This window comes from Elephas maximus, chromosome 1 (genome assembly GCF_024166365.1).
Source record: "Elephas maximus indicus isolate mEleMax1 chromosome 1, mEleMax1 primary haplotype, whole genome shotgun sequence".
NCBI classification, from domain to species: domain Eukaryota; kingdom Metazoa; phylum Chordata; class Mammalia; order Proboscidea; family Elephantidae; genus Elephas; species Elephas maximus.
The window spans coordinates 6,432,730-6,504,818 of record NC_064819.1 but is presented as its reverse complement, the minus strand read 5'-3'; positions in this window follow the sequence as shown (position 1 = coordinate 6,504,818).

The window sequence follows — 72,089 nt, the reverse complement described above, 5'->3', positions numbered from 1 at the left end:
TTTGAAGGTGCTAGGGTCCTGGAACTCTTGGTTAGCTATAGATGTTGGTGGGTAAATACTTTCTTTCAGTACTAACTTCACTGATTTGAATCCTTTTAATAACCGCCAACTTTGGTAATCCATAGATCCCGGTGAAAAGACTAGGGGTCAACCCTACTCAAGGCAGGAGCCCTTCAAGTATTTGTGTATTCAACAAGTTATTATTTGTGATAAAAAAGTTATAAAATGGTTAAAAAGCAGACGTGATCCCTACCTACTTAGAGTTTAATAAACTAGATAGGCGTTAAACGAGCCCATAACATAAATACAGAATTATCTGTTATGGTAACTTAAAACATAAGCATTTGTATTAGTCGTAAAATAATACAATTTTTGTAAGGTGGTATAGGTCAAATCCAAACATTCTTTTTAGAGTGATAAATGGCTATATATAGGATTAACTGCTAGTTGTTTTCTAATATATATTCTCTCCTTCTTTTGCAGTAATAGGGCTTTCTCACCAGGCACATGCCTATCTACCCAGATAAAGAATACATTTACAAGCTTCCTTTGCAGAAAGGGGTGACTAGTGACTAAGTTCTATCTAATAGAATGTAAGCAGAAATGCCACGTGCAACTTTTGGGCTATGCTCTTAAGAAGGAGGGAATGGTCTCCCCTTCTATTTACTGCTCCCTGTTGGCTGAACTGTGTTTATAACAGTGAAATCTAAACAACATCTTGGTCTGTGAGATGGAAGTTACACATCCAGGATGACTGACCAACAGGTCAGAAGAATCCTGGTAGCCAACACCATAAAGCCCCCAAACAAACTCAAATCATCTATCTGGACTTTCAAGTGAGAGAGATATAAACCACTCTGTTTTTTATATCACTGCATTTTTTTTTTTTTTTTTTGGTTTCCTTGTATCTCTTACCTAATATAATATGCCTCTTCTCCTAGAATCCTAATATTAGTTCTCGGGTGAAAAGTTTTTCACTGCAAGAAAACAAAGTAGACATCTTTTTGGCATTTTCCCCACTGAAATTTGGCTAAAATGCTTTCTCATGTCTAAGTTTAGTCTGCTAACCAAAAGCTCTGTAGTTCAAATCCACCAGCCACTCCTTGTAAACCCTATAGGGGAGTTCTACTCTGTCCTATAGAATCACTATGAGGGCAAAGGGCAAATGGTTTGGTGTATGAAACCCTGGTTGCATAGTGGTTAAGTGCTACAGCTGCTAACCAAAGGGTTGGCAGTTCACATCTGCCAGGGGCCCCTTGGAAATTCTATGGGGCAGTTCTACTCTGTCCTGTAGGGTTGCTATGAGTTGGAATTGACTCAACGGCACCGTGTTTGGTTTGAGTTTTTTTTTTTAAATATATATATATGTATACATGTGTGTATATATATATATATATATACACATACATACATGTCGTTGTTGATAGATGCTGCTGAGTCGGTTCTGACTCATAGCAACCCTGTGTACTACAGAACGAAACACTGCCGGGGTATGTGCCATTCTCACAATCCTTGTCATGCTGGAGCCCATTGTTGCAGCCACTGTGTCAGTCTGTCTCGTTGAGGACTTCCTCTTTTTCACTGACCCTCTACTTTACCAAGCATGATGCCCTTCTGCAGGGATTGACCCCTCCGGATAACATATCAAAAGTATGTGAGACTTAGTCTCGCCATCCTTGCTTCTAAGGAGCATTCTGGTTGCACTTCTTCCAAGATGGATTTGCTCTTTTTTTTTGGCAGTCCATGGTATATTCAATACCCTTTGCCAGTACCACAATTCAAAGTCATCAATTCTTCTTCCTCAGTCTTCACATGCATATGAGATGATTGAAAACACCATGGCTTGGGTCAGGTGCGTCTTAGTCTTCAAGGCAACATCTTTGCTTTTCAACACTTTAAAGAGGTCTTTTGCAGCAGATTTGTCCAATGCAATGTGTCTTTTGATTTCTTGACTGCTTGTTTCCACGGGTGTTGATTGTGGATCCAAGTAAAATGAAATCCTTGACAACTTCAGTCTTTTCTCTGTTTATCGTGATGTTGCTTATATACATATGTTCGTACATGTACATACATACATATATATATATCAGAACAATTATAAACAAATGCTCAGTAATGTGCATAAAACCTGTATAATTTCATTTATAAAATGTTCAAAAACTAATTTATGTTGTTAACTGTTCAAAGGCAGCTCAGTCCTCTGAAGATCTTGGAGAACAAACAGTCACATGGCATTGAAAGGACTGAGGAGTTAGGGAGGTAGGAGGTTGAGTGACAGAAAACTGAGTGTAGACACTATTTTATCTCTTTGCTTAGGGCCGTGAGTTGGTGTAGGAACTCTAAGTAAGAGAAGACAGGAATTAAAGGAAAGCTCAGAACCCACCCCAGTGCCATCGAGTCAGAAGTCATCTCTAATTTGTCTAAGAAGATTCCCTCCCTTTCATCCAATTCTAAAGAGAATTAAACTCATTGGATATACCTAAAAGCATAAACTCGATCTTCATATAGAGTATAATAAGGAATAAATCCTGAAATTTTTCAACTTTTAAGTTGAAAGAGTCTTTTATACTTTCTAAAACAATTGCACTCAGAAATGTTTAGTTGTGCTCTTAGTCTGAATATTTAAATGGAAATAATTGAGGATAGGAAGGAGGATATTATGGAATATTGATATGCATTTAACAAGCTTGTTTGAATGATATTCCAAATTGTAAATAATCAATTGAGTGTCCCACGTGCTGTGTACATCTTTTCCATCTACAGTTCCCAGGAGTCTATTAAATAATAGCCACCATAGGAAACATCCTTAACGCTAGGAGAAATATGCTGAGAATGACCTAACAGACCTATCTACACACTGTGTTTATTACATAAAACATTTTGCAAAGTTAAACAAGGAAATAGATTAACATGACTTTTGTTGGGAGGTCTGAACACCTCAGTCACACAACTATTGGGAAGTTCTGTACCTTCACCAAAGGAAATAATAACCTTAAATTTCCACTGGTAAATATAAGTGAATTTAATGCACTTTGCCTCATATCCTTGTCATCTTTAATCACTGATGGTCAAAATTCAAGTGCCATCTCTTCTCTCCCACACTTTCATTTCTATGCTGATTTAATTGCCTCAAAGGCATTTTTTTTAATCCATCTCCCAAGGATCCTTGGTGGCACAATAGTTAAGCTCTCAGCTGCCAACCAAAATGTCTGCAGTGGGAACACACCAGTGGCTATGTGGGAAAAAGACCTGGCAATTGGCTCTGGTAAAGATTACAGCCTAAGAAATCCTATGGGGCAGTTCTACTCTCTCCTATTGGGTCGCTATGAGTCAGAATTGACTTGATGGCACACAACAATAATAAATCCATCCCTCTATCACTCTCAACTTTTTCCTCTGCATATCCTGGAGCTTCTGACCAATGATAATTTAACTTTTGTACACCTTCAAGCTCTTCCCTCCATCACTTGCCTAAATTGAAACCTAGTTCACTTCTATAGATACTGCTTACCCAGAAAACCCTTTACGAAGTGAAGAATGATAATTTTTTCAATGGGTTCAGGTTTTCCCTGATCACCATTACTTAGTCTAGACCAATATTCTTCTGATCTTATAAAACAGATACAAAAACCAAACCAAAGCAAACCAAACAAACAAGTCTCATGCCACGCCTTTATTTTTTTTACCATTTTTGTTTTCTATCCTCCAGCTTCCTAGATTCTTTTCTATTACTCCACCCCAAATCCTGTCATATCTTAGGTGGCTTTAGATTCCATGCTGGTAACCAGCTCAATACTCTGATTTCATAATCTCTTGACTTTGTTTTGACTCCTACAAGATTCAGTTCTTCTCCATTTCAGTCATCAATACTCATAATAACAATGCATTCAAATTTTTCATGTCTTAAAATGTTCATTTCTTACACAGTAAACTTCAGAAACCCAGTTTCTAAACACAACAATTAAAATCCTTCACCTTTTCGGCCTCCTCATTCCCTAAATCCCACTCTATTATCTTTGCTTTAATTTTACCCGTTGGTCCCTTAACTACTTCATTTCACCCTATAAAACCCACTGTCGTCGAGTCGATTCTGACTCATAGCAACCCTATAGGACAAAGTAGAACTTCCCCATAGAGTTTCCAAGGAGCATCTGGTAGATTCTAACTGCCTACCTCTTGGTTAACAGACGTAGCACTTAACCACTACGCCACCAGGGTTTTCTTTCACCCTATAGGTGCCTTCTATTTTCAAGGCAGGAGTGAAAAATCAAGAATTCTAATCTAAACATATTAGGCCTGAGAGAATTCTGGTAGAAATCCAAGTGCAGATGTGCATAGTTCAGAGCTCACCGGGTAAGTCAGGGCTGGGGAAATCATTTGAGATTATTCAGCATAGAGATGGCACTTAAAGACATGAGTGTGGATAAGATCACCTGCAGAGAAAGTGCTGCTAGAGAAGAGAGACCTGGGTAGAATTCTGAAATACTTCACTATGTCTAGTGGAAGAGAAGCCAGCAAGAGAGTCTGAGAAGAAGTGACTAGTGGGGTGGAAAGAAAATTGGTGAGGAGAGTGGTATTGTAAAAGTCAAGAGAAGAGGGTGTTTCAGGAAAGAGGGGTAGTCTATGGAATGCTGTCTGTGATAGAATAAAATGAGGCAACATAGAAATCATTGGTGAAAAACCATTGCAGTAGGGTGTAAAGTTGGAAACCATATTGGAGTGAGCAAAAAAGTGATTAAAAGGTGAAGAAGTTAAGCTACGAGAAAATAGTGAAGGAACCAAGATGGTGATAGATTGGGAAAGTTTTATTTCCTGTCTCTCTCTGTATTTGTCTCTGTCTGTCTGTCTGTAAGACAGGATATACTGAACATACTTGAATATGAGTATGTTTGAATATTCATATCTGAATGGGAATGATCTACTGATACAGGGAAGATTTATCTTGCAGTAAAAGAGAGTAAATGAAGGAACAAAATCTTTAAGAAATGAGGGAGGGATGAAACTCAGGACATGGGTGGAGGGGCTTTTCCTTTGCTGAGAGAAGGAAAGTTTTTACATTGAGTTAAGTAGGAAAAGATTCAAGTTGATCTTTCCAATGTGGTGCTAAGAATATAAAATAATTCCCTCTAATGGTTCATTTTATTAACAAAGTATAAACCAGGTCTTCAATTTACGAGGGGTCGGGAGAGTTAGTATAGGATGCTTAAGGAAAGTTAAAAGGTATGAAATAATATATTCAGAGAGAGGGAAAGCAAATTTATTGAAGAAATGTAATAGAATTTCAGCAGTGCTCAGGGTCCAAATGAGGTTTGTGGTTGTGAATGTAAAGGATAAGCTGTGAAGCTGGTTGTGTGGTTTTTATTATAACGCCATCCAGCTGCTCCTGCAGAGGCACAGTAAGTGAGACAGATGGGCTCAAGAAGGTCTGGGATTGTATGAATCAAATACTATGGAGAAGCAAAGAGATAAGTGAGTTAGGGTTCTTATGAAGACAACCCACAGAATTTAAGACAGATTGTGAGCAGAGCCAAACATAAAAAGCTCATCCTCTCCCAAATCTAATATTCTTTTTATTTGCATTTTTAGGCTAGTACTGTCTTTTACAGTTTTCAGATATTTTTCATGACCTTAAGATATTTTTCTTCAACACATCAGTCTTTCTCAAGAAAAGATACCACATTCTATTCTGTTCTTTGTTCCATTATAAGCATAGGCTGATTACCCTGAAAACTGGTGAAAGGCTTAGTAGCTAACCATAAGGTCGACAGTTCAATCCACCAGCTGCTCTTTAGAAACCATATGGGGAAGTTCTACTCTGTCCTATAGAGTCGCTCTGAGTTGAATCAACTTGACGGCAACAGGTTTTTTTTTTTTTATTATTATTTTTTAAGCATAAGCATAGTATAGAGGCTTGATAAACGTTATCCATCAGAGCACTGGGCATGGGAATGGGCATAAACCTCCTTTAGAAATTTCACATTAAAATTATTATCCCTTTGCCAGAAACTTATCTTAAAAAATATTTGTTTAGTGTGGGTATTTACAGATACAGTACAGTAATTTTAGTGAGATTTTAATTTAGGCTTCACGCAGTATTCCCAATTCATCAGTTAATTGCGCTGATTACATGCTCTGGCTGATTACGCTGAAAATTGCTATCCATGCCTCAGGTCAGGCAATGAGAAAGTTGTGTTTAGAGCTGTGAGGGAGGATAAATGGGTGTGAATTGAAGTAACCCACAACTGAAAATAAAGGCTGGGGATGTTTGAAGAGAGTGTGCTGATTAGTTACCATCCTGAGCACTTAGCCTTTAATGAAATCTAACTCTGTGGGCAGAATGAAAAAGTACACTGCTGATTTATTAAGATACCACATTGTCCCTTCGAGTAAAGTTATTAATGCTCTGAATTTTTATTTATTTATTTTTTTGTTTAGCTAAGGAACACACCTGTAAATCATGGAAAGTATTTCTCACCACAATAGCTTGTCTCAACTTGTTTAAATTCCTGAAGTGTGAGTGATATAACTCTCTAATCTGCCCTCCTTGGATGTCCCATGGGATACTTAGTATCTGTGAAAGCAGTATGGTGTAGTCCAAAGACTATGGGGCTTAGAGTGAGTCAGATTTAGGTTTGAGTCTTAATATATTTTTGAGATCTTAGGAAAATTAACTCCTCAAGCCTCAGTCTACCACTCATAAATAAGGAATAATCTTCAATATGAAAATTAGATGACGTGACGCTTGTCAAACATTTAAAATGGCTTGGTTGTTGGGTGAAGCGTAATTTTGGTGACCGGTGTAATAACCAGATATGTGGCATTATGTTTCTAGAGAAAATATGAAACCAGAAATAGAGATAAGAAACCATATACAAATGAAGTGTTCTTTCAGCCTTGGTGTGTTTTTTTTTTTTTTTTTTTTTTTGAAGATTGGTGCACAGAACAGTGGCAAAAGAAATAGAGCATTTAAGCACATGAGTATTTGGCTAATGAAATATGCGAAAACACTGCATCAACCTGCATCTCTATCTGTTTTGAGCCCTATCCCACTCGGTATTTTTAACACTGAGCTGGCTAACAATGTAGAAGGTCTGCTTAACAAATTTTCTGTAGTTTAATTTATGAGGGATATCTAATATTTTTAATAAAAAAATAAAAATAGAAAAGATGGTCAGCTTAAAGAGTGAGCTAAAGCTAACAAGCTGAAAATCATGAGAATGGATGGGAAATTCCACACTGAGATTAAAACATCCATTGCACAAGACAGGTTGGTGGAAATGTAACTTAATAGCAGTTTATGTAAATAAAAGACACAATTTATGTCAAAAATGTTGGCACAATTTTATGACAAAAAGCAGAGTAATCTTATTCTGAGTGGATAGAAATATAGCCTCCAGATTGTAGGAGATAAACATCCAAATTTCCTCTGCACTGATTAGATTACATCTGGAAACTTGTGTTTAGTGATTAAAAAAAAAAAAAAGCCCGTTGCCATCAAGTCAATTCTGAGTCATATGACCCTCTAGGGCTGAGTAGAACTGCTCCCTAGGGTTTCCAAGGATCATCTGGTGAATTTGAACTGTCGACCCTTTGGTTAGCAGCCTGGGCTCTTAACCACTGTGCCACCAGGTCTCCATGTTTAGTAATAGGCACTATAATATAAAATAGGACATTATCAAACTAGATGGGAATCCCAATGATGAAAAATACTGTATACCACCATATAAGACGATTAAACTGGGAAAAGAAGAAATATTTCTTGGGAATACAATAAACCAACCCACTAGTTGACCCATATGTCAGAAGAGAACTGTGCTCCAATAGGGTTTTTAATGGCTGATTTTTCAAAAATAGATAGCCAGGTCTTTCTTCCAAGGTGTCTCTGGGTGGACTCATACTTCCAATATATCTGTTAGCAGCTGAGCGCATTAACTGTTTGCACCACCCAGGGACTCCAAAGCTATAGTAAATGTCTTTTTATTTGAAGAGTTCCCCTGTGGAAGTGAAATTAGATTTGTTCTCCAAAGGTCAAACATTCTTTACAAATTGGACTCGAATTTTAGTTCAAATTTAAGGAAGTATTTTCCAACAATTAAAGGTGCTCAAGAATTAAAGCTATTTTTGAAGATGGCAGAACAGCCAGATGCTTCTGGCGATCCCTCTTAAACCTAAAAAAACCTAAGACCCCCCAAAAGAAGTGAAATGATTATATTTATGACAAGCTAGGAGCCCTGGATGTCAAAGGCAAAGTTAGAAAATGGGCTGAGAGGCGGGGGAGGGGGGGGTGTGGAGACAGTTCAGAAGCAGAGAGAGGCTGCTGGACCTATATAACCGGGATCTTTCAGGCACCATTTCCAGGAAAGGTCGCAGTGCCCTAGTAGTAGCATTTGGCCACAGTTTCCTCAGGCAGAAGCAACCAGCCACACAGCCTATTTACACCTCCAGAACCAGAGAAGAATGGTGCTCTTGGCAAAAGCTAAGCACTTGCATATATTTTATCACGCTCCCACCCTCAAGCTGGCTTCAGTGGCTATTGATTTCCCTTGGCCTGAGATAGGCCCTGTTGAGTACCTGGAGCCATCCTCCCGGCCTTGGAGAAAGGGATAAATTTGCAATTGAGGGAAAAGATAATTTGTCAGCTCCACTAACCTGGGGAGCTCAGGTTAGAAGTGGCTCCTGTCCAGGCGTAAATGGTCCGTGGACTTTGAATACCTTTCCCCCCTGCCTGCATAGACCTGTGTGGGCCAATTACAGGAGAATAGGCCCTTGTTGGCAGACTGCAACTGTTTCAGCTGTGCAGTGGAGAGGTGGGTGTTTGATGCTTGATACCACTTTTTCTCTTAAACAGGGTCCTTACATACCCACATCAGGGGCCTAAGGTCTGGTGGGTCCACTCAGGTCACTGCGATAGGGATCCAAGGGTATCTGGTACCATCCAGTCCTTACAACCAAAAACATTGTGTGCACATGGTCCGTCTGCAGAACACACCCACCTATATGCTCTAGGGAAAAGGGACACACTTTCCTCAGAGACACTTGGGGGATGATTCTCACCCCCCCTCCGCCTTGTTCAGAGTGTGACCCCCCCTGCTGCAACCAGATACCAGTACCTACATCAATCACCCCTGCACCTCTAAGACTGTAGGACAGAGCCTCCACCACACACTTGATTACCAGCTACCTGGACACCTAAGCTGAATCCATACAAGAAAAGGGAATGGACTCCTAGACTGATATACCTGGTAACAGCTCTAGCCATCTGGTTACAGGATGTCAGAGCTTCAATGGCAAAAATAAACAAGCTAGCTCACTCAAGCAACCCGTTTGGGCATATCAAAACAAAGCAAGAAACTAGGATACAGTAAGAAAACATAAACTAATTAGATAACTTATAGGTGGTTTATACATGGCTCAGAGACAACAGTCAATATCAAATCACATAAAGAAACAGACCATGAATGTCTCAACAACTGTCAAAAAAAAAAAAAAAAAAAGAATCAAGGGATCTTCTAGATGATAGTGCCTTCCTGGAATTACTGGATGCAGGATACAAAAGGTTAATATACAGAACCCTTCAAGACATCAGGAAGGAGATCAGGCAATATGCAAAACAAGACAAGGAACACACAAATACAGTAGTTGAAGAAATTAAAAAGTTTATTCAAGAACTTAATGAAAAATTTAATTAGCTGCAAGAATCCATAGAGAGATAGCAATCAGAAATTCAGAAGGTTAACAATAAAATTACAGAATTAGACAACTCAATAGAAAGTCAGAGGAGCAGAGTTGACCAAGTGGAAGGCAGAATTGGTGAACTTGAGGACAAAGCACTTGGCGCCAATATATATGAAGAAAAATCACATAAATTAATTTTTTAAAAAATGAAGAAAACTTAAGAATCATGTGGGACTCTATAAACAGAAATAATGTATGAGTGATTGGAGTACCACAACAGGAAGGGATAACAGAAAATTCAGAGAAAACTGTTGAAGATTTGTTGGCACAAAACTTCCCTGATATCATGAAAGATGAGAAGATATCTATCCAAGATGCTCTGTGAATGCCACATAAGGTAGATCTTAAAAGAAAGTCACCAAGACATATTATAATCAAACTTGCCAAAACCAAAGATAAAGAGAGAATTTTAAGAGCAGCCAGGGATAAAGGAAAAGTCACTTACAAAGAACACTCAATAAGAATAAGCTCAGACTACTCAGCAGAAACCACACAGGCAAGAAGGCAATAGGATGACTTATATAAAGCACTGAAGGAAAAAAATTGCCAGCCCAAGAATCATATATACAACAAAATTGTCTCTCAAATATGAAGGTGAAATTAGGATATTTCCAGATAAACAGCAATTTAGCGAATTCATAAAACCAAACCGAAACTAAAAGAAATACTGAAGGGACCTCTTTGGTTAGAAATCAATAATATCAGAAATCAACCCAAAACTACAACACTAGACAGAGCAATCAGATGTCAACCCAGACAGGGAAATCACAAAAATAAATCAAGATAAAAAAAATGCTCAAAACAGGGAAACAGTTATTATGTAAAAGAAGACAACAGTAAAACAATAAAGAGGGACTAAGAAATGTAGCCACAGATCTTTCATATGGAGAGGAAGACAAAGTGATATAAAGAAATAAAAATTAGGTTTAATTTGGAAAAATAGGGGTAAATATTAAGGTAACCACAAAGGAGACAAACTATCCTACACATCACAATAAATTACAGGAAAAAAATCGAGACTCAGCAGAAACAAAATCACCAACAATGAATAAGAGGAAAAGACAATATATAAAGATAAACTACTCAGTACAAAAAACTAAGTGGGAAAAAGAAACTGTCAACAATACACAAAAAAAAGACATCAAAATGACAGCACTAAATTCATACCTCTCCATGATTACACTGAATGTAAATGGACTAAATGCACCAATAAAGAGACAGAGAGTGGCAGAATGGATGAAAAAACCATGATCTGTCTATCTGCTGCCTACAAGAGACACACCTTAGACTTAGAGACACAAACAAACTAAAATTCAAAGGATGGAAAAAAATATATCAAGCAAACAGCAATCAAAAAAGAGCAGAAGTAGCAATATTAATTTCTGACAAAAGAGAGTTTAAAGTTAAATCCACCACAAAGGATAAGGAAGGACACTATATAATGATTAAAGGGACAATATGCCAGGAGGATACAACCATATTAAATATTTATGCACCCAATGACAGGGCTGCAAGAAACATAAAACAAACTCTAACAGCATTGAGATAGACAGCTCCACAGTTACAGGAGGAGACTTCAACACACCACTTTCGGTGAAGGACAGGACATCCAGAAAGAAGCTCAATAAAGACACGGAAGATCTAAATGCCACAATCAACCAACTTGACCTTATAGACATACACACAACACTCCACCCAACAGCAGTCAAGTATACTTTCTTTTCTAGTGCACATGGAACATTCTCTAGACAAGACCACATATTAGGTCATAAAGCAAGCCTTAGCAGAATCCAAAGTATTGAAATGTTACAAAGCGTATTCTCTGACCATAAGGCCATAAAAGTAGAAATCAATAACAGAAAAAGCAGGGAAAAGAAATCAAACACTTGGAAACTGAACAATACCCTGCTCAAAAAAGACTGGGCTGTAGAAGACATTAAGGATGGAATAAAGAAATTCATAGAATCCAATGAGAATGAAAACACTTCCTATCAGAAGCTTTGGGACACAAAGAAAGCAGTGCTCAGAGGCCAATTTATATCAGTAAATAAAAAAACTCAATGCCATTGAGAGATATGCACACATACAAAAAAAAGAAAGGGCCAAAATCAAAGAATTATCCCTACGACATTACTAATAATGCAGAAGAGAAACTAGATAACTGGGAGCTCCTAAAAAACACCTACGCTCATCCAAAGACTTCATTAAAAAAAAAGACTGAGAAAAAGTTTTTAATTATGACATTTCTGATCAGTATCTGATCTCTAAAATCTACATGATACTGCAAAAACTCAACTACAAGAAGACAAAGAACCCAATTAAAAAATAGGCAAAAGAGAATGAACAGCATTCACTAAAGAAGACATTCAGGTAGCTAACAGATACACGAGGACATGCCCGTGATCATTAGCCATTACAGAAATGCAAATCAAAACTACAATGAGATTCCATCTCACTCCAACAAGGCTGGCATTAATCCAAAAAACACAAAATAATAAATGTTGGAGAGGTTGTGGAGAGACTGGATCACTTCTACACTGCTGGTGGGAATGTCAAATGGTACAAGCCATTTGGAAATCAATTTGGCACTTCCTTAAAAAGCTAGAAATAGAACTACCATACGATCCAGCAATCCCACTCTTCGGAATATATCCTAGAGAAATAAGAGCCTTTACACAAACAGATATATGCACACCCATGTTCATTGCAGCACTGTTTACAACAGCAAAAAGATGGAAGCAACCAACATGCCCATCAATGGATGAATGGATAATAAATTATAGTATATGTACACAATGGAATATTATGCATCAATAAAGAGCAATGATGAATTTGTGAAACATTTCATAACATGGAGGAATCTGGAAGGCATTATGCTGAGTGAAATTAGTCAGTTGCAAAAGGACAAATATTGTATAAAACCACTATTATAAGAACTGGAGAAATAGTTTAAACAGAGAAGAAAATATTCTTTGGTGGTTATGAGATGGGGGAGGGGGGGAGGGAGGGAGGGAGGAGGGAGAGAGGTATTCACTAATCATATAGTAGATAAGAAAGAACTATTTTAGGTGAAGGGAAAGACAACACACAATACAGGCAAGGTCATCACACTGGACTAAACCACAAGCAGTTTCCTGAACAAACTGAAGGCTTCAAAGGCCAGCGTAGCAGGGTCAGGGGTTTGGGGGCCATAGATTCAGGGGACTTCTAAGTCAATTTGCATAATAACATCTATTAAGAAAACATTCTGCATTCCACTTTGGAGAATGGCATCTGAGGTCTTAAATGCTAGCAAGTGGCCAACTAAGATACATCAATTCGTCTCAGCCCACCTGGAGCAAAGGAGAATGAAGAACACCAAAGACACAAGGTAATTATGAGCCCAAGAGACAGAAAGGGCCACATGAACCAGAGACTGCATCAGCCTGAGACCAGAAGAACTAGGTGGTGCCCAGCTACATCCGATGACTGCCCTGACAGGGAACACAACAGAGAACACCTGAGGGAGCAGGATAACAGTGGGATGCAGACCCCAAATTCTCGTAAAATCACCAGACTTAATGGTCTGACTGAGACTAGAAGGGCCCTGGTGGTCATGGTCCCCAGATCTTCTGTTAGGCTAAGACAGGAACCATTCCCAAAACCAACTCTTCAGACATAGATTGGACTGGACTGTGGGATAGAAGATGATACTGGTGAAGAATGGGCTTCTTGCATCAAGTAGACACATGAGACTATGTGGGCATCTCCTGTCTGGAGGGGAGATGAGAGGGCAGAGGGGGTCAGAAACTGGTCGAATAGACACAAAAAGAGAGAGTGGAGGGAGGGAGTATGCTACCTCATTAGGGGGAGAGCAATTAGGAGTATATAGCAAGGTGTATGAGAGACTGACTTGATTTGTAAACTTGCACTTAGAGCACAATAAGAATTAGAAAAAAAAAAGAAAAGAATTAAAAGTATTTTTGCAAGGCAAAGAATACCCTCTAAAACAGTCCAGAAGACAGCCTGGTAGGATGGATGTAAAGGGCACACTGACAATCACTAGGGGTTTGACCTGGGTGTAGATGTTCTCTAAGGTTCCTTCTGACCCTATGATTCTATGAGAGGAAATTGGATTTGGAAAGTTAAACCTTCATAGTGGAAGTGTGTTACTTAGTTTTGGTGGTCGAGGATGCCGAGGCGTGCACACACAGGCGTCCTTTGATTGGCTCATCCCTGTCTGAGGGACAGGTGGTGTTGCCGGTGAAGCTGGCTCAGCTTTCTTTGTTTTCGTTACTTTGAAGCAGAGTAACTAATCCCCTCTGGAGATATTTGCTTGTTTTTGCTGTCAGAGCAGTCACACTTTTCCCTTTGTATCTCTTGGCTTGTTTTTTTGAAGTTGTAGCTTCACAGAGAAATAGGCCTCACATTTCCTGGGTGATTGACTGAGTGTGGACCCCCCACTCTCCTGCTGCCAGAACAGCCACTGACGGTTTCTTCATCCTGATTTGCATTTTGGTCGCCACAAAGAAAGATGAAAAATCACTCTTCAGGCCAAAACTTAAAATTACTTTGCAAGAAGTATTTCTTGGATATCAAGACATGCCAGAGCCTTTTTTTGTTTGTTTGTATTTTTGAGATGCCTTCTATAATAAAATAGGGTGAAATGCTAAAAATGTTATAACCATTTTTTTCCTATCTATTACTTTATTCATTCCTTTTTTTAAATACATGTGTATAGTACAGAATTCAAAATGTTCCAAAAGTTATACAGTAAAGCATATTCCTTCTACCAGTCTCTCCAAGCCCACAGTCATCCTCAGAGGCAACCCCGTCTTCCAGCATCTTGTGTATCTTTCTGGAAAGCTTATATGTACCTACATGTTCTTGTAGTTTCTATACAAATGGAGGATTTTATATACATTTTCTACCTTTTGACACTACCACTTAAAATATTTTAGAAGGGTGTTCTACATCAGTATAGCCAAAGCTGCCTCATTGTCTTAAATGGCTGCCAAGATTTCACCACGAAGATGTACCATAAGTTATTACTATTTTTCTATTGTGGCATATATACATCTCGATGGCAATGGGTTATGTATATGTGTAAAACAAGGCATTTGCCAATTCAACAATTTTTGCATGAACAACTCAGTGACAGTGATTACATTCATCATGTTGTGCAACCATTACCATGAACCCTTTCCAAATTATTGCACCACCATTAACAGAAACTCAGTGCCCCCTAAAAAATGACTCTCCCTTTCCCCCTTCCTCCCACTCCTGGTAACCACTAATAAAATTTGGTCTCTCTTTATTTGTCTATTTCATATAAATTGGATAATATTTGTCTTTTGTGACTGACTTATTTCACTCAGCGTATTAATTTCAGGGGTCACCCATGTATCAGAACTTCATTTCTATTTATGGCTGAGTAATACTCCATTGGGTATGTTGTTGTTGTTGTTAGGTACCGTCGAGTTAGTTCCGACTCCTAGCGACCCTATGTACAACTGAACGAAACACTGCCTGGTCCTGTGCCATCCTTACAATTGTTGTTATGCTTGAGCCCGTTGTTGCAGCCACTGTGTCAGTCCACCTTGTTGAGGGTCTTCCTCTTTTCCGCTGGCCGTGTACTCTGCCAAGCATGATGTCTTTCTCAGGGACTGATCCCTCCTGAAAACGTGTCCAAAGTACATAAGACGCAGTCTCGCCATCCTTGCTTCTAAGGAGCATTCTGTTTGTACTTCTTCTAAGACAGATTTATTTGTTCTTCTGGCAGTCCATGGTATATTCAATATTCTTCACCAACACCACAGTTCGAAGGCATCAATTCTTCTTTGGTCTTCCTTATTCATTGTCCAGCTTTCACATGCATATGATGAAATTGAAAATACCATGGCTTGGGTCAGGCGCACCTTAGCCTTCAAGGTGGCATTTTCGCTCTTCAACACTTTAAAGAGGTCCTTTTGAAGCAGATTTACTCAATGCAATGCATCTTTTGATTTCTTGACTGCTGCTTCCATGGCTGTTGATTGTGGACCCAAGTAAAATGAAATCCTTGACAACTTCAATCTTTTCTCCGTATATCATGATGTTGCTCACTGGTCCAGTTGTAAGGATTTTGGTTTTCTTCATGTTGAGGTGTAATCCATACTGAAGGCTATGGTCTTTGATCTTCATTAGTAAGTGCTTCAAGTCCTCTTCACTTTCAGCAAGCAAGGTTGTGTCATCTGCATAATGCAGGTTGTTAATGAGTCTTCCTCCAATCCTGATGCTCTATTCTTCATATAGTCCAGCTTCTCAGATTATTTGCTCAGCATACAGACTGAATAGGTATGGTGAAAGAATACAACCCTAGCGCACAACTTTCCTGACTTTAAACCAATCCCACCCCTTGTTCTGTCTGAACAACTGCCTCTTGATCTATGTAAAGGTTCCTCATGAGCACAATTAAGTGTTCTGGAATTCCCATTCTTCGCAATGTTATCCATAATTTGTTACGATCCACACAGTCGAATGCCTTTGCATAGTCAATAAAACACAGGTAAACATCCTTCTGGTATTCTCTGCTTTCAGCCAGGATCCATCTGACATCAGGAATGATATCACCAGTTCCACGTCTTCTTCTGAAACCAGCCTGAATTTCTGGCAGTTCCCTGATATACTGCTGTAGCCGTTTTTGAGTAATCTTCAGCAATATTTTGCTTGTGCGTGATATTAATGATATTGTTCTATAATTTCTGCATTCAGTTGGATCGCATTCCTTGGGAATAGGCATAAATATGGATCTCTTCCAGTCAGTTGGTCATGAAGCTGTCTTCCATATTTCTTGGCATAGACGAGTGAGCACCTCCAGTGCTGCATCTGTTTATTGAAACATCTCAATTGATATTCCATCAATTCCTGGAGCCTTGTTTTTTGCCAATGCCCTCAGAGCAGCTTGGACTTCTTCCTTCGGTACCATCGGTTCCTGATCACATGCCACCTCTTGAAATGGTTGAGCATCGACTAATTCTTTTTGGTATAATGACTGTGTATTCCTTCCATCTTCTTATGATGCTTCCTGCGTCATTTAATATTTTCCCCATAGAATCCTTTACTATTGCAACTCGAGCCTTAAATTTTTTCTTCAGTTTTTTCAGCTTGAGAAACACCGAGCGTATTCTTTCCTTTTGGTTTGCCATTTCCAGCTCTTTGCACATGTCATTATAATACTTTGTCTTTTCAAGCCTCCCTTTGAAATCTTCTGTTCAGTCCTTTGATTTTATCAATTCTTCCTTTTGCTTTAGCTGGTCAACTTCAAGAGCAAGTTTCAGAGTCTCCTCTGACATCCATCTTGGTCTTTTCTTTCTTTCCTGTCTTTTCAATGACCTCTTGCTTTCTTCAAGGATGATGTCCTTGATGTCATTCCACAACTCATCTGGTCTTCGGTCACCAGTGTTCAATGCATCAAATCTATTCTTCAGATGGTCTCTAAATTCAGGTGGGATACACTCAAGGTCATATGTTGACTCTCGTGGACTTGCTCTGATTTTCTTCAGTTTCAGCTTGAATTTGCATATGAGCAATTGATGGTCTGTTCCACAGTCAGCCTCTGACCTTGTTCTGACTGATGATATCGAGCTTTTCCATCGTTTCTTTCCACAGATGCAGTCAATTTGATTTCTGTGTGTTCCATCGGGCGAGGTCCATGTGTATAGTCGCCGTTTATGTTGGTGAAAGAAGGTATTTGCAATGAAGAAGTCGTTGGTCTTGCAAAATTCTATCATTTGCTCTCCAGCATTGTTTCTATCACCAAGGCCATATTTTCCAACTACTGATCCTTCTTTGTTTTCAACTTTTGCATTAAAATCACCAGTAATTATCAATGGATCTTGATTGCATGTTCGATCAATTTCAGACTGCAGCAGCTGATAAAAATCTTCTATTTCTTCATCTTTGGCCCTAGCGCTTGGTGCGTTTATTTGAATAATAGTCGTATTAACTGGTCTTCCTTGTAGCGTATGGATATTATCCTATCACTGACAGCATTGTACTTCAGGATAGATCTTGAAACGTTCTTTTTGACAATGAATGCAACATCATTCTTCTTCAAGTTGTCATTCCCAGAATAGTAGACTATAAGATTGTCTGATTCAGAATGGCGAATACCAGTCCATTTCAGTTCACTAATGCCTAGAATATCGATGTTTATGCGTTCCATTTTATTTTTGATGATTTCTCATTTTCGTAGATTCATACTTCATACATTCCAGGTTCCAATTATTCATGTATGTTTGCAGCTGTTTCTTCTCATTTTAAGTCATGCCACATCAGCAAATGAAGATCCAGAAAGCTTTACTCCATCCACGTCATTGAGGTTGACTCTACTTTGAGGAGGCAACTCTTTCCCAGTCATCTTTTGAGTGCCTTCCAAGCTGGGGCGCTCATCTTCCAGCAGTATCTCAGACAATGTTCCGCTGCTATTCATAAGGCTTTCACCAGCTAATACTTTTCAGAAGTAGACTGCCGGGTCCTTCTTCCTAGCCTGTCTCAGTCTGGAAGCTCAGCTGAAACCTGCCTTCTATGGGCAACCCTGGTGGTATCTGAATACCAGTGGCATAGCTTCCAGCATCACAGCGACACGCAAGCCCCCATAGTATGACAAGCTGACAGACAGGTGGGGGCCATTGGGTATATACACCACATTTTGTTTATCCATTCATCTGCTGATGGACATTTAAGTGTTTTCACCATTTGGCTGCTGTGAAAAACGCTAGAATGAACATTAGTGTATAAATTGTTATAACTGTTTATATTTTAGAAATTAATAATTTAATATATGGCAACTCTGTATTAACCTCACTTGGGAAAAGCATCAATGGTCTACATTTGAGGCCTTTTTCCTGAAGGTAGAGGCAAGTTGACCCTTTGGGCCATTCTTCTACAGGACCCTTTTTCAAAATAAGTTTTATCACTAGGGCATGGATTTAGAAACATGTTTATAAAAACTGAGATTTAATTAAAAGAAGGGAAATGTTACAAAATCTTAATATGAATAAAACTACAAATATATTTTGCCTCCCTTATTACCTAAATATTCTCTCTTCATGCCCTAAGAAATGGAGAATTTAAATCAATTGTAAATGTTCACTGAAAAGTATATAGCTAGTTTGTATACTAGGAGCCCTGTTGGCTCAAAGGTTAAGCACCAAAAAGTTAGTTCAAACCCACTCGAGGAGAAGGACTTTGTGATCTGCTTCTGTCAAGATAACAGCCAAGAAAACTCTACGGGGCTGTTCTATTCTGTCACATGAGTCTCTATGAGTCGAAATTGACTCCATAGGACCTAATGACTACAGTTTGTATCTGTGTTTCACTGCTGTGTCATACAGCCAGAAGAAAAATTTCCCATAGAATCTTTCTATTCAAAATGTCCACAGATGAAAAGAGAGAGTGGAGGGAGAGAGCGGGATGTCTCATTAGGGGAAGAGTAATTGGGAGTGTGTAGCAAGGTGTATATGGGTTTTTGTGAGAGACACTGACTTGATTTGTAAACTTTCACTTAAAGCACAATAAAAATTATATATAAAAAAAAAATGTTCACAGACCAGCTGCATTAGCCTCACCTGAGGACTTAACTAAAAATTTGGAATATTAGACCTTACATCAAACTTACTGCATTAAAACCTGCACTTTAAAAAGACCAACCCCCCTACCCAGTGATCTATATACTTACTGAAGTTGGGGAAGTACTGCTTTAGAACATATAAACTCAAAACTGTGCAGTTACCTAAGATCTAAAAGGCAGAGCTGGCTCTAAGTGGAGGTCACGACTTTAATGACGTCATTTTGCATGGACCGTTATGGCAAAACCGTCACCTGATCAACTCATCCTTGATTTAGGATAAATCCTGTGGGTTTGTTTTATGTTTGTTTTGGAGGCATGTGAAGCTCAATGCTTCTGATCATCCCAATTTCTTTATACTCCCACATATCAAAGTTTTATATATTCTACATCTAGGACATCCATTTGGTGCAAAAGTTCACAAATTTCAGTGTGAAAAGGAAAGCTTTTTTAAAATTTTTTATCCTCTAAAGAGGTCTTTCATGATTTGGGGAAGGTATTTTGTTCTCGGAGGAGCCTTGGTGGCACAGTGGTTAAGCACTCAGCTGCTCACCTAGAGAGCAGTTCAAACCCACCAGCTGCTCTGAGGGAGAAAGATGTGGCAGTCTGCTTCTGAAAAGATTACAGCCTTGGAAACCCCTATGTGGCAGCTCTACCCTGTCCTATGAGTTAGAATTGACTCAACGATAATGGGTTTTATTTTGATCTCATTGTAGTATTTACTTTTACATTGATTTTTTTCACTTCTTCCCTATGGCTATTGTGATTTTTTGGGGTTTCTTGTTGGATGGAGAAGAGACAGGTCTGTCTTTCCTTTATAGTAATAATTTAGAGAGGCTCAGAGGGAATCTTAGCAGGCACCAGGGAAAAGGAGACATAAAACAGTGATTACAGTCCGGCCTCTTATTTATGCAAAAGGAGTCTTCACAGTTCATACATGTTCTCAGCCAGTTCATCAGATTAGAAACTTTTGTGAGATTCTCATACAAAGCTCTTGTTAAAAACAATAGAGTTCATACCTGGTCTATCCTTTGGGGACGTAGCATGTGATTGGCCAGATTCAGGAGCCAATAAAACCCTACCAACAAAACATGAATGGCATCTCTTTGTATATTTGATCTCCATTTCCTTAATATTTTTATTTTGATTATGTGATAAATATCTTTGCAAGAGGGCGGGTATCATATTAAGTGTATCTCAACAGCTTGTGTTAGCGAAAGATCTGAAGGTTGCTGTTAACAGAGTTAGGGAGCGAAGGTCTGATGGAACCCACTCACTTGTCATTTTCTGAATGTAGATCAACCCTGATTATAACCCAAAGACATGAGATGCAACACCATCTCTTTAGAATTCATTTGGTTATTTATCAGAATCTGCAACTGATGAGTGAACAGCCTCTCCTAGATCTCTCTCCCCTTTTTTTCAATTCAGTCCTCTTGCTCTGCTTATTGTCCAGATCATCCTAAAAAGTTCCCTCTCCTCTCTTGATGTTTCCGTTCTTCAAAGGCTTGGAGACAGTTTATCAGATGCTACCTCAGCCCTTACTTTGCCAAGCTATACAGATTTAGTCATTTTCATCTTTCCTCATAAGTCAGTGCCTCCATCTCTTTAATCATTTTTCTTGGTGTTCTCTGAATTCCATCCAATTTGTTGATATCTTTCTGTTAGGGAGGTGCCAAGAACAGAGTGCACAGTGTGATTAGGGACTGTGTCCATCACTTCTCTGCCAGATGGGACTTCAAAGGACATGTTGAGTGTTTATTGGGGGCTGGGATTAAGGGAAAGGAAACAGTAAAGCTTGGGAGAGTAATTCCGTAATTCATTTTCCCTAGGGAAAATACAATAAGCATTTAATTAAAAAGGTGTGTTTCTGGTTTTGTGACTAGCAGATGCTATTTGGGTAAGAAAGGCAAAAAGTTACATCATTTAATAAGTTAAAGAAAAACACAATAGCATAATGCCCATAAATCAGATTCTTTCTCACATTTGGGGGAACAATGGCAAACAAAGAACAATGTTATCTTCAGAATTGCTTTCAGTTATTTTACACAATATAAAAGCTTAAAGGAAATTTGGATCAAATAATTTAAAATATTTAACCTATTCTTTGTACTGTGCTAATGCAGATAATACTTGATCCATAAAATGTGCGCCACAAAAGGGATGAATTCTGTAGATTAGTATCTATGCAGAGATTCCATTAAAGATTTTTAGGTTATTGTTCAAGATTTAGATTTAGCTTTACTTGAAGGATGAATGAGAGATTACATTAAAATATGAGTATTTGTTATGTAGACCACCCATAGTTAATACTCAGCAGCCAGAATTTTCTAATGTATTTGACTGAAGCCGAATATAGATATTTCAGCCAGACGCTTTATTGAAGCAGAGTTTCATTGCTGCCCTAATTTATCTTCAGCATTTTGCTTTATGCTTATGTTTAAAGTTTTACTGTACTCATTGAACTGTGCTTGATCATTAATAATGGCAGCTATCTTTAATGAGATGCATGTCACCCTCTGGCAAGTGGTATGGTCTAATAGCCTGAGCACTGAATTACGAGTCAGAAAGGAAATACTTCTTATATGGGCCTACATTGCACAATGAGAAAACTAGAAGCATCTTACAAAGGAAGTAATATATGAAAAGGGAGAATGAAAAAACAAAAAACAGGTTTTCCTGAATAACATCATACTGCCTTAGTCCCTGAGAGGAGAAATCATAACTCACATATCGCTATTACGGAATCTAGTAGAAGCTCGGTCAATGAAGAAGTACTGGCATTTTTAGTTGAGAGAGTCCATCTGTTATTTTGTGCTGTAAGAAGCAGGAAGAGAGAGATGGTTAGTGCAGAGTGTTTACATTGTCTAACATCAAAGCTGCCAGAAAAAATAAGTACACATGCCCTTACTTCTCAGGATGCTAGGAATGTTTCCCACATTATGTTGGCCTACATACTACCCACAATCCCACCAATGGTGGTTCTCAGATATAGGTCTAGTCAGAGTGTTACATTTACTTATTAATTTGTATCTTCCCTTTTAAACTTATATTTGAAAACGTGAATTTGGAAGGTGAGGATCTTAGTTAGCCGTGTGATTTTGGGAATCCCTTTTAAGTCTGTAAATGGGGTAATTACACATGCTTTCTAACTCCCAGTGTTGCTGGGATATAGAAGGAGATAACAGCATAGGTTAATAGTAAGGGAATACAGAAAAGTATTAAGCACTACATAAAAACACATTATTATTGATTTTCATTTTGTGGTAAAGGTATTCAGAATCATATCTCCTTACATTTTTTCTTTTCTATCTTCACTCCAAGGTTTAGTCCTGAAAAATGTTACTTGAGAGAAAGGATTCAATACCGCAAACACGTCAGCTTTGCTAGTAAGCTTTGGAGTAGAGAAGAGGGAAAAGAAATCTTGCATTACATGAAAGTATATACATTTAGAATTTTCTTTCATATTAGAGTTCATAGTTGGAATTTTAAATATTTTAGTAGAGAAATAAGGGACAGAAAATTACTTCAATCCCACATAGTGCTCAAGAAAAAAGCACTCAGGAAGTTAATATCAGTTTAGGGGTGTGTCCAGCCTTGTTTATAATATTGCTGTATTTTTCCTTGATCTCTCCACCTCTTGGAAAGGCCTTTCTTATTTCTTGTTTAAACTACTGTCAAACATATTTCCACCAACATTTCAGGGCACTTTATACTCTAGCCACAGGAGTTGATCTCACCTCTGGACTCATCTTATACCTGGCCAGATATTTCCCCAAGTGTTTAATCTGGAAGAATCTTGACTGTTTCCAGAAGGAAGGCCCAGGGTAGAGGTTGCTTTCCTTTGATTTAACAGAACAGTTCTGGGTATCATGGGAACTCCACTTTTGACCCCCATGGGGTCATAGATTAATTCATTAATATGTTTCTTTATTCTTTTGATGTCTAGCAGCTAATCATTGAATCAGATACACACACACACACAAACATATACACACTCGGGTTGCTCAGGAAGGGAATACTAATTCTCAGTGACAGAACTCTGTAATCTAAATGAAAGTCCTCAAACTAGTAATCCCTTGTACATATTCATCCCACAGACATATTTTATTTGGCCTACCCAACTCAATTTAAAAAATTGAGCCAACCTTTAAAGATTTAGACCTTTCATGTAAAAATCCAAATTTCTGACTGTCCTTTAAAAAAATTAGACTTTGATATATACTGTACCTATAATTAATTCTACAAGGCGAAATTTGGCTAGGCTGAATAGGGACTGCATCCTTTAGACAGGGTCTGTGGTCTATATTTGTCCACAGTATCTACCATTTTCTCTTATTCCTTCAACATGGAGGCCATGCTAGTTCTTATTAATCATCAAATCACTTCCCTTATTGTGGATCCTCTTCACTTATTAACAACATTTGCCTCTCCCTTGTAGACCTTGGTCAAAACCCATAATCTCGAGCCATGAAAAATCAATTAAATGTTCTAAATCCTGGTTAACCTCTTTATTGGTAGTGACAGAGTTTAAATTTCTCATATTTTCATCCATAACAGACCTGCATTTTGGGGTCATAAAGCAGAAATAATAAGCAAGGAGTAAAGATGTAAAAATCCAACTGAACATAATAAATATTATAATAATAAACAAACAGTAAAGATGTAGAAAGCCGCGTCTACCGAAAAGTGACCTCCACTGAAAACAATTTTAACTTTTCATGTGCCTGGGAGAGAACAAAGCATATTCCTTCCCCCCCCCAATTCATAAAGTCTTTGAGTAGATTCTATAGACAAATATGTAACAATTTTTAAAAATGCAGTGGAACTCTTTGAGGACAGAGAAAACAAATCAAAAATTAATGTTCTCTATTCTCTAAATAAGAGCTGCCTTGTCTGTGGTTGAGGGACAAGAGAGTATACGTAACCATAGGGTATGAGAGCTGGAATGATCCTTATTAACACTTAACTTCTCCCATCTCTCAACATTCACAGATGAAGGAATGGAGAAGCAAAACTGTTGAATGACTGACCCAAAGTTACACGGCTAGTCTTTTGCAAAGGCTGAACCTCAAGATCTTCGGCCAAGAGATGGTGCTCTCCTTGGTCATCAGAAAAGATCTTAGCATGTGGAATTGGCATTGGCTTTTTATGCTCACAGAAATATATCTTTATTTCTTTTTTGGTAAGATAGCAGTCAGTCAGTAGGCAGGAAGGGTGGTCACGTTATGGACTAGGGAAAATCAAACCGACGTAATTTCCATTTCTATTAGAATATGAGACTTCACGAACTGAATTTAATTCCATTGCTCTTTACCAAAAGGCAACATAGTAGAGAGAACAGAGCCCTGGCAGTGAAGTTGGACAGCTTTGGTTTAAGTTCTGTTCTGCCTAATGCTTAACTATAAGACCACACCAGGTAATTTAATCTTTCAAAACCTCAGTTTACTTATCAGGGCAATTAGGATGGTGCTACCCAGGTTGGTAGACTGTTCATTTGTTCATTGAATAAATACTTGTTAAAACAAACTATGTGCCAGACAAAGGAGTCCTGAATGAGCAGTGGTTAAGCTCTTGGCTGCTATCAGAAAGGTCTGTGGTTTGAATCCACCAGCTGCTCCACAGGAGAAAGACGTGGCAGTCTGCTGCCATAAAGACTCTGTCCTATAGGGTTGCTATGAGTCAGAAGCAACTTGATGGCAATGAGTTTTTGTTTTTTTCTTTTTTTGGTTTATGTGTCAGACACTGTTCTTGGTGGCAGTGGAGAACCAAGAGACGAATGTTTGCCCTTACTTCTAGAACGAAAGGTCATTATAAGGATTAAATGAGTATCTGGGATGGCTCCCCTCACAGAGGACATGCTCAGTAATTATCATTCCTTACGCTATTATTTTCCAAAACCAAATGCTACGATCTGGATAACCTTTGCTCCCAAGTTCCAGCATAGATTAAGAAAAGAAAGCATATAGTGACGTTACCAAGAATAGGGCTTGTATTTTTATTTTTTTAAATAATCCAAAACCCAAACACACTGCCGTCAATTTGATTCCGACACATGGCAACCCCATAGGACAGAGAAGGACTGCCCCATAGCATTTCCAAGGCTGTAAATTCTTCTTCTTCTTCTTCTTTTTTTTTTTTTTATTGTGCTTTAAGTGAAATTTTACAGTTCAAATTAGTTTCTTGCAAAAATTTATACACACATTGTTATATAACCCTAGTTGCTGTCCCTATGATGTGAGGGCACACTTCTCCTTTCCACCTCAGATTCCCCTTGTCCTTTTAACCTGCTCCTTCCCCTTTTTGCCTTCTTATCTAGCCTCTGTCCAGGAGCTGCCCATTTAGTCTCATGTATCTACTTGAGCTAAGAAGCACTCTCTTCACCAGTATCATTCTGTGTCTTATAGTCCAGTCCAACATTTGTCAGAAGAGCTGGCTTCGGAAATGGTTTCAGTTCTGCACTAACAGAGAGTGCAGGGGGCATGTCTTCCAAGGTCTCTCCAATCTCAGTAAGACCATTAAGTCTGGCCTTTTTACTAGAATTTGAGGTACGTACCCCACTTTTCTCCTGCTCAGTCAGGGACTCTCTGCTGTGTTCCCTGTCTGGGTGGTAGCCAGGCACCATCTAGTTCTTCTGGTCGCAGGCTGATGTAGTCTCTGGTTTATATGGCCTTTTTTGTCTCTTGCACTCATCTTTTCCTTTTGTGTTTGGTGTTCTTCATTCTCCTTTGCTCCAGGTGGGTTAGGACCAATTGATGTATCATAGATGGCTGCCCACTAGGTTTTAAGACCCTAGGTGCCACTCACCAAAGTGGAATGCAGAACATTTTCTTAATGAACTTTGTTACGCCAGTTGACCTAGGTGTCCCCTGAAACCATGGTCCCCAGACCCCTACCCCTGCTACTCAGTCCCTCAAAATGTTTCATTGTATTCGGGAAACTTCTTTGCTTTGGTTTAGTCCAACTGTGCAACTTCCCCTGTATTGTGTGTTATCCTTCCCTTCACCCAAGATAATCCTTATCTAGTTACTGAATACCCCTCTCCCTTCCTCCCTACCCTCGTAAACATCAAAGAATGTTTTCTTCTGTGTTTTAACCACTTCTTGATTTCTCGTAATAGTGGTATCGTACAATATTTGTCCTTTTGCGACAAACTAATTTCACTCAGAATAATGCCTTACAGATTCATCCATGTTATGAGATGTTTTGTACATTCATCACTGTTCTTTATCATTGTGTAGTATTCCATTGTGTGAATATACCATAATTTGTTTATATATTCGTCCATTGATGGGCATCTAGGTTGTTTCCATCTTTTTGCTATTATGAACAATGCTGCAATGAACATGGGCGTGCATATGTTTATTTGTATGAGGGCTATTATTTCTCTAGGATATATTCCAAGCAGTGCAATTGCTGGATCTTATGGTATGTCTATTTCTAGCTTTTTAAGGAGGCACCATATTGATTTCCAAAGTCGTTGTACCATTTTACAGTCCCACCAGCAGTGTATAAGTGTTCCAGTCTCTCCACAAACTCTCCAGCATTTATTATTTTGTGTTTTTTGGATTAATGCTAGCCTTGTTGGGGAGAGATGGTATCTCACTGTGGTTTTGATTTGCATTCTCTAATGGCTAATGATTGTCTTCTTGCATGAAGTGCCTGTTCATATCCTTTGCACATTTTTTAATTGTGTTATTTGTCTTTTTGTTATTGAGATTTTGCAGAATCTTGTAGATTTTAGAGATTAGACACCGATCGGATTTGTCGTAGCCAAAAATATTTTTACAGTCTGGAGGTTGTCTTTTTACGCTTTTGATGAAGCCTTTTGATGAGCATAAGTGTTTGATTTTTAGGACCTCCCAGTTATCTAGTTTTTCTCTTCTGCATTGTTAGTAATGTTTTGTATACTGTTTATGCCATGTGTTAGGGTTCCTAATGTTGTCCCTATTTTTTCTTCCATGATCTTTATCATTTCAGATTTTATATTTAGGTCTTTGATACATTTTGAGTTAGTGCATGGTATGAGGTATGGGTCTTGTTACAGTTTTTTGGAGATGGATATCCAGTTATGCCAGCACCATTTGTTAAAGAGACTGTCTTTTCCCCATTTAACTGACTTCGGGCCTTTGTCAAGCATCAGCTGCTCATAGGTTGATGAACTTATATCTGGATTCTCAGTTCTGCTCCGTTGACCTATGTATCTGTTGTTGTACCAGTAGCAGGCTGTTTTGACTACCATGGTGGTAGAATAAGTTCTAAAATCAGGTAGTGTGAGGCCTCCCACTTTGTCCTTCTTCTTCAGTAATGCTTTACTTATCAGGGGCCTCTTCCCTTTCCATATGAAGTTGGTGATTTTTTCTCCTTCTTTTTAAAAAATGCCGTTGGCATTTGGATTGGGATTGCATTATATCTATAGATTGCTTTGGGTAGAATAGACATTTTTACAATGTTTAGTCTTCCTATCCACGAGCAAAGTATGTTTACCACTTAGGTAGGTCTCTTTTGGTTTCTTGCCGTAGAGTCTTGTAGTTTTCTTTGATTAGGTCTTTTACATCTCTGGTTAGATTTATTCCTAAGTATGTGATCTTCTTGGGGCTATTGTAAATGGCATTGATTTGGTGATTTCTTCTTTGAATTTCTGTTTTTTGGTGTAGAGGAATCCAACTGATTTTTGTATGTTTATCTTGTACCCTGACACTTTGCTGAAAACTTCTATTAGTTTTAATACTTTTCTTCTGGATTCATTGGGTTTTTTGGTGTATGAAATCATATCATCTGCAAATAGGGATACTTTTACTTCTTTCTTAAATGCCCTTTATTTCTTTTTCTAGCATAATTCCTCTGGCTAGGACCTCCAGCACAATGTTGAATAAGAGTGGTTATATAGGGCATCCTGGTATGAATCCCATTTGGTCATGGTGAATTATTTTTTTGATGTACTGTTAAATTCTATTGGCTAGATTTTTGTTGAGGATTTTGCATCTATGTTCATGAGGGATATTGGTCTGTTATTTTCTTTTTTTGTGGTGTCTTTACCTGGTTTTGGTATCAGGGTTATGCTGGGTTCTTAGAACGAGTTTGGGTGTATTCCATCCTTTTCTATGTTATGAGATACCTTTAGTAGCAGTGGTGTTAACTCTTCTCTGAAAGTTTGATAGAATTCTCCAGTGAAACCATCAGGGCCAGGGCTTTTTTTCAATTGGGAGTTTTTTTTTAACTACCTTTTCAATCTCTTCTTTTGTTATGGGTTTATTTAGTTGGTCTACCTCTGTTTGTGTTAGTTTAGGTATATAGTGTGTTTCTAGAAATTTTTCCATTTCCTCTAGGTTTTCAAATTTGATAGAGTACAATTTTTCATAGTATTCTGTTATGATTGTTTTAATTTTGGTTGGGTCTGTTGCAATATCAGGCATCTCATTTCTTATTCAGGGTATTTGCTTTCCCTCCTGTTTCTCTTTTGTCGGTTTGGCCGATGGTTTACCGATTTTGTTGACCTTTTCAAAGAACCAGCTTTTGGTCTTGCTAACTCTTTCAATTGTTTTTCTGTTCTCTATTTCATTTAATTCTGCTTTAATTTTTATTATTTGCTTTCTTCTGGTGCCTGAGGGCTTTTTTTGCTGTTCTCTTTCTATTTGTTTGTGTTGTGGGGTTAATGTTTTGATTTTGTCCTTTTTTTTCTTTTGGATGTGTGCGTTTATTGCTGTTAATTGACCTCTGAGCACTGCTTTTCCTGTGTCCCAAAGGTTGTGATAGCATATGCTTTCATTCTCATTTGTTCTGTGAATTTCTTTATTCCATCCTTAATTTCTTCTATAACCCAGTAGTTTTTGAGCAAGGTGTTGTTAAGTTTCCATGTGTTAGATTTTTTTTCCTTGGTTTTTGTTGTTATTGATTTCTATTTTTATGGCTTTATGGTCAAAAAAATGCTTTGTGATATTTTGATGCTTTGGATTCTGTTAAGGCTTGCTTTATGGCCTAATATGTGTTCCATTCTGGAGAATGTTCCAAGTCTGTTGGAAAAAGTAGACTTGGCTACTGTTGGGTGGAGTATTCTGTGTATGTCTATGAGGTCAAGTTCATTGACTGCAGCATTTAGATCTTCAGTGTCTTTATTAAGCTTCTTTCTGGATGTTCTGTCCTTCACCGAAAGTGGTGTGTTGAAGTCTCCTACTATTTTTGTGAAGCTATCTGTCTTGTTAATGCTGTTAGAGTTTGTTTTAGGTATGTTGGAGCCACATCGTTGTGTGTGTAAATATTTATTATGGTTATGCCCTCCTACTGTATTGACCTTTATTCATTATATAGTATCCTTCATTATCCTTTGTGGTAGATTTTACTGTAAAACCTGTTTCATCGGAGGTTAATATTGCCACTCGTGCTCTATTTTGAGTTGTTTGCTTGATATATTTTTCCCATCCTTTGAGGTTTAGCTCGTTCGTGTCTTTAAGTCTAAAGTGTGTCTCTCGTAGGCAGCATATAGACGAATTGTGTTTTTTTTTGTTTGTTTGCTTTTAATCCATTATGCCTCTCTGAGTCTCTTTATTTAGTCCATTTACATTCAGCGTAACTATGGACAGGTATGAGCTTAGTGATGTCATTTTGATGTCTTTTGTGTATGTGTGTTGTTGACAGTTTCTTTATTCCTCTTAATTTTCTGTGCTAAGTCATTGTCTTTATTTTCTTTTCTTCTTTTTCACTGTTGTTGATTTTGTATTTGCTGAGTCCTTATATTTTTCTTGTTGTTTAGTTTGATGTTTAGGATTGTTACTTTCCTTTGTTGTTACTTTTTTTTTTTAATATTTACCCCTATTTTTCTAACTTTTAACCAATGTTTTATTTCTTTATATCACCTTGACTTCCTCTCCATGTGAAAGATCTATGAGTACATTTTTTAGTTCCTCTTTTTTCTTTTAATGTTGTTATCTTTTACATAATGATGTCTCTGTTTCCCTGTTTTGAGCATTTTAGGTTTGATTTATTTTTATGTTTCTGTATCTGGGTTGATATCTTGTTGCTCTGTCCTGTGTTCTAGTTTTGGGTTGTTAGTGATGTTACCGATTTTGTAACTGGTTTGGTTTTTGCAAATTCCCTAAGCTTTTGTTTACCTGAAAATGACCTAATTTTTGCCATCATGTTTGAGAGAGAGTTTTGCTGGATATATAATTCTTGGCTGGCATTTTTTTTTTTTTCCTTCAAGTCTTTATACATGGCATCACATTGTCTTCTTGCCTACATGTTTTCTACTGAGTAGTCCAAGCTTAGTCTTATTGACTCTCCTTTGTAGATTACTTTTCGTTTTTTCCTAGCCCATCTTAAAATTGTCTATTTTTGGTTTTGGCAAGTTTGATTATGATATGTCTTGATGACTTTCTTTTGGGATCTACTTTGTGTGGGGTTCGATGAGCATCTTGAATAGATATCATCTCATCTTTCACAATATCTGGCAAGTTTTCTGTCAACAAGTCTTCAACAATTCTCTCTGTATTTTCTGTTATCCTCCCTGTTCTGGTATTCCAATCACTCATAGGTTATTTCTCTTGAGAGTCCCATGTAATTCTTAGGGTTTCTTCATTTTTTTTTTAATTCTTTTATCTGATTTTTCCTCAAATAAGTTGATGTCAAGTGCTTTATCTTCAATCTCACTTATTCTGATTTCCATGGCTTCAGTTCTGCTCCTATGACTTTCTGTTGAGTTTTCTAATTCTGAAATTTTATTTTTAATCTTTTGGATTTCTGTTTGCTCTCTCCCTATGGATTCTTGCAGCCTGTTAGATTTGTCATTGTGCTCTTCTCTAATCTTCTTATGTTCCTCTATTACTTTGTCTGTGTGTACCTTCACTTGTTCTGCATTTTGCCTGATCTCCTTCCTGATCTCTTGAAAAGTTCTATATGTTAATCTTTTGTATTGTGCCTCCAGTAATTGCAGTAAATTCTCTTCATCTGGAAGATTTCTTGATTCTTTGTTTTGGGAGCTTGCTGAAGCCATCATGGCCTGCCTATTTATGTGATTTGATATTGACTGTTTTCTCCTAGCTATTAATAAGTTATTATATTTATTTATTTTATGTTTTCTTATTGTGTCCTATCTTCTTGTTTTGTCTTGATATCCCCAAATAGGCTGCTATGTGAGCTAGTTTGATTATTCATGACTTTGAAGCACAAACATCCTGTCACCATGTTACTAGGTATGTGACCCCAGGAGGATTCAGCTCAGGTGTCCAGATAGTCAGTCACCATGTATGTGGTGCAGGCATTTATCTACAGTCTTAGATGGCAGGAGTAATTGGAGTAGGCACAGGTATCTGGCTGCAGTAGGGGATCATGCGTTGAACAAGGCAGGGGGCTGATGGCTGCCCCTGAGTGTCTGGGAGGAAAGCATGTCCCTGTTCCCTAGTGTGCATAAAAAAAAAAAAAAAAAAAATTTTTTTTTATAGGTGGGTGCATTTTTTCAGCTGTAGTTTGGGGACTCAATGCTGTTGGATGTAAGGACTGGGAGGCACCCCTTATTCTTGGGCCCTGTTGCAGGTGGCTAGGTGGTGTGGGTGGAGCCACCAGACCTCAGCCCCCTGATGTGGGTAGGTAAGGACCCTGCCTAATGGGCAGAGTGGTATAAAATGTCACGAACCTACCATTCCAACATATACCTGATACAGTGAAGTTAGGCTTTAGGTATATGCCCTGTCGTACTGTACTAATGAGGCCTACGCTGTTGAAATGGGCCCACACAGGTCTAAGCAGGGGTGAAAGGCATTCAAAGGCTGTGGACCCCTTATGCCTATGCCTAAGCAAAGGAGCTGTACTCATCCTGAGTTCCCAGCTTAAGGAAGCTAGCAGACTATTTTTTCCTGTTGTTAATTTGTTCCCTCTCCCAGGTGGGGAGAATGGCTCAGGACACATGACAGACCCTACTTCTGGTCCAGGGGAAGCAGCAATGTGAAGCCAGCCCAGGATCCGGTACAGAGCAAGGAGGGAGCGAGAGTTGGTTCCCAAATGGGGTGTTTTTTGATCCACGCAGTAGGTTAGATGCATGTACTTATCTTTTGTAGGCTACCTCTCACTGATTCTAGAGGGCTGATCAGACCCTTCGCACCTAAGTCTTTCTCAATGTGGAAAATACATCCTAAATGCCACTACTTGCCTCACCTCACTCGTCAGCCATTCTGGCCTACAGGATACCAGTTCCCTCTGGGTAAGGTCTGGCAACTCCTCTCTGCTTCTAACCATCTCTCCCTCCCCTTGCCACTCAGTCCGATTCCTCGACTTTGCCTTTGGTGTTCAGGGCTCCCAGATTGTCATTCATAGTCGATTCACTTATTTTGGGGGGGTCTTTGTTGCAAGAGGGACTACTGGAAGTGTCTGACGACTCCACCATCTTGGCCCCACCTCCAAGGCTGTATTGTAAATCCTTATGGGAGCAGACTGCCCCATCTTTCTCTTGAGGAGCAGGTGGTGGTTCAAATCACCAATATGCCATTGTTTTGGTTAGCAGCTGAATGTTTTAAGCACTGTGCCACCACTGTTTCTTTTTAATAACCAGCCAAATTAAACAACTAGTTTCCTATGTGTCCAGTCAGAATATGGTAGAAGATCTAAAACAATAAGGGTAAGAGTACAACACATCCAAGTCTACACTTTCTATGACAACACATATAATTCATTCTTTATAAATTATAGAAGCAAACCAGGTATTATTTGTATTTTAAAATTTTTCTATGGCTCTTGAAGAAATATCATAGGTGATTTTGCTCTGACATTGTTTTCTCACAAAGCAATTGTAAGGCGGGGCAAAACTTCCCATGCCTCTAATTTCTAACAGTGGAGTGGGAGTAGGAGTTGGTGATTAATCAGGAAAGCAATTCTAACATCTTCTTTTGATCATCATCTCCAAAAGAGAGAGAAGAGTTTAAGCAGAAATAGGCTGTGGTGAAGAGATCTTGAAGGTATTCAAGAAGATTGACAGGCGAAACCTTTATTTCCTTCCTCAAAGAGAATCATCTGCTGATAATTGGGGAAGGGATAAACATCAACACCTTGCTAGGACTCTTAAATATGTCATTTCATTTCATTCTCACAACATGCACTCTAATACCAACTATAAATAATATAACTATCAATTTTGCCCTAAATCACACAATTTAGGTATAGTTTTGGATTTTGCATATTTTGCCATGGTTTCACTATGAATCCATGTTCTTTCACTGTATCACAAGGGAGATTCATCACACCCAGTAGCCATTTACAAAGGGGTCTGAGAGTATTTGCTTGAGCTTTGTTTAATTTTAATCTAGAGTATACTTTCCTTGGGATGTGGGGACAACTTTCTAAGATAGCATTATAAGGGAATGTAGAGAACATTGGGTGGATGTCATCAGGTATCTATTTCAGGCTGGCTAATAACTGGCTGTCAGTTTGTCCTACAGTGGTGGCTTTCCTATTACTGTGATACTGGAAGCTTTGCCACCACTATTTCAAATACCAGCAGGGCAGCCCTGGTGGTCATGTTTCAGTAGAACTTCCAAACTAAGACAGACTAGGAGGAAGGACATGGTGGTCTACTTCTGAAAAAAAATTAGCCAGTGAAAACCTTATGAATAGCAGCAGAACATTGTCTGATATAGTACCGGACGATCAGCCCCTCAGGTTGGAAGACACTCAAGCTACGACCAGGGAAGAGCTGCCCCCTCAAAGTAAAGATAACCTTAATGACATGAATTGAGTCAAGCTTTTGGGACCTTCAATTTACTGATTTGGCATGACCCAAAATGAGAAGAAACAGCTGCAAACATCCATTAATAATCAGAATGTGGAATATATGAAGTGTGAATCATCAAAAATGAAATGGAATGCATAAACATCGATATCCTAGGCATTAGTGAACTGAAATGGACTGGTATTGGCCATTTCGAAACAGACAATCATATAGTCTACTACGCTGGGAATGACAAATTGAAGAGGAATGGTATCACATCCATCATCAAAAGGAACATTTCAGGATCTATCTTGAAGTACAATGCCATCAGTGATAGGATAACATCCATATGCCTACAAGGAAGACCAGTTAATATGAGTATTATTCAAATTTACACACTAACCACTAATGCCATAGATGAGGAAATTGAAGATTTTTACCAGTTTCTGCACTCTGAAGTTGATCAAACATGCAATCAAGATGAATTGATATTTACCGGTAATTGGAATTCAAAAGTTAGAAACAAGAAAGGTCAGTAGTTGGAAAATATGGCCTTGGTAATAGAAATGATGCTGGATATTATGTGATAGAATTTTGCCAAGACCAAGGACTTACTCATTGCAAATACCTTTTTCAGCCACATAAATACACATGGATCACACCAAATGGAATACACGGGAATAAAATTTACAACATCTGTGGAAAGAAACAATGGAAAACTCAATATCATTAGACATAACAAGGCCAGGGACCATCTGTGGAACAGAACACCAATTGCTTATATGCAAGTTCAAGTTGAAGCTGAAGAAATTTAAAACAAGTCTACGAGAACCAAAACACAACCTTGAGTATATCTGACCTGAATCTGGAGACCATCTCAAGAATAGATTTGATTCATTGAACACTAATGAGCAAAGACCAGATGGGTTGTGGGATGACATCATGGATATCATACATGAAGAAAGCAAAAGGTCATTAAAAAGACAGAAAAGAAAGAAGAGTCCAAAATGGATGTCAGAAGAGACTCTAAAATCTGCTCTTGAAAAGTAGAATAGCTAACATAAATGGAAGAAATGATAAAGTAAAAGAGCCGAACACATTTTAAAGTGTAGTTCAAGAAGACAAGGTAAAATATTATAATGAAATGTGCAAAGACCTGGAGTTAGAAAACCAAAAGGGACGAACACACTCAGCATTTCTCAAGCTCAAAGAACTGAAAAAAAAAAAAAAAATTAAGCTTCAAGTTGCAATTTTGAAGTTTTCTATGGGAAAAATATTGAATGACATGGGAAGCATCAAAAGAAGATGGAAGATGTTATGGATTGAATTTTGTCCCTAAAAACTATGTGGATCAACTTGGCTAGTCCGTGATTCCCAGTATTGTGTGATTGTCCACCGTTTTGTCATCTAATGTGATTTTTCTATGTATTGTAAATTCTTCTTCTATGATCTTAATGAGGTGGGATTAGCAGCAGTTATGTTAATGATGAAGGACTCAGTCTACAAGATTAGGTTGTGTCTTGAATCAATCTTTTTTGAGATATAAAGAGAGAGGCAAGCAGAGAGACATGAGGACCTCATTACCACCAAGCAATAGGAGCCAGGAGTATGCATCTGTTAGACCTGGGGTCCCTGAACTGAAAAGCTCCTAAACCAGGACAAGATTGATGACAAAGACCTTCCTCCAGAGCTGACAGAAAGTGAAAGACTTCTGGAGCTGGCACCCTGAATTCGGACTTATAGCTTACTAAATTGTGAGAGAATAAATTTCTCTTTGTTGAAGCCATCCAATTGTGGCATTTCCATTATAGCAGCTCTAGATGACTATGACAGAATTTGGTAGTGGGAGTGACGTACTGCTCTAACAGATATCTAAAACGTGGAAGCAGTTTTGAAACTGTGAATGGGTAGAGGCTAGAAGAGTTTTAAGTGTCTAAGAGTAAAAGCCTAGATTGCCTTAAAGAGGCTCTTGGTGGAATGATGGACATCAAAGACAATTCTGGTGACGCCTTAGAAGGAAAGGAGGAGAGCTGTTACACTGGAGAAGGTGCAGACAATGAGACGCAGCAGCAGAACCAGGAGACCAGCACGAGGCAGCACTGGAGCCAACCCACTGAGCGAGAGAGCTGAGTGCCTTTGGGCAGAAGGATTCCTGGTGAAGTGGGATGCCTCAGAGCACTTATCAGTAAAACTAAAGAGATTTGGAATACATACCCCAGCAGGGCAGATGCAGGTGCTAAGGCCTGAGAGTCTGAGAGGCCAAGGAACCAGTAGCTGAAGAGATAAGGAACACTGGAAGCAAAGCTGCCTCAGTCTCAAAGGGTAGAGCCATGATCTCTGAGGTCTCAAAGGGTGGAGTTGCCATACAGATGGACTAGGAGAATAATAATAATTGCCATTGACTCCAGTTCATAGCAACCCTACAAGACAGAGTAGACCTGCCCCATAGGGTTTCCAAAGACTGGCTGGTAGATTCAAACTGCCGACATTTTGGTTAACAGCTGAGCTCTTAACCACTGCACTACCAGGATTCCACTAGAAGAATGGAGCCACCCAAATTCGAGGGAGCAGAGTTGCTGTTCCAATGGGCCTGGAAGGTGGAGCTGAAGCCCAGGGCCAAGGGGTTTCCACTCAGAATCCAGAGAATGTGGCCAATACCTAGAGTCTGGAGGACCATTGTGTAAATGGTCTCAGAGAACGGAGGATTATTTTCAAGCCTTGAGGGCTAATGTAATGTGCTCTATTGACTTGTTTGGTGCCTGTTATCCCTTCTTTCCCTCCAATTTCTCCCATTTGTAATGGAAATATCTAGCTTATGCCTGTTTCACCATTGTACTTTGGAAGCAGATAATTTGTATTCTAGACTTCATAGATGAAGAGAAATTTTTGGATTTTGGATGTGGAATTGATTTAAGACTTTTGATACGATATGATGGGGAGATATGCTTTACATGTGGCAAGGGCATGAATTTTGGAGGGCCAAAGGGTGGAATGTTATGGATTGAATTGTGTCCCTTTTGGCTGAAAAGCAACTAGACCAGAGGAAGATTGATGACAAGGACCTTCCCCCAGAGCCAACAGTGAGAGAAAGCCTTCCCCTGAAACTGGCAGCCTGAATTCAAACTTTTAGCCTCCTAAACTGTAAGCAAATAAATTTCTCTTTGTTAAAGTCACCCACTTGTGGTATTTCTGTTATAGCAGCACTAGATGACTAAGACAGAAGCGACACATACAATCACCATATCAAAAGAATTGGTCAAATTTCAACCATTTCAGGAGGTAGCCTATCATCAAGAAACGATGGTATTGAAGGAAGAAGTCCAAGTTGCACTGAAGTCATTGGCAAACAACAAGGTTCCAGGAATTGACGGAATACCAGTCGAGACGTTTCAATATAAGTGTTCACTTGTCTATGCCAAGAAATTTGGAAGACAGCCACTTGTCTAACCAACTGGAAGAGATCCATATTTGTGCCCATTCCAAAGAAAGGTGATCCAACAGAATGCGGAAATTATTGGGCAATATCATTAAATATCACACTCGAGTTTAATTTTATTGAATACAATTAAAAAATAGTTGCAGCAGTACATTGACAGGGAACTGCAAGAAATTCAAGCTGGATTCAGAAGAGGACATGGAATGAGGGATATCATTGCTGATCTCAGAAGGATCCTGGCTGAAAGCAGAGAATACCAGAAAGATGTTTACTGTGTTTTATTGACTATGCAAAGGCATTAGACTGTGTGGATCATAACAAATTATGGATAACATTGCAAAGAATGGGAATTCCAGAACATTAATTGCGCTCATGAAGAATCTGTACTTAGTCCAAGAGGCAGGTTCAAACAGAACAAGGGGATATTGCATGATTTAAAATCAGGAAAGGCGCGTATCATGGTTATTTCCTTTCATCATACTTAATCAATTTGTATGCTGAGCAAATCTGAGAAGCCAGAACCTGTGAAGAAGAACATGGCATCAGGATTGGAAGAAGACTCCTTAACAACTTTTGATATGCAGATGACACAACCTTGCTTACTGAAAGTGAAAAGCACTTGAAGCACTTACTGATGAAGGTCAAAGACCACAGCCTTCAGTATGGGTTACACCTCAACATAAAGAAAACAAACATCCTTGCAACTGGGCCAATAATTAACATCATGATACACTGAGAAAACATTGAAATTGTCAAGGATTTCGTTTTACTTGGATCCACAATCAAAGCTCGTGGAAGCAGCAATCAAGGAATCAAATGACATATTGCACTGGCCAAATCTGTTGCAAAAAAACTCTTTAAAGTGTTGAAAAGCAAAGATGGCACTTTGAAGACAAGGCACGCCTGACCAAAGCCATGGTATTTTCAGTTACCTTATATGCCTGGGAAAGTTGGACAATGAATAAGGAAGAGTGAACAAGAATTGATGCCTTTGAATTATGGTGTTGGTGAAGAATATTGAATATACCGTGGACTACCAGAAGAATGAACAAATCTTTCCTGGAAGAAGTACAGTCAGAGTGCTCCTTAGAAGCAAGGATGGCGAGATTTTGTCTCATGTATTTTGGACAAGTCCCTGGAGAAGGACATCATGATTGGTATTCCTAGATGGACATCAGCGAAAAAGAGGAAGACCCTTGACATGATGGATTGAAACAGTGGCTGCAACAAAGGGCTCAAACATAAAGATTGTGAGGATGGCCCAGGACTGGGCAGTGTTTCGTTCTTTTATACATAGAGTCACTATAAGTCAGAACCCACTTGATAGCCTCTAACAACACTAACTGGCTGCATGGCATGGGTTAGGCAAGTCGCTTGATCTTTCCCACCTGTAGAAAGGGATGAGTTTGAACCCGTAGCACCATTGTAGCTCAGTAAACCAAGTTCTAAAGTTGTGTGTGTTTAGTTTCTTTTTTTACTGAAAGATTTCTGTCACACTCAAAGACACTTGTTTGTTATTAATTCTAACCCACCACTCCCACCAATATATGCCCTGTGATACCTGCCCAAAGAAAGATGATGGAAGTGGAAAACAGCAAACCAATACCTGTAGTTATAGATCTCTTCTTTCAGAACCCCATTTCTCTCTGAACCCCAAATATAGAATGCTACCTATTCCCCTGCACTTCTTTTCTCTATCCATTCCTCCCCTTCATCAATAATCTTTGCTTCTCTAAGCTAGCTATTTCCTCAGTCAGGCTAAATTATTACCAAAAAAAAATGTGGTATTAAACTTTACATTGTTATATCATAATAGTAGTAATGAAGGACTCCCAACTGTAATTCCAGGCTACTGCAGTGGTGAAGTTTGGTGGGGAGGAAGTGCACATAATTTCTGGGAATTTGAGCTTCCTGAGCACCCTACATCCTATAAATGATGGTTACAAACATTAAATAATTTAATGAAGGTAATGCCACCAACAGAATACCTGGCACATAAATAAATAAACCAAACCCATTGCCACTGAGTCAATTCTGGCTCATAGTGAACTTATAATCATGTCAGCTTTGCATGTTATATAATCTACCCAGGTCCCTGGTGGTAAGATGGTTCTCTTTTCAATTCCACTTGACATCTTTGAAATCTGGGATGATGTTTTCTAGTTTAATCTGTTTATCCTAGAAAGCAACCATTTCTCTCTTGCACCTACTTTTATTTTTCTCTGGCTCTTGATGCTCCTTTTCATTATTCTTCAATCCTGTATTTTCTCTTGTTCCTCCTTTTGGCCTTGTACCTTTTACATCTACAGAATTGCCTTTCCGTAATATTCTTATTAACCAGCCCACTTTGCTTCTGGCCCTGGCGTAAAGTGTCATATTTTCCAGCCATGGAGAAAGCCTAGTAATGTGCAGAAACGCTATACCTGAGGCGAGGTGAAAATTTAATACATTTTCTAATCTCTTCTTCCCCAATGCCCCTCCTCTGTTTTCCCTTGTATCAAAGTAGTGAGAGTCAGGCAATCTTTTTTTTTTTTTCTTCTTTCCGTTTTCTTTTCTCCTGCCTTGCTCTATTCTGTTTCATTTTCTGTCAGCTTGGGGAAGACTGAGGACCAGGAGTGTATGATGCGAGAGCCTAATGATATGAAAGCAGGAGAACTGCAAAGGTGTGGGGTGTGGAGGAGACTGCTGCTGCCTTCCTGTGAACTACTGCCATTCTCCCACCTACATCAAAGGTGTTAACCTCGTTAGTTTTCTTTAAACTGAAATCAACTGGACATTAAGCTGAGGGAAATTAGTCAATCACTAAAGGACAAATATTATATGATACCACTTTTATAAAAAGTCGAGAATAAGTTTGCACACAGCAATATTTTTTGATGGTTACCAGGGATGGGAAGGGGAGGAAGGGAGAATCACTTAAAAGATAGTAGACACATGTTAGTTCTGGTGAAAGAAAAGACAATGCACAATATGGGGGAAGTCAGCACAACGTGACCAAGGTAAATGAGGACACCGAGAGGAATGCAAGAATGAAGGACAGCTATAGTAAATGTTATAACATATACAGTTCTGCAACAACAGTATTAACAACCAAAAATTTGTGAGTGGTTATGTAGGAAGATACGTATGCTATACAGGTGAGAAGGGTATATGGGAGTACATGCACGTGCATATATAGGTATAGCTGTGGGCATTTATATATACATGTTTGTATGTACTGCGTATATATTCACATATATGATAGAGCACATGGGGGCACAGTTAAGGAGACGTCCTAGACATATCCAAACACCTCGTAGGACTGAGTTACTGGGTTTAAAGGCTCAGGACCATAATCTCAGGGGACATCTAGGTCAGCTGTGTAACATACTGCATAAAGATAATGTTCTACATCCTAGTTTGTTGAGTAGCATCTGGGGTCTTAAAAGCTTGTGAGCAGCCATCTCAGATACAACTAATGCTCTCTTCCCATGTGGAGCAAAGGAGAGTGAAGGAAACCAAAGACTCAAAGAAACAATTAGGCCACAGGACTAATGGCCCACTGGAATCACAGCCTTCTCTAGCCTGAGACCAGAACTAGATGGTGCCCAGCTACTCCTACTGACTACTCTGACCAGGGACACAATAGAAGGTCCTAGTTAGCATGGGATAAAAATGTAGAACGAAACTCAAATTTATACAAAATAATTATAAAAAAAAGACCAGACTTACTGGACAGATAGAGACTGGAGAAACAAACCCTTGAAACTATTGCCCTAAGACTCTTTTAATATGGAACTGAAGCCACACCCGGAGTCACCTTTCAGCCAAATAATAGATTGGCCTATAAAACAAACAATAACACCTGTGAAAAATGTGATTTTAAAACAATCAACTATATGAGCCCAAACGAGCGACACTTGCCCAAAAATAAAGCTGAAAAGGCAAGGTGAGGCAGGGAAACGGGATGGATGGAAATAGGGAAGGCAGGGTGGAAATGGCGACAGTGCTGACACAATGTCAGGCAATAATTTGTGTATGAATTGCTGAATGGGAAATTAATTGGCTGTGATTTACCAAGTGAGTTTAGAGTAGTCCCAGACAGTATGTAATTAAGTATTAAACTTTCACCTAAAACACTATAAAAAAATTCAAAATAAATAGTTAAGTAAAATAAAGTCAGCTACCTGCAGTTTTATTGCCTTCCTCCCCGGGTCCCTGTCTTTCTCATACCAGAGGAAGTTGCCTTCAAGTTGATCCTGACTCCTGGGGACCCCGTGTGTTGCAGAGTAGAAGTGCTCTGTGGGGTTTGCAAGGCTGTGACCATTCTGAAGCAAATGGCCAGGCCTTTCTTCGAAGGCACCTCTGGGTGGGTAGAAACCACCAACTTTTCAGTTAAGACCATATGCTTGACCATTTGTGTCACCCAGGGACTCCTTGTCATTCTCATACCCAGTGTTGATTTCCCTCTCTGCTTTTGCTTACACTATCCCTCTCTTCCTAGACAGCTGTCCTTCCTCTTTTCTATTTAACACTTCTTTCAAGTACAGCATAAGTGCCCCTCAGCTCATAAAATTTTGCTAATTATCAATAATAATAAACCAGGGAATATGTTTCTTTAAAGTATTAGATTTTTTTTCATACTTACATTTTACTGGACTCTTGCAGCAAATCTGTGAGGTGCTCATTGCTGTTCCTCTCATCGCACAGAACTGCTAGTTATTCGATTCCAGATAACATAGCCTTTGCATAAAATTACACTGTCTTTCCATTTCAGCCTATATTGATCTTTCCCTTCTCTGATTTATTTTAGCACTTATAACTGACTCTGTAATTTAATACTTAATTACATATTCTCTGGGACTATTCTAAACTCACTCAGTAAATCACTTCATGTGTGTTAGGTTATCCTGCCAAACAAGAGCGTTGATGGCACCAGGGTGGGATTCTGTTTTGTGCTTGTGGTGTTTCTCTTGGAGCACCTGACCCACCACTGTAGTCATGCGAGCTTAACAAGTACTTTCAGTTGGTAGATTGAGTCAAAAAAAAAAAAAAATAGGTTTATCTTATTTTCACAAGTTCTATTTCTCTTTGTGTATTTAAAAGGATTGAAGGTGGTTATAATACTGGTGGCGATGGTACTTCATTTGTTGTTTGGAAACCCCATGATCTTAATCCCTAGATGGGAACTAGGGATATTTTACTGCTAGAATCCCATTTCGCAGATGACAGTGACAAAACCTATTACTGCTAGTTTTTGTCTTTGTCAGTGTGAATAAAGATTGATACCCTTTTAATATCACACCCTATTTTATAACTCTGGACTAGCTTTGTAAGCCACAGCAATACACTACCCAAGAGTAAATAAGATTTTTGAGCCCAAAGCCAAATGCTTAAAACTTCATTTTATAAACCTGGGTAAACTGAATGCCATTGTGTCATACTACCCTAGGCTTCTGTGCAACATGGTGTTTATTTAACACCTTTACTTTTGTTGTTGTTGGCAAGGAAGGTTTAGGAGAAAGTGAAGAGCTGGCTGGGGATGTACCTTCCTCTTAGAGGAGGAAGCAGGTGCTGAAGTGCCTCTCCTCTATCTTGTCCTTACCCAACTCCTGATTTTTTTTTCCATCTCCCTAGTTGGCAAGATAGTCTGCCTTTTATGCCTAAGATTTATAGGAAACGTTTCTTTCTCAGTTAAAGAGATATCTAGACAGGAGCAGAGACAAGCCCCCGCCCATAGCAGACCTTCTGCTCCGATCCAGTGTTTCACAGGAGAGAACGGAAGTATTAAGGGTGTTTGAAAAAAGTTTTTAAATTGTTTTTAATGATCAGTGTTATCCTCCTCTGAGGCAGCAGGCTGGAGTTTTATTTTTTTCTCTTCACTAGCTGGGGTTTTCCAGAATTCTGTTGTTTTCTTCTTCTTATCTGTTATTTTATTTTATTTCAGGGTATGCAGGAAGCCCCGCTCTAGGTTATCATACAGGTAGGTGTCTTTTAAGAGACAGTGTCAAAAAGACACAATGCCGGTTTCACAGTCCAAACAGGATGTAGTCGTCAAGGGGTTTATCAGAAAGGAATACCTTCAGGACAGTGTGTTTATTCTTGTCCAAAAAATCAGGTAAATTCCTAACCCAGCAGACGTAATATTGTTTTTAGCTGCTGTCAAATTGCCCAGACTCATGGTGACCCCATGTACAACGGATAGGACCATCGTCGTGATCCTTAGGGTTTTCATCAGCTGATGTTTTGGAGATAGATCACCAGGCCTGTCTTCCTAACCTGTCTTCATCTGGAAGCTCTGCTGAAACCCACTGAGCATCATAACAACACACAAACCTCCGCTGATAGAAGGATGATGGCTGTGCTTGAGAACCATTGGTTGGAAATTGAACCTAGGCCTCCCATATGGTAGGCAAGAATTTTACCACTCAACTACCATTGTTCCAAGATGTAATATAGAAGACAAACCCAAACCCATTGCCATGGAGTTGATTCTGAGTCATAGCGAACCTACTGAATGGAGTAGAACCGCCCCATAGGGTCTCTAAGGCTGTAATCATTATGGAAGCAGACTGCCACATCTTTCTCTCAGAGTTGGTTTGAACCGCCAACTTTTCAGATAGTAGTAGAGTGCTTAATCACTGTGCCACCAGGGCTCCTTATAGGGACTGAAAAAAGAACAAATGGAATGGCATTAGAGAGAAACAAAATCTATCACATTAAAGGGAATATGAAGAACAACTGGGGACATGTATGCACTGTGGGTATGTTTTTGGTGGTTTGAGCTTTCTTAAACACAGAAAAGTGGGGCCCTTGGTACTCAGCATGAGGTCTGCAGATAAGCAGCATCCCCTGGGAGCTTGTTAAAAATGCAGAATCTTGGGCTCTACCTCAGAGCTACTGGATCAGAATCTGCATTCTAACAAGGTCCCCAGGGAATTGACTCATATGTACTGATAAAGGCAATTGGGACTTACTCTTTCCTTCTGACTGATTTTGCCTTTTGTCTGGCCCCCTTGCCTTTATCTGTTCCTGTATTTAAGCACATTTTTACTGAGGACTCTAGTCTGAGTTCTTGGCTGCTAGATCGAGTCTGCCTGTTTGTAGTAAATTTTATATAACACCATAGAGGGGATGAGTATTTAGCAGCAAAACACAATTCTGATGTCAGGCTAACTGTACCTGGGGGTGCTGGTTGTATATGCTTCTGGGTGTCATGTGGTTAATATACAATTTCATTCTTGAAAGGCAAAAATTAGATCAACATTTCTTCATTTCCTTGGGTTTAAGAGTAACACACATCAGGATTAATAGGTCTTTGTTTTTTCCACAATATTAAAATGTGTTCTATGTTGTCAGGACAATAAATCATTCATTCTCTGAGTTCTTCAAGCTTATGGAATAGCGAAGAAATTACTGACCTTTGTCACAATATTAAACCTTTGAAATGATATTTGCTGATACTTTCTTCATCAAAAAGTATCACCGTTTACTTTGCCAGCTACCAAGGGTTAATAATGAACTCCCAGAATCTGACCTAATGTTTGTTATTGCTTTATATCTAGGAAACACGATGTAAGCAACCAGAAAATACTGACCAGCTGTTCTCCCCAAGTACCACGACACCTGGTTTGTTCTGGAGGGTACCACATAATTAAGACTCCAACCTGTCTCAGCCCCTAGGATGTAGCTGCAGTGTTGAGGTCTTTCTAGAATATTATTCTCATAGTCAGTTACAGAAGCTTGTTTGTTGAAGGTCTTACTCCCATTTGATATTAGAGTAGGGAAAACTCAGGCTGTTGCATCTTCCATGTTTGGCTACAAAGCTAAAATAAAGAATATTAACTGGTGAACTGGGATATTGTATGATTCAAAACAAAATCAAATTCCATTTCATCTGAGTATATTCAGCTCTGGGGGAATTAAAATTTCTTTCACTCTGTCATGTCTACCACTGTGACTGAATTAGCTGTAGTGTCCCTAATTCAGCATTTTTAACTTTTTAGTAATTAATTGTACAGCAGAGGATTTGATCAACCTTGCGGAAATTTGAATTGTTTTTTAATAATTTTTTTTTAAATGTATCTCTCATTTTCATGGCAGGCAAACTCTATGCACACAGTAGGTGCTCAGAAATGCTCATTCTAATTTCTTAGATTACAATAAAAATATAGAATATCCAATCTGCTCAGCTTTTATTCCTAAAATCAAAGAAACAGAATACAAGGGAAATTGTTTATTTTCCCTAATATTGAAGATGATACATCATGCTAGAAGAAAAATTCTAACATCATTCTTTCTTTAATCCATTTCTAAGCGAATTTCCTTTGCCCAGAGCTACGTTGATTGACCTTCAGGGTAATTTTAAACCTTAAGCGCCACATCTGAATTGGAATCAAAACACACATCTTTCTTGCTGAGCACAGTATTCTTTTCAGTTCAGCAAGAATTTATCCTGTGCCCAGACCTATGGTAGGCAAAGGAAGGCTAATGCTATAGAAAGCATGGTCTCTGCTCTCTACACGACATATGTGTTAGTTCGTGAGAGAACCTCAAAGAATATGTTAAACGGAGAATGGCATATAGAAATTGTCATCATCTGCTTTCACTAAGGTGGTCCTCTAACCGCAGCCCTCTTTTAGAGAGTGGTACACTGGATACCAAGCCCCAAACTCAGATTTCATCCGGAACTCGTCCCTTTATCTTCCCACTATATCCAGCCAATCACCCACTGTAGTCAATTCTACCTTTCTAACATTTCATGACCATACCTTTCTCTCCATACCCATTTCTGCTGCTTTAGATTGGCTTGCATTAACTTTGGCTCGGACCGTTGTGATACTCTTTTAGCTTTTTAACTGACTCTGGCCTTTCACCTAATCGTCTGCTTAAAACATAGATCTAAGATTAATACTGACCTTGCTACTGTATTTTATGAAAATAATGCAGGTCTTCTACATTGCAAACTGCACAAGGTATTTTCATAAGCACTGCTATGCCTTTTTTTTTTTTTTACATGTTGCTGTGAAAAAATTGGCGTAACATGCTTAAGAAAACACCTCACAGGGGAGGGTGCAGTTGGCAAATGAATGTAGTAAAAGGTGTGCGTTATTTGCATAAAAATATGGTAATATCCTCCATCATTCACAAGATGAAGTCTAGACTCTGTATTCTAGACTTAGGCCTCCAGTTTTGTCTCTATCAGTGCAGTCACTTATACCCTACACCCACCAGAACATATCCAGCTATTTCGGTCTCTAGGGTTTTTCCACTCTACCCCCTTGCCAGGAATGACTTCCTTCTCCTCCTTTGTCTACTTGACAAACCAAACAAAAGCCTGTCAAATTTCCATTTGAGAAAGTATATTTCAATGATATTTCTAAGCAGAGCTGACCTCGCTCTCTTTTGGGTCCCACCTAGTAGTCTAGGCACACATTGGTCTTCATTTCTGCAGCACTAGATCTACTCACACTCAACTGTCAGCCCTCAAAGGCAGGATTCAGATATTTATCGGTACTCAAAGAGTGAGTAGAATATAGGAGGTGCTCATCACAAGGTAAGAGGGAGTGAGATGAGTGAACAAACGAGTGCTAAGAACGTGAATGGTAAAAATTTGATACTCTTGTGGAATAATGTCTGAGAAGAATCTCATCAATACTTTATTTTCTTATTGCTGCTATAACAAATTACCACAAACTCTATGGCTTAAAACAACACAAATGTATTATCTTATAGTCCCAGAAATGAAAAATTGAAACTGTATCAGCAGTGCTATAGCGTTTCTGAATGGCCTAGGGGAGAATCCATTTCCTTGCCTTTCATGGTTTCTAGAGTCTGCTTGCTGAAGACATTGGCAAAATACAAGGCTCAAGGAATTGATGGAATACCTATTGAGATGCTTCGACAAAGAGATGTAGCACTGGAAGTGCTCACTAGTCTACGCCAAGAAATTTGGAAGATAGCTACCTGGCTAACAGACCAGAAAACATCCATAAATTTTATGCCTATTCCAAAGAAAGGGGATCCGACAGAATGAAGACATTATCAAACAATATCATTATTATAACACACAAGTAAAAGTTTGCTGAAGAGCATTCAAAAGCAGTTACAGCAGTACATGAACAGGGAACCGCCAGGTGTTCAAGCCGGATTCAGAAGAGGAGGTGGAACTAGGGATATCATTGCTAATATCAGGTAGCTTCTGGTTGAAAGCAGAGAATACCAGAAAGATGCTTACCTATGTTTTATTGCCTATGCAAAGACATTCCACTGTGTGGATTATAACAAATTATGGATAACATTGTGAAAACTGGGAAATCCAGAACACTTATTGTGCCCATGAAGAACCTGTACATAGACAGGCAGTCCTTCTAACAGGACAAGAGGATAATGTATGGTTTAAAGTCAGGAAAGATGTGTGTCAGGGTTGTATCCTTTCACCATACTCATTCAATCTGTGTGCTGAAGTACTTTCTGGTGAAGACCAAAGACTACAGACTTCAGTATGGATTACACCTCTACATAAAGAAAACAAAATTCCTTACAACTGGATCAATAAGCAACATCATCATAAACAGAGAAAAGACTGAGGTTGCCAAGGATTTCATTTTACTTGTATCCACAATCAATGCCCGTGGAAGCAGCAGTCGAGAAATCAAAAGATGCATTGCATTGGGCAAATCTGCAAGAGACCTCCTTAAAGTGTTGAAAAGCAAATATGTCACTTAAAGGACTAAGGTGTGCTTGACCCAAACCATGGTGTTTTCAACTGCCTCATATGGATGTGAAAGCTGGACGATGAACAAGGAAGGCCAAAGAAGAAAAGACACCTTTGAATTATGGTGTTGGTGAAGAGTATTGAATATACCATAGAATGCCAGAAGAGCAAAAAAGCCTGTCTTAGAAGTAGTACAGCCAGAATGCTCCTTAGAGACAAAGATGGTAAGATTTCATCTTACATACTTTGGACATATTATCAGGAGGGATCAGTCCCTGGAAAAGAACACCATGCTTGGTGAGGTAGAAGGTCAATGAAAAAGAGGAAGACCCTTGATTGGATTGACACAGTGGCTGCAATAATGGGCTCAAGCTTAAAAATGATTATGAAGATGGCACACTACCTAGTAGTCTTTCATCCTGTTGCACACAGGGTCACTACGAGTCTGAACCCACTGGACTGCACCTAACAACAACAACAACAGAGGCTACCGGCATTTCTTGACTTGTGGCCCCTCGTCACTCTGACCTCTGCTTCTGTGGCCACATGCCCTTCTCTTGACTATTCTGTCTCCCTCTTTCATCTCTTAAGGTCCTTTGTGATTGTGTTGGGCCCACAAATGTAATCTAGGATAATCCAAAACCATTTCCCCATCTCAGGTCCTTAATTAATCACATCTGCAAAATCTCTGTTGCCATGTAAACAACATTTTCACAGGCTCCAGCAATTAGAATGTGGACATCATTGGAGGGTCATTATTCTGTATACTATGCACAGGATTAAGCCTTCTCCTGGATATTACAAATACTGGTCAGGCCCATTTCATGGAAAGGAAGATGGGAAGTAAGTAATGCAGCAGGAAGGACATGGCTAATAATAATAATAAAAAGATGCAAGACACCTGGAGCACAGAAGCACACTCACAGCTGATACACACACACCCACAGTGAGCGTGTGTGCATGCAAACACGTGCTTACATGTATACTCCTTTCCAGCCCATCTCCAAGGCCATTATCATTCCTCGACTCCACATTGCCCATGTGTTTTTCCTGGAAGATTTCTTCTGCAGACAAATCTTAACTTGAATTCATGTGTTGTTGGCCTCTAGAAGCAGTGTGATTTGACTTAACTGCGTTCCATCTGAAAAGGCCTTGAGTAGGTGAAATGTTCTATTTCTGCACTCTCATTTCAGTCTTCATGGCATTGCAACTGACCCTCAGATGTCTACTATTCAAAAGCATCTTCAAAAATTGGTTGGAAGTATGTCTGAGCACTTAAGGAAAGAATGTGAATATCTTTGATATGAGATGGTTGTGGTTTTCCAAAAAGTCACTTGCTTTATTTTTGCTTTGAAAAGCCTCAGAAAAACTGTCAGATTGATTCCACCACCCCCTCCTGGCCTGAAATTCAATTTGCCCATTGATATAGGCCTTACCTTTAAAATTCTCCATCTCTCCTCGAAGTTCACAGGTTGTTTTGCTTAGCTTTAAATGCAGCTTTGTTTGTAGATGGTTGAAAGCTCCCTCAAGGCTGTCGCAAACACTCCTCTCATCGTCTTGGCTGATAGACACTTGTGAGTCAGTCAGACAATTGTTTAATTTTTCCTGCTTCTATTCCTTTGAGACCTGATGGCCCTCCCTACCCCTTATTTATCAGCTCTCTCTATACCCTCACTCTAAATTCTCTAAGTTTGTGTGTGTGTATGTACTGAGAGCCAAATATCTTTTATTTCCTCACTTAATAAATGGATTCAGACTGTAATAGGACCATGTTCTGAAATATCAGCACGAATCCTCTTGCCTTGAAGTGAATGGTGTTAGAAATCTTAAAACTCCTTTATCAGCCCAAACTCTATATATCTAGAAACCCTCCTGATATCATAAATACTTGTCATGGAAGTGTCTTCAACTGACAAGATAATGCCTTATCAATCATAAATTTTCCAAGTTATGCAGATGTCTCCTGTTTGTATTGTCATTTGTAGATGGTGCATAAAAGGAGCCAGAAGTATAGGAGTGGGAAATATTACTGGGTCGCATTCCTCATATACTTGAAAATTCAAAGACATGTTTCTCACTCCGTCCACTCCTTCTAAGTAATAGATAGTTATTCATGTAAAATCAGTTCATGGCAATTAGACACTAATTTTATATGGGGCATTGGATGAGCGGAAACAAGAGGCATGAGGTAACTTTCTGGCAAACTCAAGTTCAGAACTGTTGACTGAATTCGATTTTTATAGAAGGGCTAACAACCCAAGGGCATTATCCAGAGCTGTCAGTTGTATATCAAGGAGTTGTCTGAATTTGGCTAAGTTTATAAGGGATAACATTATCATTTATAAGAAAATTCCATGAGGTTTTATAAGTACATGGAGTCCCCAAACAATATGAAACACACACACACGCAGTGAGCTACAAGATGGGCAGCGCTCACTCTCTGCAGAATGGCAGGTTGTCTTGACCAAGCCTGGATTTGAAGCTGAGGCTGGGGATATTGCAAAGCTCAGTTTTAGATCACTTAAGTAACCCCCTCTGGCTCATGTTCTCTCCTTAGTCTGTGTCAATTTTTTTAAAAGTACCTGAATTACATTTTTATTTTGCTCTATAAATAAAGTGATTGTGACATTTTTGATACATTTTACAGTTCCTGTAAGTCATTGTGCCTTTCAGTTAATTGAAAGGAGGGTTGGGTGGTTTGAATTTGGTAACATGGTATTAGGTAGAGCTCAAATTCAACTCAGTAATAAGCGCTTTCAAATTTGAGCACACAGGAAGCATCAGGAATGTTCAAATTATAATTCAAAAGCATTTTTATTCAAGGAACCTTAATAATTATACAAAATATTAGGGAAATCCATAACCAAGTATATTAAACTGTTAGCTTTTTGAAGGTTGTCACCAATCTTATTTGTCATGGTAACTCAGAGCCTGGTAGATTGTCTAGCATGAACTTACTTATTTGCTCAACAAACATTGATTTATGCCTGCTATGTACTAGGACTATTCTTGGGCCTAGATTTGCAGAAATAAATTTTACAGTTCCCTCCGTCAAGCAGTGAACAATCTAGAAAAGATGAAATGCATTAAACAATTAAACACATTATATTATATTAGTATCATCAGTCAGAACAAGACCAGGGGCAACTGCAGAACAGACCATCAATTGCTAATATCCAAGTTTAAGTTGAAGCTGAAGAAAAGTAAAACAAGTCCTCAAGAACCAAAATACGACCTTGAGTATACCCGCCTGAATTTGGAGACCATCTCAAGAATAGATTTGACACATTGAACAGTAATGCCTGAAGAGCAGACGAGTTGTGGGATGACATCAAGGACATTATACATAAAGAAAGCAAAAGGTCATTAAAAAGAAATGAAAGAAGGAAAAGATCAAAATGGGTGTAAGAAGAGGTTCTGAAACTTACTCTTGAACGTAGAGTAGCTAAAGCAAACGGAAGAAATGATGAAGTAAAAGAGCTGAACTGAAGATTTCAAATTGCAGTTTGAGAAAACAAGGCAAAGCATTATAATGAAATTTGCAAAGGCCTGGAGTTAGAAAGCCAAAACAGTAGAGCACACTTAGTATTTCTCAAACTAAAAGAACTGAAGAAAAAATTCAAGCCTCAAGCTGCAATAGTGAAGGATTCTATGGGCAAAACACTGAATGACACAGGCCGCATCAAAAGAAGATGGAAGGGATACACAGAGGCACCCTACCAAAAAAACTTGTCAACATTCAGCCATTTCAGGAGTTAGCCTATGATCAAGAACTGATGGTACTTAAGGAAGAAGCCCAAACTGCATGAAGGCATTGGCAAAAAACAAGGCTCCAGGAATTGACGAAATACCAACTGAGGTATTTCAACAAATTAATGCAGTGCTAGAGGTGCTCACTTGTCTATGCCAAGAAATTTGGAGGATAGCTACCTGGCCAACTGACTGGAAGACATCCATATTTATCTCCACTCCAAAGAAAGGTGATCCAACAGAATGCAGAGATTATTGAACAATATCATTAATATCACACACAAGCAAAATTTTGCTGAAAATCATTCAAAAACAGTTGCAGCAGTACATAGAAAGGGAACTGCCAGAAATTCAAACCAAATGCAGATGAAGACTTGGAACAAGGGATATCATTGCTAATATCAGGTGCACCTTGGCTGAAAGCTCAGAATACCAGAAAGATGTTTACCTGTGTTTTATTGACTATGGAAAGGCATTGGACTTTGGATAATAACAGATTATGGTTAGCATTTTGAAGAATAATATTTCCAGAGCACTTAATTGTGTTCATGAGGAACCTATACATAGGCCAAGAGGCAGTCATCCGAACAGAACAAGGGGATAATGCATAGTTTAAAATCAGGAAAGGTGTATGCCAGGGTTGCATTCTTTCACCATACTCATTCAATCTGTGTGCTGAACAAATAATCCAAAAGGCTGGATTATGTGAAGCAGAAGGTGGTATCAGGATTGGAGGAAGACTCATTCATAAACTGACATGAGGATGACACAACTTTCCTTGCTGAAAGCAAAGAAGACTTGAAGCACTTACTGAAGAAGATCAAAGACTACAGTCTTCAGTATGGATTACACCTCAACATAAAGAAACAAAAGTTCTCACAACTGGACCAATAAGGATCATCATGCTAAATGGAGAAAAGATTCAAGTTGTCAAAGATTTTGTTTTACTTGGATCCACATTCAATGCCCATGGAATCAGCAGTCAAGAAATCAAAGGACGTATTGCATTGGGCAAATCTGCTGCAAAAGACTTCTTTAAAGTGTTCAAAAGCAAAGATGTCACTTTGAGGACTAAAGTGTGCCTCACCCCAGACTTGATATTTTCAATCACCTCATATTCATGTGAAAGCTGAACAACGAATAAGGAAAAGTGAAGAAGAACTAATGTCTTTGAACTATGGGGCTAAGAAAGAATTTTGAATATACCATGGACTACCGGAAGAATGAACAAATCTGTTTTGGAAGAAGCACAGCCAGAATGCTCCTTTAAGCGAGGATGGTGAGACTTCATCTCACATACTTTGGACATGTTATCAGGAGGGAGCAGTCCCTGGAGAAGGACATCTTGCTTGATAAAGAAGAGGGTCAGTGAAAAAGAGGAAGACCGCCTATAAGATGGATTGACACGGTGACTGCAACAATGGGCTCAAACATAGCAATGACTGTGACGATGGTACAGGTAGGGACAGTGTTTGGTTCTATTGTACAAAAGGTTGCTATGAGTTGGAAATGATTCAATGGTACCTAACAACGACAACATGATACGAAATATGACAGAAACATGTCAAAAGCATTGTGGGACATTGTAGCAGTCACTTTACCCAGCCTGGGGAATGACAGAAGACTTCCTAGGAAAGATGATTCCTTAAACTGAGCTTGAAAGGAAGCCAGGTAGCCAAGTCAAGGGCCCGGTATTACAGGGTGGCCACTTTGAGAAGTGGGAAGGAATAACAGGAAGGGAATGTTTAGTGTGTGGGATGATAGCGGCAAAAAGTGATTCTTAAGCGATAGCAAGGGAAGGCCATGAAAAGCCTAGTATAACACAAGGAAATTTTGGGATCTAACCTGAAATTTGTGGATAGCTATTGGAGAGTTTTAAGTAGCAAAACATCATCTCATTTTAGAAAGGTGACTCTGACAACTTTATGGAAAATAGATTGGTATTGGAGGGTAGTACAGAACTGAAGCAGGGAGAACAGTAATAGATGTTTCATAATCCAGGAGATGATTGCCTAATCTAGAGTAGGGGCAATGGAAATGTGGGATGCAAGAGAAAGGGAAGAGACATGAATCACTCATTTTTTGCTTTAGCAGCTGAGTGGATGGCAGTGTCATGTGACAAGAGAGGAAAAGGTGGTAAAGAAATAGTGTTCGAAGAAGGAAAAAGGGAAGAGAACGTTAAAGAGGTTAGGATGGTAGCATACAATATTAACATGAATAAAATATTCTTGAACATTGCCATTGTCCTTTTCTTTCTGAAGCCCATTCCTTTCAATTCCTTTTAAATGAGATATACTCTAACTACACCACATTAAAGTTACTAACTTCTATGAATTTCTTTCCTCTCTGGTGCAACTTTGCCAAGTCGCTTACTCGTCATATCTTAGTATTCCTGTCTATTGTATAAGGTTGTTAGGATTAATTTTAGCATTAGAGATCACCTATACTGTGTTACAACTCAAACAACCTTTCATTCCACAATTCTTTCTGTTTGTTTGTTTTGTTTTGTTTCATTTTTTTTTCATACCTTATCCATGCAAACCTTCTACTTACAAATATGGCTTGTCCAGTGTCAGAGTGATTATAAGGTCTAACATGGGATCATCTAAGCCTGAGTTATTTTCCCAAGGCTAATAATTAACCCTAAATTCTGTTCATATATTAACTTTAAAAAGATTAAGAGATAGAACTTAGTGCACCTCGTGGCAAAAAAGAACAGTTCATGTTTGTTGAAAGTCATCACTTGTTTTCTGGATCCTAAGAAATCTGAGAACTTTCAGTTGTGCTAATAGTTATATAGCAAATGCCCCTGTCATTGTACCGTGGGATCAGTCCTATAACAAACCTACCCAAAGTTTTCATTTGTTCATTACTTTTTTTAAAAAAAAGGGGGGAGGGCAATAGAGATAAAATAAGGAAACATAAGTTTTCCGTAAACACAAGAGGAGGGTTACTACACATTTGGGAACAGAAGGTCAACTTCCAAAGTACAACATAAGCTCTTTAGATAGATCATTTTGCTCTTCAGGAGAAAAAGCCTACCAGAAAGGGCATGTTACTAATTGCCGTTGAGTCATTTCCAACTGTGGCAACCCCATGTGTGCATAGTAGAACTGCTCCATAGGATTTTCAAGTCTGTGACTTTTGGGAAGCAGATTTATAGGCCTGTATACTGCAGAATTATAAATTTGAATAAAAGTCATAGTAACTGGTCTCCCTTCTGAAAAAAAAAAATTTTTTTTTTTTTTTTTAGGTGTATGGATATTATCCTATCAGAGATAGTACTTCAGGTTAGATCTTGAAATGTTCTTTTTGACAATGGATGCAACATCATTCCTCTTCAAGTTGTCATTCCCAGCATGGTAGACTGTATGATTGTCCTATTCGAAATGGCCAATACCGGTCCATTTCAGCTCACTAATGCCTAGGATATAGATGTTTATGCATTCCATTTCAGAAGATGATGTGGAACAACCAGGGATATCATTGCTAATGTCAGATGGATCCTGGCTGAAAGCAGAGAACACCAGAAGGATGTTTACCTGTGTTTTATTGACTATGCAAAGGTATTCGACTGTGTGGATAATAACAAATTATGGATAACATTGCAAAGAATGGGAATTCCAGAACACTTAATTGTGCTCATGAGAAACATTTACATAGATCAAGAGGCAGTTATTCGGACAGAACAAGGGGATACTGATTGATTTAAAGTCAGAAAAGGTGTGCATCAGGGTTGTATTCTATCACCATACTTATTCAATCTGTATGCTGAGCAAATAATCCAAGGAGCTGGACTATATGAAGAAGAACAGGGCATCAGGATTGGAGGAAGACTCATTAACAACCTGCATTATGCAGATGACACAACCTTGCTTGCTGAAAGTGAAAAGGACTTGAAGCACTTACTAATGAAGATCAAAGACCACAGCCTTCAGTATGGATTGCACCTCAACATAAAGAAAACAAAAATCCCCATAAATAGACCAATGAGCAGCATCATGATAAATGGAGAAAAGATTGAAGTTGTCAAGGATTTCATTTTACTTGGATCCACAATCAACGTCTGTGGAAGCAGCAGTCAAGAAATCAAAAGATGCATTGCATTGGGCAAATCTGCTGCAAAGGACCTCTTCAAAGTGTTGAAGAGCAAAGATGTCACGTTGAAGGCTAAGGTGCGCCTGACCCAAGCCATGGTATTTTCAATCACCTCATATGCATGTGAAAGCTGGACAATGAATAAGGAAGACCGAAGAAGAACTGACGCCTTTGAATTGTGGTGTTGGTGAAGGATATTCAATATACCATGGACTGCCAAAACAACGAACAAATCTGTCTTAGAAGAAGTACAACCAGAATGCTCCTTAGAAGCAAGGATGGCAAGACTGCGTCTTTTGTACCTTGGACACATCATTAGGAGGCATCAGTCCCTGGAGAAGAATACCATGGTTGGCAAAGTACAGGGTCAGCAGAAAAGAGGAAGACCCTCAACAAGGTGGATTGACACAGTGGCTGCAACAATGAGCTCAAGCATAAGAACAATTGTAAAGATGGTGTAGGACTGGGCGCTGTTTCATTCTGTTGTGCATAGGGTCGCTATGAGTTAAAAGCAACTTGACGGCACCTAACAATAACAACAACATACTGCAGAACTCTGGGTGGCTTTGAACCACCAATCTTTTGGCTAGTAGTTGAATACTTAACCATCTGTGCCACCCAGGGACTCCAGAAGGGACATAGCATGTACAAGTTTCCTTTTTTAAATGAACCGATAGAATAAAAAATGGGTTGTAGCATCTTCTCCAGATATCTACTTGGCTTCCTCCTTTACCTCCTCATAGTCTTGACTCAACATCTTCAGGATGAGGTTTTCCTAGACACTGTATTTAACAGTGTTCCCTACTCCATCTAACACTCACGAGCTTCTTTCCTTGCTTTGACTCCATAGCACTTAAATCCATTTAACATAGTATATGATTAACTTTTGGAAACCCTGGTGGTGTAGTGGTTAAGTGCTACAGCTGCTAACCAAAGGATCGGCAGTTCAAATCCGCCAGGCACTCCTTGGAAACTCTATGGGGCAATTCTACTCTGTCCTGTAGGGTCAATATGTGTCAGAATCGACTCGATGGCACTGGGTTTGGTTCTGGTTTTTGGTATGATTAACTTTATTTTATTTTGTCTTAAGTTATCTCCCTCTAGAACATAAGCTCCTTGAGGAATAGCTGCATATCTCTTTTGTTCACTGCTTAATCTATAGAACAGTGTTGGCACATGGTAGACACTCAATAAATATTTCTTGAATAAATGAATGTTCAATTGTTTTAAAGCTATTAGCATCTTCTAACACTTTTTTTCCTAAGACAAATGTCATTTTTTTTTCATATACTTCCAAATGTATTGAATTTGTATAGCCTTAAAATTTTGAAAAGCAAGGCTATTGTGGTCACAAAGATGAAAACTGTCTTAAATAGTTGATCTTGGAAGAGCTACACTGATTTTTTTTTTCCACCTTAAGAGAGTTATGATTCAAACAGCATAGATTTAAAGTAACATAATTCTTGGCCTTAGAAAAATGAACTTTTAAAGGGTTTTCATGAAGATATTTGTTTAAATTTCTTGGGAAGTGTGTTCTGGAAATATGTATATAATGACCTAAGGAGGTTGTGGGTGGGGGGTCCTTAGGAATATCTTGTTTTTGATTTTGGAAGCTTTTTATTCTCATTTGGATCCTGTGGATAATAGTCTCACAGCTGTTTCCCCACGGTCTGAGAGATTTAGAGCTTTTGGAGGAAGCCCAGAAAGAAATGAGTAAGTTGGCAGAGTGTTAATTGATGTGTATAAGCAGAATAACTTCAATATATTAATTTCTTGTTCATGCCAGTTTCTTAAGGGGGTGGAAGATAAAGGCATGCTGTGATCAGGAAGGTATTATTAAGTAGGTAAAAGAGGCCCTATGTTCTTCCCCAATTCATCCCCACTGTATTTTGCTTAAGCTGTATCTTGTGAAAACTCATGCAGACTTTACTGTATCATTTACTGTAAAACCATAAGACTGAATGGGGAGAAGGGAGATGATACAGAAAGGAGGAGATTTGGAATCTCGAAAACTAGCTTTAACTTCTTCACAAATCTGGAGAGTCTTGGACATATTTCCAACCTTAATATGTTTATATGTTCATTCATTTATTTGATAAACATTTTTGATTGCTTTCACTGTTCCAGGCACTGCACTCTACCTAAGTAATATAGAGCTTTATTCATTCATTGCAAAAAAAAAAAAAAAAAAAAAAACTTAATGAGCCTGTAGCAATACCAGGCCCTTTTCTAAGAACTAAGTTTAGAGAAGTAAACACATCAAATTCCCTGCTTCTACTAAGCTTACATTATATTAAGGAGAAAATGACAATAAGCAAGTAAACTAAATAAAAACAAACACACAGACAAATATCTGGTATTGGAACTGCTTTCATTTAGATTACTGCCAAATTCATCCTATGGAGCAGCGCTGCTGTACCATTTGGTGTCTTTGTGAGTCAGAATTAACTCAGTGGCAACTAACAACAACACGAAGAAAAATAAAGCCATATAAGTGGAAATGGACATTAAGTGGAAATGGACAAGGAGTAAGGGTTTAGAGATAAATCCGAGATAAAACAAAAGATGGTCTTATTTTTAGGAGTCAATTTATGCTTGAGAAAGAAATTTTTGGTGGCAAGCATGAGAGCCAGATTGGATGGTGGTAACACTGGTGTCCAGTTGTTAGCCCTTATTGCTGCTGTGAAGGGCAGAGATGGCAATGGTTTGTGTTAGGGGAAGGGTAGAGAACACCTATCAGGTACAAGCCATGTTAAAAATGTACGTAAGACAGGACTCAGTCATTATGTAAGTCTTTGTTGAGCAGCTACTGAATGCAGGCTATTTGTTAGAATCAGATACCCAGGATATGTGTGGAGATGCACACTGTTTTACATAGGAAGGTCTGCTATGTATGAAGCAACATGGCGGGTGTCCGCCACAGGGAAGGCTTCCTAAATTCATGAATTGCATTTGCCATGTTTTATGGGTCTTCTCAGAAAATATCATGACTTCTTAGAGTATGTTAGTAAAGGAAAATGTGTTTTCATTTTAGAGTCATGTTTGTATCATGTAAGCAAGTCTTCTGTTCCCTGCAGAACACAAAGCCTAGTCAGCCCTTATTGACTGAGGGCAGAACTGAGCCATCAAAATTTAAGTAAGGAAACAATTGCCTTAAGGAAGAGAAGCACCAGCTTATATTTAACTAAGTAAAATATTTCTCATGCCCTCTAGTCCTTCAAGAATTTAATCACTAATTGCATATACATGTGCACACACACAACACTCAAACCAATTTTTTAAAGACATTCTACAGTACTGATGAGTGTCACTTGAAAACGTGTTCTCTTTGTGTTAGATTGGGTTACTGAGCCGGAGAGTGGAAGCTTTGTCCCTTTCTGACCAGGACACTGATGAGCCTCATGAATTAAAATTTATGTCTCCCCTTGTTACTGATGTGCCACCTGGAGCTTTTGAATTATCACAGCCACCAAATGAATTTTATAGTCCATTGGTGGCTGTCCATGCTTGTTAAGGTGATATTTCCATCTCTGGCGTAGCATGAATCTCATCTCCTCCTTGGTGAACAATCACAGAGCAGGATTCCCCATCAGCTATCTTCCGCTTCTTGAAATGATTTCTGCATATATATCCCATGCTTCTTATAAGACAAGCTGAAGGTGGCATCAGGAACAAACTCTAATGTCCCTGTTAATTATTTCTATTGTGTGTCTCCTTCCCACTACACCAGATGGGTTTGCTCTATTTCCATCTGCGGTATGTCTATATATATATATATATACATACATACATACACTAGTTCCTATTGTTTTCTTCTTCTCTTTCTCCCCCTATTCTATTAAAGTCACATAGGTTCACTCTCCTAGAAGATTTACTCTCATCATCACATTCAATTTTTTCAGAGCTTGTAAACAGGGATTTCTACCCCTGTGTTATAGATACAAGGAGGTTAAGTGGTTGCCCAAGGTCATGCAGGAACTCAGAAAGCAAAAATTCAACTTGTGGTTATAGGATTCCAAAGGCCATGGCTTTTTTTTTTTTCCCCCTAACATGGCTTCTTAGAAAAGCCATGAAATTCTCCCTTTCTTCAAAACTCCACTCTAGCATTCTCAATATCTCATAGCAAATGCTCCTGGGAGAAGACAGTAGTACTACAATATTTCACTTCTGTGTCTTCCTAGCAATTTTCTTCTAAATCATGAAAACAATATGGGAGAATAAAGGACATCATATCTGAACTAAGGAGATTTGGTTGTGAGTATAGTTCTGGCATCAAATAGTTAGGTGGTATGGGCAAATTCCTTTTGAACTGCAGAATGGAGTAATAATACCTGCAGTGAATACCTTGTGTTTGTGGAGAGATTAAAATGAGACTATTTTTTTACTTAGAGGTGTGGTATTCTAGTGTCCCTGGGAAATCTGATTCATCCAAAGGAGGAAAAAAGACTTGGATAGTAGAGTCCTAATGAGACTACCTGGAAGGGAAGTTTCTGCAAATCAGATCCAAGGGATTCCCGGGTTCCTATTCTTCCTGAGACAGGTTTGTACAAACAATTCAATATATTTACTCAAGTCTTTTTGGAGTCCCTGAGAGGTGCAAATGGTTAAGTATTTGGCTGCTAACTGAAAGATTGATGTCTAGAGTCAACTCAGAGGGCTTTGGAAGAACGGCCTGGAGATCTTCTTCCAAAAAATTAGCCCCTGACAACAGGTGTGCTGCATAATCCTACTCTGACCCACGTGGGGTTTTCATGAGTCAGAATCAACATGGTAGAAATGGTTGGTTTTTTAAAGCCTCTTTATTTTCTTCTAAAGTGTGCCAAAGTCTATTTTTGTTGTTTACAATCCAGGAAATCCGACTAATACGATATTCAATTTACAACTTCCCAGGATTCTGGCTACTCTGGGATCTCAGTGAGACAAGATTCAGGTAGCTACTACTCTGGGGCTAAACTGACAAATTGCAAATTGACTGCAGGCAAGGAGTTGACTCGTGGGATCATAAGGGTTTCTCATGGGAGAAGGTGGATGCTGGAGGTTATTATCATGCTCTGTTCTCTCTTAGCCTGTAATTCCTGGGGTGAACATAAGGCTGATATGCTCAGTAGAGGGGACCCCTAGGCCAGAGATAACTTAGACCTGGAGCAGACAGACAGTTGTAGATGGAAAGGACTCCCGGAGTTTTCTTAGCTTTTCTGAGTGCCTGCACCTCAAGGGCTCTGAACTTACAGGAAGCTCTGACACGGTCACGTTCAGATGGGAAAATGAGCACCAAGTGCCAGCTTAAGATCCTGAGCAGGGCTGCTTTTGTTGGTGAGGAAAAACAGAAATTAATGTTCTAACTACTAGGTAGCAGGCAGGGCTAGGGAGTAGAGGCAATCAGTGCCTCATTTCAATGCAAACTTAATGCAGATTAGTGACTAAAGCCTCTAGGTCTCTACCCTTGAAAAGCAGTTCGCTCAGAGTTGGGAGGAACCCCCCCACCCCAGACTATGGCCCCTAAACACCCTGCTAACTCAGGACTGAAGCCAATCCCATAGTACACCTTTTAGCCAAATATTAGGTCTGTAAAATAAACAATAACACCCCTGAAGAATGTGCTCCTTAGAACAATCAAGTACAAATGGGCAAAATCTACCCAAAAGCAAAGATAAGAAGGTGAGAAAATCCCATGAATGGCAATGGGAGGCCTGGGGTGGAAAGGGAGACAGTGTTGACACATTACAGGGAATGCAATCAATGTCACAAAACAATCTATGTATAAATTATTGAGCAGGAAACTAATCTGCTCTGTAAACTTTCATGTAAAGCACAATAAAAGGTTCAAAAAGAGAAAAAAGCTTCAAGCTCCAGTCACTGAGTAAAACAAGGAAGAAAGAGGTAACGATTCTACTAGAAATGTACCTTTTCTTTCTGTGTCACTATTTTCTCCAGGAGGGATTTTTTTAAAGGTTACGGAGAATAGTATTTTCTTATGGTAAGACTTTAATTTTGTGCTTAGTTTTTGAAAAAAAACAAAGTTGTGTGTGTGTGTATGTGTGTGTGTGCCTGTGCATGTGTGCAAATGCACATATGGACACATGTTGAACTGGGACTTGGTTTGTGCTGGTACTAAATTGAAATGCTCCTGAAGGTGGTTGGGAAATGACTGACGAATATCTGACTTCCCTGAAATCAGTGCGGTACTGAACTGCTCTCTGCATGGATCCATTTTTGTTGTTGTTGTTGTTCACCAAGCCTAAGCAGTACAGAGGCTGTGCCACACATGAAGGAATGAATACTCCTTTAATTTACAAGGATGATTGGTCTGCAATGTTTTGGGGGAGTAATATATAAAATCAAGGTACAGATGGCCTGCTGATATTAAAGATCTATTTTAAGCATATAATTTTCAGGTCTTAACTCATGGCCCCTTGGCCAAATCCAAAATCCAAGTTCATTATCGTCTGCCTTTTTAAATACCCTCAAACGATTTCATTTGAATACATCACTCTTCTCTATTCCCCAGCAGTGTTTCTGTTGCTCATATTAAACACCTGCTAGAGTCTGACAGGGAACCGCCAGGAATTCAGGCTGGGTTCAGAAGAGCACGTAGAACCAGGGATGTCATTGCTGCCATCACATGGATCCTGGCTGAAAGCAGAGAATATCAAAAGGATGTTTACCTGTGTTTTATTGACTATGCAAAGGCATTCGACTGAGTGGATCATAACAAACTATGGATAACACTGGGAAGAATGGGAATCCCAGAACAGTTCATTGTGCTCACGAGGAACCTTTACATAGATCTAGAAGCAGTTGTTGGGACAGAACAAGGGGATACTGATTGGTTTAAAGTCAGGAAAGGTGTGTGCCAGGGTTGTATTCTTTCACCATACCTATTTAATCTGTATGCTGAACAAATAATCTGAGAAGCTTGACTATATGAAGAACGGGGCATCAGGATTGGAGGAAGACTCATTAACAACCTGCATTATGCAGATGACACAACCTTGCTTGCTGAAAGTGAAGAGGACTTGAAGTACTTACTAATGAAGATCAAAGACCACAGCCTTCAGTATGGATTGCACCTCAACATAAAGAAAACAAAAATCCTCACGACTGGACCAATGAGCAACATCATGATAAATGGAGAAAAGATTGAAGTTGTCAAGGATTTCATTTTGCTTGGATTCACAGTCAACAGCCATGGAAGCAGCAGTCAAGAAATCAAAAGATGCATTGCATTGGGTAAATCTGCTGCAAAGGACCTCTTCAAAGTGTTGAAGAACAAAGATGTCACCCTGAAGACTAAGGTGCGCCTGGTCCAAGCCATGTTTTTTTCCATTCGCATCATATGCATGTGAAAGCTGGACAATGAATAAGGAAGACTGAAGAAGAGTTGACGCCTTTGAATTGTGGTGTTGGCGAAGAATATCGAATATACCATGGACTGCCAAAAGAACAAACAAATCTGTCTTAGAAGAAGTGCGGCCAGAATGTTCCTTAGAGGCAAGGTTGACGAGACTGCGTCTTACATACTTTGGACATGTTGTCAGGAGGGGTCAGTCCCTGGAGAAGGACATGATGCTTGGCAGAGTACTGTGTCAGCTGAAAAGAGGAAGACCCTCAACGAGGTGGATTGACACAGTGGCTGCAACAGTGAGCTCAAACATAATAACGATTGTAAGGACAGCTCAGGACCGGGCACTGGTTCGTTCTGTTGTGCATAGGGTCGTTATGAGTCGGAACTGACTCGATGGCACCTAACAAAAACAGAGTCTTTATGAGAGGTGAGTGAATGGATCCTAACCATTACTCACTCACCTCACTAGAGTTCTATGAGAAATAGGTAATCATGTTAGGAAAAACATTTCAGTCATTTAGTTGAAAAAATAGAATAAAAGTCCAGCCTTTCATTGTTTGCTTTAAGTGAAAAAATTATCTTTGAGATAGGATGGAAATTAAATGGAGAAGGGGTGGAGGGAGTATTCCATTTAGGTCCATGGGCTATGTAGATCTCATCCATGACTGCATATTAAAATCTCTTGTGATGCTTAAAAAAATACCAGTACCTGGTACTGGTATTGGTCCTACCAATTAATGGTTCTGAAAAAAACAACACCAAAAAAAAACCCACTGCCGTCAAGTCGATTCCGACTCATAGCGACCCTAAAGGACAGAGTAGAACTGCTCCGTAGAGTTTCCAAGGAGCACCTGGTGGATTTGAGCTGCCAACCTCTTGGTTAACAGCCATAGCATTTAACCACTACACCACCAGGATTTCCCTTTAATTAATGGTTCTACCCTGCATTAAACCCATTGCCATTAAGTTGACTCTAACTCTTTTTTTTAACTCATAGCTAAACTGTAGAACAAAGTAGAACTGCCTCATAGGGTTTCCAAGGCTGTAATCTTTACGGCAGCAGACTGCCTCATCTTTCTTCCGCTAAATGGCTGGTAAGTCCAAACCGCTGACTCTTTGGTTAGCAGCCGAGTGCTTAACCGCTGCACCACTGCAAGCAAGTTCCTTACCTACCTTAGACCATTTAAATCAGAATTCTTAGAAGAGGATCCTAAGTATCAATATTTTAAAATATCTTGAGTGATTCTAGCCCATTGAGTGCCCTCATAGAATTCCTATCTCAAGTGACTCAGTAAGTATCAATACCTACCTACTACATCCTATGTTATAGTATAACCTTAGGAAAAAATAAAGTTATTGTTGTTGTTAGGTGCCTTCGAGTTGGTTCTGACTCATAGCCACACTGAGTACAACAGAATGAAACATTACCCAGTCCTGCTCCATCCTCACAGTCATTGTTATGTTTGAGGTCATGGTTGCAGCCACTGTGTCAATCCATCTCACTGAGGGTCTTCCCCCTTTTCGCTGACACTCCACTCTAACACTTTATCAGAAGCGACTGGTTTCTTCTGATAACATCTCCAAAGCATGTGAGACAAAGTCTCGCCATCCTTTCTTCTAAGGAGCATTCCAGCTGTACTTCTTCCAAGACAGATGTGTTCATTCTTCTGGCAGTCCATGGTATAGTCAATATTCTTCGCCAACGCCATAATTCAAACGCATCAATTCTTCAGGCTTCCTTACTCATTGTCCAGCTTTGGCATACATATGAGAATACTGGAAATACCATGGCCTGTGTCAGGTGTACTTTAGTCCTCAAAGTGACTTCTTTGCTTTTTAACACTTTAGAGAGGCTTTTTGCAGCAGATTTGCCCAATGCAACACATCGTTTGATTTCTGGACTGGTACTTCCATGGGTATTGATTGTGGATCCAAGAAAAATGAAGTCCTTGACAACTTCAGCCTTTTCTCCATTTACCATGATGTTGCTAATTGGTCCTGTTGTGAGGATTTTTGTTTTCTTTAAGTTGAGGTATAAACCATACTGAAGTCTGTAGTCTTTTATTTTCAACAGTGTTTCAAGTTGTCTTTGCTTTCAGCAAGCAAGGTTGTGTCATCTGCACATTGCAGGTCATTAGTGAGTCTTCCTCCAATCCTGATGCCTTGTTATTCTTCATGTAGCCCTTCTCGTATTAGCTGTTCAGCATACAGATTGAGTAAGTATGGTGAAAGAATACAACCCTGATGCACAGCATTCCTTGACTTTAAACCAGGCGGTATCTCCTTGTTCTGTTCGATCTATTGGCTCTTGGTCTATGTACAGGTTCCCCATCAGCATAATTAAGTGTTCTGGAATTCCCATTTTTCACAATATTACCCATAATTTGTTATGACCCACACAGTTCAATGCCTTTGCACAGTGAATAAAACACAGGTAAACATCTTTCTGGTATTCTCTGCTCTCAGTCAAGATCCATCTAAAAGGAGCAATGATATCCTTCATCCCACATCTTCTTCTAAATCTGCCTTGAACTTCTGGCAGTTCCCTGTCAATTTACTGCTGCAACTGCTTTTCAATGATCTTCACCAAAATTTTACTTGTGTGTGATAGTAATGATGTTGTTCAGTTATTTCCACATTCTGTTGGATCATCTTTCTATGGGATGGGTACACAAATATGGATCTCTTCCAGTCAGTTGGCCAGAAAGCTGTCTTCCGAATTTCTCGACATAGGCGAGTGAGCACCTCCAGTGCTGCATTCACTTGTTGAAACATTTCAATTGGTATTCCATTAATTCCTTGGGGCTTGTGTTTTTGCAATTCCTTTCAGTGCAGCTTGGACATCTTCTTTCAGTGGCATAGGTTCTTGCTCATATACTACCTCCTGAAATGCTTGAACGTCGACCATTTCTTTTTAATACAGTGACTCTGTGTATTCCTTCCATCTTCTTTTGGTGCTTCCTACATCCTTCAATATTTCTCCTGTAGAATTCTTCAGTATTGCAACTCGAGGCTTGAATTTTTTCTTCAATTCTTTCAGCTTGAGAAACATCTAGCATGTTCTTCCCTTTTGGTTTTCTAACTCCAGTTCTTTGCATATTTCATTATATACTTTACTTTGTCTTCTCAGGCCACTCTTTGGAATCTTCTGTTCAGCTCTTTTACTTCACCATTTCTTCCTTTTGCTTTAGCTACTCTAAGTTCAAGAGTAAGTTTCAGAGTCTCTTCTGACATCCACCTTGATCTTTTCTTTCTTTCGCATTTTTTTAATGACATTTTGCTTTCTTCGTGTATGCTGTCCCTGATGGTATTCCACAATTTGCCTGGCCTTCCATCATTAGTGTTCAACACATCAAATTTATTCTTGAGAAGGTCTCTAAATTCAGGTGGGATATATTCAAGGTCACATTTTGTCTCTCATGGAGTTGCTCTAATTTTCTTCAGCTTTAATTTGAAGTTGCATATGAGCAATTGATGGTGTCTTCCACAGTTGGCCCCTGGCCTTGTTCTGACTTCTGATACTGAGTGTCTCTATTGTCTCTTTCCATAGATGTAGTAGATTTGATTCCTGTGTTTTCCATCTGGTGATGTCCATGTGTACAATCACCATTTATGATGTTGATAAAAGGTATTTGCAATGAAGTAGTTGTTAGTTTTACAAAATTCTATCATGTAATCTCGGTGTCAATTCTATTACCAAGGCCATGTTTTCCGACTACTGACCCTCCTTTGTTTCCAACTCTTCCATTCCAATCACCAGTGATTATCAATGAATCTTGATTGCATGTTTGATCAATTTCAGACTGCAAAAGTTGGTAAAAATCTTGAATTTCCTCAACTTTGGTATTAGTGGTTGGTGCGTAAATTTGAATAATAGTCATATTAACTGGTCTTCCTTGTAGGCATATGGATATATTATCACTGACAGCATTATACTTCATGATAGATCTTGAAGTGTTCTTTTTGACGATGAACACAAGGCCATTCCTCTTCAATTTGTCATTTACTGCATAACAGACCATATGATTGTCCAACTCAGAATGGTCAATACCAGTCCATTTCAGCTTACTAATGCCTAAGATATGGAAATTTATATGTTCCGTTTCATTTTTAATGACTTCCAATTTTCCTGGATTCATACTTCATACATTCCACATCCCAATTATATATTTGAAGCTGTTTCTTCTCATTTTGAGTCAGACCACTTTAGTAAATGAAGATCCCAATAGCTTTACTCCATCCACATCATTAAAGTCGGCTCTACTTTGAGGAGGCAGTACTTCCCCAGCCATATTTTGAGTAACTTCCAACCTGTGGGGCTCATCTTCTGGCACTATACCAGACAATATTCTACTGCTAGTCATTTTTTAGTCATAAGATTTTCACTGGCCAGTACTATTACCCATTTTATAGAGGAGGAAACTGAACCTCAAATTCTGTTAAAGGCTCTTCAACTATAGTTTCCTTTCACTGTTACCTGCAACAAATGCTGTCGTAAAAGGGATATTTTCTTTTTAATATTTATACTGATATTTGTTTGTATATAGAAAAGCTCTTGGTTTTTTACTTGTTATATTTGCACTCAGACTCCTTTCACATTTCTCTTATTTGCCTAATGGTTTTTCAGTTGTTTTTCTCAGATTTTCCAGGCACGTAAATATAGTATCTATAAATAGTGGCAAATTGCTTCCCCTTTACTATTAGTACGCAACATATTTCTTTATCTTGTCCATTTGTAGTGACTATTACTTACAGAGAAGCCCTGGTGCCACAGTGGTTAAGAGCTAGGGCTGCTAACCAAAGGATGACAGTTCAAATCCACCAGTCACTCCTTGGAAACCCTATAGGGCACTTCTGCTCTGTCCTATAGGATTGCTAAGAGTTGGAATCAACTTGATGGCAATGGGTTTGGTTTGGTTTATTACTTACAGAACAATGTTAAATATTGTTTGAGATACTGGATATCTTTTTCTTAGTACTTAAGTTTAATGTGAATGCATTTAAATATTCTCCTCTAAACATGATACTGGCTTTTAGTTTGAGAGAGTTAGACCTATGTGTGTATTATATATGTGTTTTTAACATATATGCATATACGAAATGCATTATTAAAAAGTATTCATTTCTTACAACTCAACAACAAAAAAAAACAAACAATTAAAAAACAAGCAGCAGACTCATATATAGACATTTCTTCTAAGAAGATACACAAGTGGGCAACAAGCACATGAAAAGGCTCTCGATCTCATTAGTCATTAGAAAAGTGCATACCAATACCACAATGAGATACCATAGCCCACCCACTAGGATGGCTAGTATAGTTTGTTTTTTTTTTTTAATGGAAAAATAGAGGTGTTGGAGAGGACGTGGAGAAATGTGTACCCTCTTACCTTACTAGTGAGAATGTAAAATGGTTCAGCAGCTGTGGAAAAGTCTAGAATTTCCTTAAAAACCCAAGAGAAGTAGAAACAGATATCCAACCAAAATCTTACACAGGATGTCCATAGGAGCGCTGTTCATAGTAGCCATAAGGTGGAAATATCCATCAGCTGATGAATGGACCAAAATACTTTATCTCCATATAACAAAATATTATTCAGCCATAAAAGGGAGTGAAGTAATGATGCATACTCCAACATGAATGACCCTTGAAAACTTCCTTTGCTTGTGCTAAGCAAAGAAGCCAGACAGGAAAGGTTGCGTATCGTATGATTCCATTTTTATGAAAATTCCAGAATGGGTCGATCCATAGAGATGCAAAGCAGATCAACGGTTTCCATGGGCCAGAAGGGCAGAATGGGGAATAACTGGATACAGGGTTCCTTTTGTGGTGAAGAAAATATTTTGAAATTAGATAGAGGTGACGGTTACACAACATTGTTTTGTACAAATGCCACTGAATTGTGTACTTCTACATGATAAAGTGGTAATTTTTATGTTATATGAATTTTACTTCAATCACAAAATAGATAAATAAATAAAGAAGCATGGACACTGTCAACTGCAGGAAGCACAGATGTTCCCAAATGACAAAGAAAACATTAAAAAAAAAAGTATCCACACGTTTCGTTCAAATTTTTTTTTTTCTGGAATGGGCGTGAGAGGGCTTCCGGGGCAGTAGTAATAATCTGCTTATTTGTCTGGATGCTGGTTACAAAGTTCAGTTCCGTGGACATTAACTGAGTGGTGCCTTAACAATACTTGCATTTCTTTTTTTAATATTAAATTTCAATTAAAGATTTTAAACATTGACCCTGAGGGTAGCCTCTATTCTTACATCTATCACCATACAACAGCTTTGCCAGTAAGTATAATTATATGCTAAATGCTCTTTATCTCCAAGCTCTTTCTCTCAACTAGTTGTGCGATTCATTCACGTTTGTGTGTCGTTTATTTATTCTTATTGATGCACCGTATTCCATTATACGAAAATACCACAATGTATCCATTCTTTGTTGATAAACATTTTGGGTAGTTTTGAGTTTGAAGATATTATTAATAGGTCTGCACTGCACATTCTAGTGCCTATTTTTTTTTGTAAACCTCTTAATACATTTCTGTGAGTGTATACCTAGATGTAGAATTGCTGGGTCAAAAGGTATGTGCTTATTCAAGTATAACAGACACTGCTAAGCAGTTTTCCAAATGGCTATACAAATTTCCATTCCTGCCAGCAGTATATAAGTGCTCCATCTCCTCCATGCCTTTACCAACTCTTGCTATTGTCCATCATTTTAATTTAGCCATTTTGTTGTGTGTATATTGTTATTGTATTGTGATTTTAATTTCTATATCTGTTGGACTAATGCAACTGAGCATCTTTTCATGTATTTACTGTCCACTTAGATAGCCTTTTCTGTGACGTTCTGTTAATCATTTGGCCAAATTTTCGATTGAATTGTCCTATTTTTCTTATGAATTTTTGGAGCTTTCTATATTCTGATTATGATTCCTGAGTATTTTATTATAAATGTATTACAAATATTTTCTCCCAGTCTGTAGTTTGCCATCTTACTCTGTTTTCAATGGTGCCATTTATCCTTTTTTTTTTCTTTCCTTTCTGGGTACTACTTTTATTCTGAGTTGGTTTTTCATTTTATCCAAGTGTTTGAAGTATTAGCATGATTTAAGCAAAAGAATCTCATTATTATTTTATTACTGTGATTTTCTTGGTGTCTTACATGTCTCTGAATATTTCTCCATTTCTATTTCTCCTTTTGAGTTTTTGTGTTTTTCCCTGTTTTTTATTAGCTGGGTTAACTCATATTTTATCAGTGATTTCCTTCCCCCCTCCCCTGGCAAAAGCAGTCTTTGGGTTTATTTATTAGGTTTGAAGTTTTTAGTTTATTAATTCTGGCTCTTATCTTTATTAATACATTCCTTTTGTTCGCCTTAGTTGTATTTTGTTGCTCTAATTTCTTGAGTTGAATAATTAATCCATGTAATTTTACTCTTCGTTTTTAAAAGATGTAAGAATTTAATTATATAACTGTCCCTTAAAGCACAGCATATCCCTTAGATTTGATATATAATTATTACTTTGTTTTTTGTAAAGTAGCTATTTGCTGAAAAATAACAGAGTGGGCAGTGTAAATTAGGGAAGCAGAGTCTTCAATCTGGTATGCTGTCCCAGAAAATTTTTCTCTGCGAATTCACCAAGCTCTCTGCTATTGTGGAATGTCTTCATTCATTTAGGCTCTGCCTTCTTGATCAGCAAAAAGTACACACAGCTCCTCACTACGCTTGCCAAACTCTCCAGCCTTCTTACGGTGGGCTGGCATTCCAATGCAGTTTTACTTGCCCCTGATAGATCCTTTACCCACAGTTCACCCTTAAACTTATCTTACCTCCCTCTTGAAGAGATGGCATACACCAGCCAACTGATGAGTGTCCATCTTCTTTTGCTTCTGTCACCCAAAAGGAAAGGGACCCAAGGACGCCCCTGTGGCCCTCATGTAAGGGACTCCAGGTGACAGGTTATTTTTTTATTTTTTATTATGTTTTAAGTGAAAGTTTACAATTCAAGTCAGTTTCTCATACAAAAATTTGTACACACATTGTTATGGGACCCTAGTTTGTCTCCCTACAATGTGACAGCACACTCCTTCGCTCCACCCTATATCTCCTGTGTCCATTCAACCAGCTCTTGTCTGCCTCTGCCTTCTCATCGCACTTCCAGACAAGAGCTGCCCACATAGTCTCATGTGTCTACTTGTGCTAAGAAGCATACTCCTCAACAGAATCGTTTTAAGTCTTATAGCCCAGTGTAATCTTCGTCTGAAGAGTTGACTTTGAGAATGGTTTTGGTTTTGGGCTAACAGAGTCTGGGGGCCATGATCTCTGGGACCCTCCAGTCTCAGTCAGACCATTAAGTCTGGTCTTTTTACTAGAATTTACTAGGTACCAACTGGTTCTCTGGTCTCAGGCTGATGGAATCTCTGGTATATATGGACCGTTCTGTCTCTTGCGCTAATATTTTCCTTGTGTCTTTGGTGTTCCTCATTCTCCTTTGTTCCAGGTGGGTTGAAACCAATTGATACATCTTAGATGGCTCTAGCTTTTAAGACCCCAGACGCCACTCACCAAAGTGGGATGCAGAACATTTTCTTAATATACTTTGTTATGCTAATTGACCTAGATGTCCCCTAAAACCATAGTCCCTGGACCCCCACCCTTGCTACTGAGTCCCTGGAAGTGTTTTTGTTATATTCAGGAAACTTCTTAGCTTTTGGTTTAGTCCAGTTGTGC